Source organism: Cylas formicarius, unplaced genomic scaffold (genome assembly GCF_029955315.1).
Source record: "Cylas formicarius isolate icCylForm1 unplaced genomic scaffold, icCylForm1.1 PGA_scaffold_4__25_contigs__length_36172078, whole genome shotgun sequence".
In the NCBI taxonomy this organism is placed as follows: domain Eukaryota; kingdom Metazoa; phylum Arthropoda; class Insecta; order Coleoptera; family Brentidae; genus Cylas; species Cylas formicarius.
In genome coordinates, this window is record NW_026844334.1 from 28,450,878 (window position 1) to 28,522,966 (window position 72,089).

The 72,089-nt window shown below is 36.6% G+C and overlaps 1 protein-coding gene across 3 annotated transcripts; it reads right to left on the reverse strand.

Annotated features, from left to right (window-relative positions):
* Window positions 1–2,748: 2,748 nt before the first annotated feature.
* On the reverse strand, window positions 2,749–59,031 carry LOC132700985 (33 kDa inner dynein arm light chain, axonemal). Of its 3 annotated transcripts, none has more exons than XR_009618704.1 (13): window positions 58,762–59,031; window positions 56,535–56,735; window positions 32,161–32,371; window positions 15,554–15,741; window positions 13,966–15,476; window positions 13,038–13,226; window positions 12,910–12,979; window positions 6,686–7,151; window positions 6,416–6,635; window positions 6,158–6,360; window positions 5,722–5,859; window positions 5,490–5,665; window positions 2,749–3,702 (listed from the first exon to the last, which is right to left on the reverse strand). XR_009618704.1 is itself a non-coding variant. In XM_060668590.1 (5 exons), the coding sequence occupies exons 1-5, from the start codon at window positions 58,858–58,860 to the stop codon at window positions 15,441–15,443; spliced, it is 735 nt and encodes a 244-aa protein (XP_060524573.1). In that variant the 5' UTR covers window positions 58,861–59,031; the 3' UTR covers window positions 13,265–15,440. The 3 variants fall into 3 exon arrangements, 1 of the variants encoding a protein (XP_060524573.1); XR_009618703.1 differs by having other exon boundaries at window positions 12,901–12,979; XM_060668590.1 differs by lacking the exons at window positions 2,749–3,702; window positions 5,490–5,665; window positions 5,722–5,859; ... (3 more) ...; window positions 12,910–12,979; window positions 13,038–13,226 and having other exon boundaries at window positions 13,265–15,476.
* Window positions 59,032–72,089: the final 13,058 nt, after the last annotated feature.

Here is a 72,089-nt window from a genome sequence, read left to right on the forward strand (position 1 = left end):
CGGCAGTCATCCATTTCTTCTTTTTGTAATTTTGGGCAGCGAACAGAGCATTATTCCATTCCTTTTTGTTTCACATTAGGTTGCTTTAAGTTGTTTATGTCGATTTTCTTTATGGATCTTCTTTTAATTTTCTTGAGTTTAATTTTTAATTTTCCTACCATGGGATGGCGATCAGAACCGATATCTGTTCCAGGGTACATTTTTCTGTATCTTTGGTTAATCAATAAAAAGTCAACTTGGTTTCTTACGATGTTGTCTTGCATATGCTACGGGGACTGCGAGATGTATAGTCTCCGTGGTCGCAGTTTGTTCCATGTATTCGCAATGATTAATTTTTCTTCTTGGCAGAACTGGATTAGTACATCACCTCTTGCATTACGATCTCCCAAACCAAAATCACCCACGACATTTTTAACGCGTCCTCGCCCTACCTTCGCATTGAAATCTCCCGTGATTATAAGAGTCTCATTCTTTTTGAACAGTTTCATTAACTCCTTGATTCCTTTGTACAATTGTCACTTCATTTTCGGTTTTGTCCAGGGTTGGTGCATAGATTTGTATAATGTTAAGGTCATGGTCGGCTTGGACTTGTAGTAGTGCTGCCCTATACGTGTATGCCACGAAGTTTCTTATTGATTCGTTTAGATCTGTATTAACTAGAAATCCAACTCCGTTATAATGATGGGCTAGGTTGTTTCCTGAGTAATATAGTGTCCCTTTTCCTGTTGGGCCATCTTATTTCGGTAAAGCCTATGAGGTCTAGGTCGCATCTTTCCATTTCTTGCATTAGGTTGTCTAATTTGCCGGCGGTGAACAGAATTTTGACGTTCCAAGTACCCTTTGGGTTTTTTTCATTTTTTCCACTTTCGGGTGGTTCCTAGCATTGTTTCTCTTCGCAAGGATTCTTAGCACCCCCTGGCCACTCAAGGCCTGCCACGGACTAGGGGCCGTCTTTTGCGTTGTTCTTTCCATCCTTATCTTTCTTGAGTTGTCCTTGGGGACCTTTAATACGGTGGTTTTCCATTGCCTTTCGTATTCTTATGGCGTTGACATCTTTTGTTCATCCGACTTTTAGGGAAAGTTTTCTACCCTGTTTCACTTATGCTCGTCCGCCCGCTATCCAGAGACTGTTGGCACGGTGAGTGGGATCACTTATACCGCCGATTTCTCTTCTCTTCTCCGCCTTTCTGCCATTGTAGTCGTCATCCGTATCCCTGGGCAGGGGGTCTGTGTTATATTCCACAGAACTGGGTCCCAACCTGAACTTAGCCATTCACTCCGGCCTACTGAAGTGGTAGATTCCCATCCCCGCGACGTGGACGCGCCAGGTTAGATTTACCCAAGTAGGCGACAGAGAAAGTGAGTCTGTGCTCCGTGAGCCGGATTAATGGCCAAAAAGTCTATTTGTATCTAACGTGTATGTCTCAAACTCCTGTAGCTCGATAGTAAATCCGCTTGCAAGAACCTGTAGTATTACAAAATCGGTAAATTAGCGATTCATTAACGTCTGTTATTTATGCAGGTATCTGGTAGTTTCGGTAGAAAATTCTTTCTTAATTTCCGACGTTGGAGGCTCCAGTTTCTTGTTTTGTCTGGTCGACAATGATGTTTCTTAAATTCAGTTTGAATTCTTTGCTTTTGGTTTTTAATAATTAACTATTCCGTCTGACCACGAGCTTGCCATTTCTCTCTAGGTAGCCGGCAGCTCACCTTAAGAAGACATTCGAAAAAATCAATCAATCAAAATATGTTTCTGATTATAGAGTAGGTAATAACCTAGATGATGTATGATCTAATAGTGATTGATTGCGGGTAACATCGTTTTTTGGCTTCCCTGATATTGTTGTAAGGTGAATAGATATCAGTATGGTTCAGTAAGCTCACTTATGTTTCATTTTATTTGTCACGACAGAATTCGTTTCTACAGTTAGTAGACTGCTGCTATCGAACTGATCTTAAACCCATTTTAGCTCGGGTATCTCAAATGTTTTGTTAGTTGATATGTTATGTGCATTCAACAGCAATTTCGGCAGTTTTTACATGTAAATTCCCACAAGAAGATTTAAGGCTCATATTAGCGAAAATTGGTCCGCCCACCCCCTTCCTCAATCCTCACTCCCTCACCGCAAGCTTTATCCCATTATCAAACCTCACCCCACTTCTATCAATCCTCTCACAACCCATCATAACATGTGGTCACGTGACCCAATCTTTTTTTTGCGTCTACCCAGGAAAGAACCCGGAAACCGTCTCTTGTTGAACGCCGAGGTAACTAGCATATTAAAACGAATGGGTAATCATGTGTTCGATTTTCCCTTCCACCACCGTCTCTTGTTGAATGCCAACTTTAACGCCGAGCTAACGAGCATATTAAAACCAATGGGTAATTATGTATTCGATCTTGAAACTGATGACCCATTTTTTTTCCTACCGAGGATCGAACCCCAGACGAGTCCGTTGTTGAACACCCAATTAAGGCCTAGCTAATTATGTACCGCCGGTTTGCAGCAGTTCCGCCCGTTGCTGCTAGATGTCGCGCGCGCGCTCTCGCCAGGATTTCTACGGCCTGCCGCGTCCCCCACCTGCCACCCACCCGGCAGGTGGCCGTGGCGCGGGTCGCGGGATTGGGGGGATCGGGAGGATAAGGTCGACAGTAAACAAATCGAGTGACTTATACAGAGTGTCTCAATACTCAAGTGTACAGTGTGACCAAGTTTAATTAAAGAAAACTATATACAATAACAAATATTTATTAGTTCAGATGTCCTGCGAGGAGGGTCTTTTTCTTCTTTTTGCGTCCACTCTGTCAGCCATCCCGGTGTTCCTGTTGCTGACGTTCTTGTTCCTTCAAGAAATCTAAATATTAAAAACATTCTTTGCGATCGCACTCTGTCGACCGACGACACGCTTTCTTGAACAAACAAAAGCTACACACGCATACCAACACTGACATTTCAATCCCCTTACATTTAAAAAATCTTTAAAAAACACTATATACTTTAATTTCATTTTATTATTATGCAAAGTAAAAATGTGGATTATTGTCAAACGGACAAACCGTGTTTTTTTCGAGAACAAACGGGAAACAAAATATGTATATGTCGCGTTGCCTATAAAACACATATTTTTATTCCCTGTCATTTAAAAGATACTAAAATAGTATATTATGCAACAAGTGCAGTAGTTTTTAGGTACATTTTAGGTGTCCCCCACTCCTCTCCCTTTTTGTGGGCGTGTCCTCCTTCCCCACGACCCTCTTAGCTCCTCCCCCTTTACCCATAATCCCTTGAAACTGACCCCCATTGGATAAGCAACCGGAAATGTGGGGTTTAATCAATCCCCCTCCTCTAGTTTGCGAGAGCGGCGAAGCCAATCAGAGCCCAGATATTTTCCCACCCGTAAGAAAAGCAATGGCGTCAATGAGACTTGATCATATTGTTCGCGTGACCATCTGCACCCTCTAGCGGTTCGAATGTAAACTAGTGTCCCCTCTTGAAATAAGATTTTCTTTAATAAGGTAACCCGACCTAGTGAATATTGACCAAAACATTTATTTTAAAAACATATAGTTCTGCGAATGTTACCCTCGCGGGTACAAACTGTACTTTTTACTATTGCGCACAAAGGACAGGGGAAATAAAGACGAAAAGTGTTGGATTTCTTTTTTCGGAACTGGAAGCTGGCAGGCACCACCAATAATATCTGCAAAAACAAAAACATGGTTAAAATTTGAGTAGGATAGTAGTAGTAGGATATTAGAAACCATATACATTATTAATTTACTAAGCCATCTACCGTGCGTTAACTTCATACATATTTCCGCATTCTTCTGTTTTAAGGTATCGTGAGATATTTGACTATTTATCTAGGAAAAGTTCATATGTCGAAAATATTATGTGTATGTGGCCGTGGTAGGTTTTCTTTGCTATTATGATTTTATTTTTATTATTTAATATTTACAAAATTAATTTATCTATCTTATTGATGATTTTGGTTTTCTTTGCTATTTTATTATTTGTTTTTATTATTTAATATTTTCAAAATTAATTTATCTATCTTATTAATGATTTTAAGATATCGCAGTCAACTTTACTATTTCATCAATTTCTTTTATTTATTGCTGATCTTTGAGGATAGTGTACATACTTTTTTTTTCGTAACTTATCTGTATCTACCCTTTAATTTCCTATCAACCAATGAAACAAACTCGAAAGGCATCTTAACTAAAAAGTCATATACTTTAAAGCTGCTGCGACTACTACATGAAAGTGTGTTTCTATGGCAATCTCAACAATAATGAAATCTGGACGCTTATACTAAATACTGTAATATTCTCTCTGTTAACGGTCTAGGAGACGCTATTTGAACCCCGTTCAAAGAAAAACTTCTACAGCCCAAATAACCTCTCTGAACCACACTTAAGCGCATCACTCTTTCACTGTCTTGCAGCCTTCAGATTAATATTCCGTACTAACTACGTATGCCATACACGAAACGTTCTCTTTTCTATTTTTTTTTTCTATGCGCTACATTAACGAACAGGATCTGAACTTTTCTGTCTGTGTATTTTGTTAGCCACCTTAAAAAAAATTAAAAAAAAAAAGTATGCGAACCTAGAGGATATTTTCCATATTTTTCACAAATGGTGACAACAATTAATGCAAGTATTATTTTTAATAATAATATCCATCTTTCGCTATGACATGAAAACATCGATTTTTTAATTGTAACTTTTCTCTTTAGTCTTTATCTGTTCTTTAACTAAATCCCCACCTTTTTGAAAAACCAACCTCTAAAAATAGTTATTTTTCTCTAATATAAAGTTATACGTTTTCCCCAATGTGTGTGAATACTTTTGCTAGAGCAGTTAGTTACTCAGTACATGTCATCATCACTATTTTAAAAATATAATTCTAATGATACGTGTTTACGATTTGAACATATCGAAACATTCCCCCAGTTTTATAAATGAGAGCTCACTGCCAAACTACCAAACATCACAGTATAAACTACCGTACTACGCCCCCCTGGACAAAATCAGGTTAGTCAGCGTCATTAATTCCAAGTAACAAATAATTGAAATGAAACTCATTAACATCATAAATTATTAAAAAAAAAAATGGAAATTTTCGATACTCTACTAGGTGCCTACAATAAATTTTACTATTATTTTTAATGCAGAGACACAACGATTTTCTAGTTCTGAATTTGATCCGGGTATATGACCATACTTTACTCCGACTCTAAAAGTCATGCAGTCTAAGCAATCAGAGTTAATGAACGCCCCATTTTGTGTATTATGTTCAAAACAGAGACTCTCTGGGCTTACGACTACAGCTACCAGCTACTACTTTCAATAATATTAACACAAAAAAAAGTAGGTGGCATTTCTATATTAGGTGCAAAGTTTATGTGAAACTGACTGGAAGACAGAGTAATGCACCAATATGTTACTAAACATATTTCCATAGAATTCCGTAAGAGCTTACCTCCAAGTTTTCTCATTTAGTCAGTCAAAGCATCAAATGGGAAATTCCAATCCAATATATGTAGTGGTGGAAATATATCAATCGCCTACGTTACCGATGGTACCCGACTGAAGCTTCTGCGTCTTCTTTACCCCACATGTCGACTTAAAAAGATACTGGTCTAGGTCTCAATATTCCTGTTAAAAAAAGAGAGGTTCTATATTGCCATAAATATGTGTTTTCAAAATTTTACCTGAATGGTTCGTGATTCCTTATATATGCCGTGTTGGTAGCAATGTGGCCACGACTACGCTTAAACTTTCCACATCTCGTGTCCCCATGACTGATCTGTTTCATATATGAAAGGTCACCTCGCACCGCTTTGAACCTCCTTAAAAAAACGAGGCAAGTCTTGTACTTATCATATCAAAACTTATTTCATCACCTCCAAAGGGAGGAGTAGGGGTTTCTAAAGTATGGTAGGTGCATCTCCTTATTTTTTTTAATTAAAAAGGTGACATAATTACGCGACGTAACTCGATCCGGATCGTTAACGCGTCTCAAGATGGGGGTTTAGAGATGCTGAGGCGATTAAATTGATTCACTAATACCAGTACATACTGAAACCCCTTATTTTCAAAATAAAAAATTGTTAACTGTTAACACACAAAAAAAAACTATTTTCTCACCAATTATATTTCTGGGGTCGTTTTCAGAATTTGTCCAACGTAGAATCCCAAGAGGATAGGTCTGCGATTTCGAAAAATGTTCATGTCTCCCCGCTATGCATTTGTACACGAAGCAGGGCCGGATTAACAGCAATTATATTCTTGTCAGTCAACATACAGCCGCCGATTGAATTCTCGGATTCTGCTTTACTAGTTGCCATGGTCTGTCAAATATGTTACTTAAAAAATTGTATATTTTTTTTTTTACAAATAATATACCTTTCCTAAAATAATTCCACCTTTGTCAAGGTGGACAAGGGCACGTCTGGCCGCTTTGAAAAGCGAGGCGTATGTATCTTCCAAAATGATCCAAATCGTTAACCTTTTTTGATTTTTTGATTCCTCGTTATGAAAATCTAAACGGAGCAAGCTCGGATTGTCAGCAAATACACAACTCGCCGATTCAATTCTGAGATGTTGCTTCACGAGTTACCATGATCTGTCAAATATTTTATTTAAAAAAAAATCTATTATTGAGCAACAATATACCTTTTTAAAAATAATTTCGTCTTTTTCAAGTTCAACAGGACACGTTCGTTTCGAAAGGTTTCGTAGTCTGTAGCTCTGTCGAATTCTCCAAAATTCGTTAAACCTTCAGATATTTTCAAAATTTGTCCAACGCAGACTTCCACTCACGCAGTTTCGAAAACTTTCAGGTCTCCCCGCCATGCATTTGTACACGAAGCAGGGGTGGACTATCAGCAAACAGCACATCCTTCATTTTTCTTCTCGGATTCCGCTTGACGAGTTACATCGATCTGTCAAATATTTAATGTAAAACAATCTTATCTATTACTTTTACCCCAATATTAAGTATCTATTTAAAATTAGTAGCGCCTTTTCGAGTTCGAAAGGTTTCGTAGCCTATAGCCCTGCCGAAATGGCATTGCATTTGTACACGAAGCAGGGTCGGATTGTAAGCAAACAGCATAAGCCTCACTTTTCTTCTCGGTTTCTGCTTGACGAATTACATCGATTGGTGAGAAAATAGTTTTTTTTTGTGTGTTAACAGTTAACAATTTTTTATTTTGGAAATAAGAGGTTTCAGTATGTACTGGTATTAGTGAATCAATTTAATGGCCTCAGCATCTCTAAACCCCCATCTTGAGACGCGTTAACGATTCGGATCAAGTTACGTCGCGTAATTATGTCACTTTTTTTAATTAAAAAAAATAAGGAGATGCACCTACCATACTTTAGAAACCCCTACTCCTCCCTTTGGAGGTGATGAAATAAGTTTTGATATGATAAGTACAAGATTTGCCTCGTTTTTTTAAGGAGGTTCAAAGCGGTGCGAGGTGACCTTTCATATATGAAACAGACCAGTCATGGGGACACGAGATGTGGAAAGTTTAAGCGTAGTCGTCGCCACATTGCTGCCAACACGGCATATATAAGGAATCACGAACCATTCAGGTAAAATTTTGAAAACACATATTTATGGCAATATAGAACCTCTCTTTTTTTTAACAGGAATATTGAGACTTAGACCAGTATCTTTTTAAGTCGACATGTGGGATAAAGAAGACGCAGAAGCTTCAGTCGGGTATTATCGGCAACGTAGGCGATTGATATATTTCCACCACTACATATATTGGATTGGAATTTCCCATTTGATGCTTTGACTGACTAAATGAGAAAACTTGGAGGTAAGCTCTTACGGAATTCTATGGAAATATGTTTAGTAACATATTGGTGCATTACTCTGTCTTCCAGTCAGTTTCACATAAACTTTGCATCTAATATAGAAATGCCACCTACTTTTTTTTGTGTTAATATTATTGAAAGTAGTAGCTGGTAGCTGTAGTCGTAAGCCCAGAGAGTCTCTGTTTTGAACATAATACACAAAATGGGGCGTTCAATAACTCTGATTGCTTAGACTGCATGGCTTTTAGAGTCGGCGTAAAGTAGAAAATCGTTGTGTCTCTGCATTAAAAATAATAGTAACATTTATTGTAGGCACCAAGTAGAGTATCGAAAATTTCCATTTTTAGTGCCAAATTGGTTACTCCAGTAAGTTCCAACTGTTCTAATTTTTTTTTAAATAATTTATGATGTTAGTGAGTTTCATTTCAATTATTTGTTACTTACATTTTTTGCGTATTAAACCTTAATTAACAATACGCTATCCGTTAACGCAGGTAGGATTAATGACGCTGACTAACCTGATTTTGTCCAGGGGGGAGTAGTACGGTAGTTTGTACTGTGATGTTTGGTAGTTTGGCAGTGAGCTCTTATTTATAAAACTGGGGGAATGTTTCGATATGTTCAAATCGTAAACACGTATCATTAGAATTATATTTTTAAAATAGTGATTATGACATGTACTGAGTAACTAAATGCTCTAGCAAAAATATTCACACACATTGGGGAAAACGTATAACTTTATATTAGAGAAAAATAACTATTTTTAGAGGTTGGTTTTTCAAAAAGGTGGGGATTTAATTAAAGAACAGATATAGACTATAGAGAAAAGTTACAATTAAAAAATCGATGTTTTCATGTCATAGCGAAAGATGGATATTATTATTAAAAATAATACTTGCATTAATTGTTGTCACCATTTGTGAAAAATATGGAAAATATCCTCTAGGTTCGCATACCTTTTTTTTAATTTTTTTTAAGGTGGCTAACAAAATACACAGACAGAAAAGTTCAGATCCTGTTCGTTAATGTAGCGCATAGAAAAAAAAATAGAAAAGAGAACGTTTCGTGTATGGCATACGTAGTTAGTACGGAATATTAATCTGAAGGCTGCAAGACAGTGAAAGAGTGATGCGCTTAAGTGTGGTTCAGAGAGGTTATTTGGCTATAGAAGTTTTTCTTTGAACGGGGTTCAAATAGCGTCTCCTAGACCGTTAGCAGAGAAGAGTATTACAGTATTTAGTATAAGCGTCCAGATTTCATTATTGTTGAGATTGCCATAGAAACACACTTTCATGTAGTAGTCGCAGCAGCTTTAAAGTATATGACTTTTTAGTTAAGATGCCTTTCGAGTTTGTTTCATTGGTTGATAGGAAATTAAACGGTAGATACAGATAAGTTACGAAAAAAAAAGTATGTACACTATCCTCAAAGATCAGCAATAAATAAAAGAAATTGATGAAATAGTAAAGTTGACTGCGATATCTTAAAATCATTAATAAGATAGATAAATTAATTTTGAAAATATTAAATAATAAAAACAAATAATAAAATAGCAAAGACAACCAAAATCATCAATAAGATAGATAAATTAATTTTGTAAATATTAAATAATAAAAATAAAATCATAATAGCAAAGAAAACCTACCACGGCCACATACACATATTATTTTCGACATATGAACTTTTCCCAGATAAATAGTCAAATATCTCACGATACCTTAAAACAGAAGAATGCGGAAATATGTATGAAGTTAACGCACGGTAGATGGCTTAGTAAATTAATAATGTATATGGTTTCTAATATCCTACTACTACTCTCCTACTAAAATTTTAACCATGTTTTTGTTTTTGCAGATATTATTGGTGGTGCCTGCCTGCTTCCAGTTCCGAAAAAAGAAATCCAACACTTTTCGTCTTTATTTCCCCTGTCCTTTGTGCGCAATAGTAAAAAGTACAGTTTGTACCCGCGAGGGTAACATTCGCAGAACTATATGTTTTTAAAATAAATGTTTTGGTCAATATTCACTAGGTGGGGTTACCTTATTAAAGAAAATCTTATTTCAAGAGGGGACACTAGTTTACATTCGAACCGCTAGAGGGTGCAGATGGTCACGCGAACAATATGATCAAGTCTCATTGACGCCATTGCTTTTCTTACGGGTGGGAAAATATCTGGGCTCTGATTGGCTTCGCCGCCATCGCAAACTAGAGGAGGGGGATTGATTAAACCCCACATTTCCGGTTGCTTATCCAATGGGGGCCAGTTTCAAGGGATTATGGGTAAAGGGGGAGGAGCTAAGAGGGTCGTGGGGAAAGAGGACACGCCCACAAAAAGTGAGAGGAGTGGGGGAGACCTAAAATGTACCTAAAAACTACTAAGTGCAGTAAATGGCTATTTTTTCACGAGTTTATTTGACACGAGCGAAGCTCAGCGGAGCGAGTTTTTAATAAACGAGTGATTTAAAAAGTTTACCGAACATGTTGCATACTATACTTTTACTACGACCGTTAGTTTTTGGGTACATTTTCGCAACACAACATGAATGACCGTCACAATTGACAAACGTCACAATTCAAGGCGTGGAAATATCTGCGAAAACATCTGATTGCTCCCAAAGCCGTGCGGTAAAATCGATGAATTGTTAGTTGCGCTCTAGCTTTTGGAGTTGTAGTACGTGTGCGGTACAATGAAAAAAAAAATGTCTGCGGTCCTAATAATGATGGTGTCGCTCAAGGAATGAAAAAATGTACTCAAGCGATAAGAAGAATCTAAAAGGAAATGCGGGCTATGAAAACGGTGGGAGAAAAACAACGTCTGATAGCCCAAATGGCCCAAATTAAATTGTTTCGGAGTCAATTTAAAGAAATGTTGAACGTGAAGTAGACCCCTGACTGCGAACGATCGCGTTCAATGGGATTATGTTAATTCAACATTAGAATCGCGCATCAGAACTGGCGTCATAACTAACCTTCAACATAAGGACGTGCGGAGATTTCTGCAGGACTGCTTCGCACTATTTCAACGATGTGTCAACAAGGCGCTGAAAACGAACTAGGCCGTTAATATAAACGCTGCCTTCGGGAGAGAATTTCAAATTCAAAAAGCCAGACGGAAATTAAATATTTTACAACTTCGAACGCAGCAATCTATAAAGATACTAATTTACATTGGTTTGAGAGAAATGTGTTGCCAATTAAAACCCAATTAGAGGAGTTCCAAGAAAAAGATTCCGGATAGGCTTTGAAGAAAATCTTACATTTAATGGTCAATATCAACAAGTTTAATCCACTTCATGCCAGAAATTACTTGAAGATATCGGAGTCGACAGCAAGAAAACACGCCTGTAATAATGTGCATAATTCTGATGTAATGTGGTTTGCCTGGGCCCTGGTCTCTGGTCTGTTTCCTGCTCCATCAGAATTGGCTAAAAGGATTTCGTCTTATCCACCTCCCCATTCTGTTTTAAAACTTAAAGGCGTCCACTTTCCAATGACATTGCAGCAAATTTCCAGAATCGAAGGATAAAATAATGTATCGGTGAATGTCTACACGCTACAGGAATAATTATCAACTAGGTTTCAAGTTGTTCCTGCTTATCTGACCAAAGATAAAAAGATCAAACGCGTTAACCTACTAGAGGTACAAAGTCAGTATGTTTCGGCTTTTATCATCCCAACTTTCAGAAGCTCTTTATAGAAAATATTTTTGTGTGCGTTGCATTATTTTCATTCCGAGGACAAGTTAGCGAAGCACGCCAATAAAATTGCGATAATAAGAACAAAAATTTGGAAATTCCCAGAGTTCCTGAAGAAGGAAAGAATTTTGTGCAATTCAAGGACTTTAAGTAGAAAGAGAAGGTTCCTTTTATTATTTATGCCGACACGAAATGTTCCGTACTCACTGGGCTATTATTTTAAATATTTATATGACGGATCTCTATTATATTATCGTTCGTACGCGGGAGAGGATTGTGCGGCATGGTTCTGCAAGGAGATGGAGCAATTAGCTGAGAACATTGAGACTGTATTCTTGTGTGATACCAATGAATGAACTAAGAGCTAGATAGAAAATCGAATTTTACATATATACGAGAAAAAAGACGACAAAAAAGTTCAAGATCATTGGGAAATACAGAGGATCCGCACACGAAAATTGTAATCTCTTTAGGGTCAACCGCACCGTTCCTTTTTCCACTGCCAATAAAGAATGTTTAATGTATTAATAAATAGTTTGTATTAACCTAATTCCTGTTCATTTCCTTTTTAATTTTTGTAACTAACTGGTAAATAATCTGCCACTGTGTTTATCAATCTAAAAGGGATTTGTTTAAATATTGAATCTGCTATTAGATAATTTTTTTAATATATTTCACTTGTGCGGCGATATTATAGTGGGCGGGTGTATCGCTTTTGATTTTAAGGCGCAAAATATATTTGCGTGTGCGATAAATAATTTTGTTGGGTGTTAATTTTTTTTGCCTAATTATGTGATAGACACACTTTAAAATTTTATGCGGCAGACTGCACGTCCGAAGCGAATGCGTCTCAAGTCGTTCCAGTCTGAGGTTGAACAATTTACATAAAAATGAAAGCACGTTCCCCTTGAGACTCCCATCGGCGACAACAATTCAATTCATATCGGCATTGGTGTTTGTGGGTAGAACACCCTTTGATTTTTAAGTCACTTTTTATTTTTAATTTAACCATGTAAGGGAGAACATGTAACGTAACATATAAATACGTTTAATGTGTATTGTCGGTTATATTCAGTGTAATGAATATAGAAGTGCGATGTCTATTTCCTTACGACCCTACAACTGATAAGTTTTATGATTACTTTTTTGTTTTGTTTTTCTTTTCAGTTTTCGTTAATTTTCTCAGTGATTTGTGAATAACAGAAAACAATTATCACTTTTTTTGTCAATTCCTACCTGTCTTAATAATATAATAATCCATTCTTTTACGCATAATGCATGCATAATTATCGAATTAAATTGAAGTATATAGTGTTTTAATATCTTTTAAATGACAGGAAATAGAAAAGTTAATTCACTTACGTCACTTACTAAAAGTCTTGTTTAATAAATGTGTTTGACAGAGTGGACGCAGAAAGAAGAAGAAGAAGACCATCCTCTTCTGAAATAATAAATATTTGTTATTGTAAATAGTTTTCTTTAATTAAACTTGGACACACCATGTATACAAGATGATCGAGAGTATAAGTCACTCGATTGTTTACTGTCGACCCTATCCTCCCGATCCCACCAACTCCGCGACCCACGTCACCGCCACCTGCCGTGTGGGGGCTCACGGGGACTCGGCAGGCTATAGGAATCCTGGCGAGAGCGCGCGCGCGACATCTAACAGCATCGGGACGGAACCGCTGCAAACCGGCGGTACATAATTAGCTAGGCGTTAAAATTGGGTGTTCAACAACGGACACGGGTGGGGTTCGATCCTCGGAAGGAAAAAAAATGAGTCATCATTTTCAAGATCGAACACATAATTACCCATTGATTTTAATATGCTCATTAGCTCGGCGTTAAAGTCGGCGTTCAACAAGGTGAACTTTTGAATGTCAATATTCAAGTAACTGGTTAACTCCACTGAATTTCTGGTAGAATAGTCAGTTGTATTTCTAGGATCTTTGTTTAGCCATGAAACTAGATTGAAACAAGCGCGAAAGACACTGCGGGTGGAATGGGGATCCCCTATTTATATATCTTAGGAAGCCCATATAATAAAGGTGTTTTGGGATTCATAGGGTATAATCTTTCATTATAGGTTTTGAAAAAATCAAGTGGGATCGCTTCTCATCCACGGGCATAACTTTTCTCCGAATAAAAATATCATTGTTGTACATGACTGGCCAAACTTGATCTTCTGACGATTTTAATTTTGATTCGATATTAATTTTTAAATTGAAAACTCTGCTGTAGCAAATAACGCACTAAGCAACAGAATTCACTGGAATACACCTTGAAAGCTGTAGGTTGTTAACATCAGTGACATTATGACAGATTGAGAAGGTCCATCGAGATCCAAAACATCCGGATAATTTCGAGTAATAAGTAGGAGACCCGGAGGTTCAATCGGATCTGGAATCCGATCTTTAGGAATACCTGAGCTTTGCCGATCGATATCTTAAGATCTCCCGCAGTCGAACACACCTCGAAGTCGACCGCACTGGAACGAGTCTCGAAGTAACTGAAGTGGAACCTGTTGATCTAGGCCCAACATCGAAAAGACGTCTCCAAGAATCAAGACAATTGATGTCCAAAATAAATTTTATATTTGTCACTTTGTTTAGTTTCTAATTAATCCCTAATTTATCAAATAAAATACTAATTTAAAATCAAAATAATATAACATTATTTATTTTTGTTCGTTTTTCATAAATACCTATAAAATGGGAATAAATATCACTTTACTTCGATTTTAAAAATTATTTGGCATGCTAAATAACAAATAAACATTAATTAAAAAAATTCTTCGAATGAAGATATTTTTTGTCACATTCTTACAATTTTTGAGGTAAAAACCAAGATTATGTTTTAAACAGAACACCCTTTATATATAGACTATTAAATTTGACCGTTGCTCGTTGGATAGCATATTTAATAACATCATTTGTCCACCCGCTTTCTAAAACATTTATCAAAGAAAACAGAGAAAGGCATAGATATTTTGAGATCTATTCATTTACAAAATTTGAGAGGGAAGTTCATACGCCAAAAGGATTTAGAAGATATTTTAGAAATATAAATACCATCCATACAAAATAAAATCGAATTGATGCTAACGACTTATTTGACAGACTTGTGATCTGGATCTTCGTGAACGAATAACACATTCGACGTTGAGTTTTGGTTTGGTAAAAAACGTAAAAAATAAATTTCTCATTTTTGAAAACGCAGTTTTACCAATCCGTTTCTCAACAATAAATTCTAGCTATTTTCAAGCACGAACTTTGCCAACAATCGGCCAGAAGTAACTAAAAAATCTAATTTTAAACATCAAGGACACATTAAGTCTGCGCTAGTTACATACCAACAACCTGCTTACCCAATATAATTTAATCGCACAGTATGCATTTATATATCGCTTAATTTCATTTATGCAATTGTATCCAACTAAGCGTTAAGATAACTTTGAGATGAAATTCATTGCTGTTCTTAAATTCAGGCAGTAAACTCGTTTTTTGTTGTTATAAATTGTTTTTAACAACAATAAAATTCTTTAAACAAATGAAACTTTAAAAAAGTGTTTCTTTGACCAACACACGTAACTAGCTCCGCTTGTGCCAAATATATTCGTGACTCAAATGCCGTCTACTACACTTGTTGTGTAATATACCATTGATGTCGGTTTTAGGTCATACAGCCGCTTAGCGGCCGACCGAAATCGCAGGCTCCATTTAGGTGCAAAATTTTTACTTTTATGTTACTCCTGAATTTGTGCTTCTCGAATACAAATTTTTGTCTATTTGGTCTATAATTTGTGAAAAAAATTAAAGTTTATATCACTTGTAAACATTTTATTATGCTAAGTAGCATACCGTTATATAAAAATCTGACTCAAAAACGTCTCCAACACGTCATTTCTTAGGTGCGATGATGCCTTCTAACTGAGTCTGAAACAAAATCAGAATAAACTGCGAGTTCCACAAAATCACTAAAAAATTGCTTTTGGAGCTTAATATAATGAAACCTTTAATTGTTGGTTCGTTTTTTTCAAAAACGTAATTTCTTCTGTATGTTTCCTTTCTTCAGCCAAGCGAGTTTCGGCTGCCCTTCTGTCAGCCTGTTCGGCTCGTTGCTTTAGCTCGATTATTTGATGTTCCAAATCTTGTTTTTCATCTTTCAACATTTCCACTTTCTGATGAAGGTCCGATTTTCCTGCCAATAAATAAATGAGAATAGATTACTAGCCTACCCGCCTTGAGAAAAACTGACGAAACTAACTAATGTAGATAGAAAGAGAAAAAACCGTGAAAAACTACGAATTTTCAAAGTAAATCAAAAGTTACGTAATATTTGCATATTTAATACTATATATCATTATTTTATGTAATTTTTTTTTAACTGGTTTTCTGGTGGTACAAGCAAAAACCAGACCGCGTCCAAGAAATCTGTTCGGTAGATACTACAGGGACAATACTTTTCGGACAATTCGGAAGGTGCCTAGAATTGCGCCCTTTTGGGCTTCGTTCAGGTGCATATTCTAACTTCAACTGTTTGAGATGTTTCGTAAAGTTTTTGTGTACAAGCCCGTCAGCTGAGATAATGAAAGGCAGAGTATGGACCATTTTTAAGTAGTATAGTGCTTTTAGTTCGTAGGAAAGCATTTCGTATTTTGCTATCTTTTCGTTGTAGGTTTTCTGTGCTTTGTTGATAATAAAAATGTCCGGTCTGTTGAGGGTAAAACATATTTTCCGTTTGTATTGGTATGGCCCAATACACGGTTGCAGAGATTGTTTCATGGTTCCAAGCGGGCCAGTATTGATGCGTAGGCTTTGTTACGCTAACCGTTTTGAGATTTCTGCTCACTTCCTGGTGGATGGCCTTTGCGACCATGTCATATCTGTCTAGATATTCCCGCTGCGCGAGGGTTGGGCATCCGGCGGTGATATGCTGAATGGATTCTACGTTTCTTCACATCGGCGGCAGCTCTCATGGGCTTCATGCTACATTCGAAAGATGCCTCGTTTTTTATATATCTGCTTGGTGGTATATGTTTGGTGGCCTTCAATTTCACATTAGACTGATCAGCAGTTCGCGCGTTTTTGGACTGATTTTATAGACTTCCACGACTTCCAACAGCCACGTGTGCGGCACGGAATCGAACGCCTTTTTGTAATCCTTTTTGTACTCCTGGCGTGCTTTGTGACAATGGCATCAATTACCAAGGCTTTCTTTTATCCTCGCCCCTTCTCCCTGCAGCCCACTTGTTCCGCACTATCCAAGGGTTCCATCTATTCCATCTATCCCAAGGTTTAGCCCAGAACTGCATCATGTCCTCCCTGGTTGGCCCTGATTACACACTTTTTAGGCCGTCTAATTTACTATAAAACAGCTGTTAGTTTTACCTGCGTGATCTTTGTCTGTAGTTCTTTAATTTGAACGCAGTTGCTCTAACCTTTTGTTTAAAGTTGTCAAGTAATTTGGCAGCGCAGTGTGTCGCTATTCACCAGCGGGAATGAGATATGTCTTCAAAGTATTTCGATCTTTTTAATCGGCCTCTTTTCCCACAGTGGTTGCGTTTCTTGGTACTCCTGCTTGCTTTTCAGCAGTTTGAGCTTCAGAGTTTGTGTTCCAGTCAGAGCTAGACAGTATACCCAATGAACGAGTGTTTCCAGTGTACTAATCCGAGTAGGTTTTTCTCTTAACAGCGAGTTCGCTTGCATTATTGTTTCAGTTTTTTTGGTACAATGGGCATAGGGTGTTTCTCATTAATAGGAAGTCCATCATAAAGCATTCGACAGAGCTCGAATTTTCTTTTACCTTTCTTGATTCTATGTGGCTCCGTTCGTTATAGTCAATATTCCTTAGCGGTTCTGGAGGAGGTTGGTGGGGCACTGGCTCATTCTGCATTGGTGACGTGATGTGATCTTCTGTTTTATGTTTTTGGTATCCCAGCTGTTGAAGTTCTGCCTCTGTTAGAATGTTTTTTCGAATAATTTATCTTACGTAATTGGATAAGGCCTGTGGTGTGGTGTCATGATCAGGGTGTAGTTTAATCCATTCGTTAAAGGTTGTGTCTCGGAATCCTATAAAGTTCGTCTCGTTGCTCATAACCTTAGAGTAGATGCGGATTAGGGCGATCTTCTTCTCCCTACTCCAGCGTCTAACCCTCCTTTCTCGAAATTGTGGAGACATTTCTAGAGGTCGTCCCGGAGCGGGGTTGGCCTGAGGCCGATCCAAGCATTCCGGTACATCTTGAGGGTGCGGTCCGGGTAACGTTGTGTTGGGAGTAGACGCTATGTTCTTCCTCCCATGCAAAGGGCACTTGTGCCGTCGGTCTCGTGCTATGCGGTATTATTATTGGGTTTTCATTTTATTCCATTACGTTCGATGGGCTCCCTAGGTCACCCTCCCACCCGGATATCCGATCGGGGAGATAGTTTACGTCCGGAATTCTTTGATCCAGGAAACATCTTTATACTAAATAATCAAATGGTATTGTGTTTGTGGGTAAGACTGGGTTAAATGGGATATTCACAGCTGCTAAGTTGTGAAAAGAATGACCCCTAGTCCTCGTGACCTAATAGCGTCGTGATCTGAAGAAAACAAGAGTTGACCAAGAGAGGCCGGATAGGAAAGTAGATAGAAAAAGAGCCTCTCATCCAAGAAAATTTATCTGGGTTTACATCAAACGATTTTATTCAAATTTAGTTTCATACTTTTTTAATTCATAAAGTTATAGAAAAGAGCATTAAGCAGTACATTTTTCTAATACTAACCGACTTTATCTCTCAACAGAAAGGAGATCCAGGAACTGGTGGCAATATTTTAGTGTCTTTTTAAAGGAATTATCGTATACCTGTCACTTCTGGTCTCCTGGTATATAAAGTAGGAACATTTTAATTTTTTTTTATAGAAATTATTTACGTCCTCGTCACTTCTGATCTCGTCCTAGATAAAATAAAATTTTAAAGAGATTTTTTTAGAAAATTTCTGATAGACATCTTCCGTCAATTCTGATCTCTTGATAAATAAAGTGTCAATATATATTAAAGTGTTTTTTTAAGAAAATTTTCCAACACCTCGTAACTTCTGATCGTAGATAAAGTGGCAAAATTTTAAAGTGTTTCTAGAGATTTTCTAATACCTCCTCGTCACTTCTGAACCCCTGATAGATAAAGTAGCAATATTTTGAATTGTTTTTTTTTAAATTTTTTTAATATGTACTTCTTAGTAACTTGTGATATCCTGTTATATAAAGTAGCTATATTTTTAATTTTTTTTTTTTTTATAGAAATATTTTTAGACCTCCTCGTCAATTCTGATCTCCTGGTAGAAGTGTTCTTATACACCTTCTGGTATGTAAAATGGCAATATTGCTAAGTGTTTTTTTATAAATTTTATAAAACCCCTCATCACTTCTGATCTTGTAGATAAAGTGGTAATGCTATAAAGTATTTTTTTTAGAAAACTTCTGATACTTGTTCGTCACCCTCACTAATTTTCTGGTAAAGTGGCGATATTTTTTATGATTTTTTTTTAAGTTTTATAATACCTCATTACTTCTGGTCTCCTGGTGGGTAAAATGTCAAATGAGGTCAAAAATTACGAGAACTAAAAAAAAGAACGATATCTAAAATTATCCAAAAAAAAATCCATTTTAAATAGTGCCACTTTGCCTACGAAAAGATAAGAGGTGGCCAGAAGATAGAACATTGTTGGTAATCGTAAAACGAACCAATAAAATATATCTTACATCTATGGTCCGAGGAACGAATGTAGACTAGGGTCTAGTTAAGGAGGTTATGTTAGAATAAAAGACGCGTGGTTACTTTGTACTTTTGGATTCATCTTTTTCATGTTGCGATTCATAGTGTCAATATATTGTTGAGTTTCGGACTTGTTTGAATATCCTGAATTGACCATTTACTACAACAGGTTATGGGCACAGACATGCTGTTTGTATAAGAATTCGGGAGTCGTGAAAGTTAAAATATACGTTTAAAAAACGTAGTCGAAAGAAAAAAAAGCAATACCAAGTTATTTGGGAAAGTTAAAGAGTTTGGCATAAAAACGAACGCAACAAAGAATAGTGATGGCAGAAGGATTGCAAGTCGTGAAGTTGAATGAAGAAAATTGGAGACTTTGGAAATTTCAAACATTGGTGTGTTTAAAATCCAAGGGACTGTTTGAAGTTGTTAACAAAGCTGCTGTAAAACCGCCTGGCGACGAAACGGATAAGAAAGTTACAGAATGGATTATGAAAGATGCAAAGGCTCAAGACATAATTGTGTATAGACTGGAAGAAAAGCCCCTTACCCATGTGTTGGCATGTACTACAGCAGCGGAAATGTGGCAAAAATTGGTGACAATCTATAAAAATAGATCTCAGATAAGTGTACATTTATTGCAGCAGAAGTTTTTTGGCTTGGAGTATGGCGAAGGTGGCATAGCTGGATTGATATCGCAAATTGAAAAAATTCAAGGAAATCTGAAACTGCAAGGAGAAGAAATAAGCAATAAAATGGCAATCACAAAGATATTTATGTCTCTACCCGAAAGTTTAAAGTACTTTGTTTCAGCGTGGGAATCCATGCCAGAAGACAAACAACCTTTGTCAGAACTGATGTCAAGATAGTTAGTAGAAGAAGAAAGAAACAAACCTAGTAGTTCAGGGACAGCTTTAGTCACAAAAACATTTAAGTCAAACAAGTTTCAACAACTAAAAGATATAGTATGTTTTCAGTGCGTTAAAAAGGGTCATATAAAGAAGAATTGTCCAGAAAAGACCAAGAAAATATGTCACTGCTGCAGGAAAGAGGGACACTTAATTAAAGACTGTTGGTGTAACAAAAATAAGAAGAAAAAGGAAGAAGGTGGTAATGCAGAAAGCGATGAAAAAAATGCAAAAGCAAATGTTACACAAGCGCTAGTAGGAGTATCTTGTTTATCAGCTTTGATTGGGAAATCAAATGGTGGATGTGACTGGTGGCTAGATAGCGGAGCCACAGAACATATGTGTTTTGATAAGGACAGTTTTATAGAAATGCAAGAACTCCAAGAAAGAAGACATGTAAAAATTGGGAACGGTTCTTTGCTAGAAGTACAAGGAATTGTAAAAGTAGAAGTTCAAGCATGGAATGGTCATGACTGGATAAAAACGAATTTATGTGAAGTTTTGTTTGTACCTGACCTTGAGGTAAATTTATTTTCATTGAATACAGCTCTAGATAAAGGTCTAATGATGCAGTCTAATAAACAAGAGAGCGAGTTCCGAGATAAAAACGGACTCGTGAGGGCAGTTGCTCAGAGAAAAGGACGACTATATCAAATGAAGTTTAAACCTCCAGAGAGTATGTCACTATGCAATATAACAGAAAGTCTGACAAACTGGCATCGTAAACTAGCCCATGTCAATTTTTATCAAGTAAAGAAGGTATTGAGAAGGAATGAAATAAAATACAAGGATGTTGCCAACCCATTTTGTCAAGATTGTTTGACAGGAAAGCAGCACAGGCTGTCATTTTCACATAGTGAGTCACGAACTAAAAAAATAGGAGAGCTTATATATGCTGACTTGGAAGGGCCTATTGAAGTACCATCACTGGGAGAGGCAAGATGTTTTTTGATGCTGAAGGATGATTTTTCCAATTATAGATATGTGTATTTCTTAAAGAATAAGTCAGAAGCAGCAGAGAACATCAAGAATTATTTGAATATGGTAGAAACACAAACAGAGAACAAAGTTAAGAAGTTACGAACAGATAACGGTTTGGAATTCATGAATTTAGAAGTGAAAAAATTCTTAAACAATAAAGGAATGCTTCATGAAAGATCGTGTGAATATGCGAACCCTTGTAGAAGCCGCTAGAACGTTATTGCATAGCAAACGTTTGGACAAAAATCTGTGGGCAGAAGCTATTAACACTTCAGTTTTTGTGTTAAATAGAATTGGATGTAGTTCCATTCCGAACAAAACACCTTATGAGCTTTGGTTTGACAAAAAATGCGACATGAATATGTTTCAAGAATTTTGTTCGAAAGTAGCGGTACACATAATTATAAACAAAAGAAAGAAATTGTATTCAAAGGGCAAACTTGGAATTTTGGTAGGATATGGACAGACAACTAAAGGGTATCGAATTTTATTTCCACAAGGAGGGGAAGTAGAAATCCACAGAGATGTAGTGTTTTTACCGGATAGTGAGGAGGCTGGCCGAAAGGAGAAGAAAAATGAAGTTAACGTAGTTTTGTTAGATTTGGACACAGACATAAACAGTGAAGATAAACCAATACAAGAATCAGAATTTGAAATAGACAAAGAGAATGAAGAAGAAGCAAAAGAGAATGAACAGTTGGAAAAGAGAAAAGTTAGAAGACTAGATTGGATGAGAGACTATGATTTGACCTTCTACACCGAAACAGAAGAACCTATGACCTTCGAGGAAGCCATAACCAGCACAGTAAGTGAAAAATGGAAGAATGCGATGGAAAAAGAATTGGCAGTGCTTCGTGAAAACAATACGTGGACTGAAGTGCCTTGGCCCGTGAATGAAAACGTCATAGATAGTAAGTGGGTGTTAACAAAAAAAGGTGACCGAGAATATAAAGCAAGACTTGTTGCGCGCGGTTTTCAACAAAGAAGTGATCCTGAGTTGTATGACATATATGCTCCTGTAGCAAAGTTAACAACTTACCGCATCTTATTGGTAGTGAGCGGCAAGATGGGTAGACCAATACACCAAATGGATGTGAGAAGTGCCTTTTTGTATGGAGATATAGAAGAACAGGTATTCATGGTGTTACCAGGTAAAAATAAAAGTAATAGTAATACAGTATGTAGGCTAAATAAGTCACTTTATGGTCTAAAGAAATCTAGAAAATTTGACTTTTTCATGCGAAATCAAGGTTTTGACCGATCACGGAATGATTATTGTTTATACTTCAAATTGAATAAAAACAACAAATCATTTGTATTGTTATATGTAGATGATCTTTTAATATTATGTACAGATGACAGCGAATTAGATAGGTTGAAGCTAGTTTTACATGAAAATTTTCATTTGAAAGATTTAGGAGTTATGTCAAATTACTTAGGTATAGAAGTTAAACAGAGACTAAATGAGGGACTTACTGAATTAGGACAAAAAGAATATCTAAAAAATGTGTTAACTCGTTTTGGTATGCAGGATTATAAATCCATTAACACTCCTTTAGACAGTAATATACATTTGAAAATTTTTAAATGTGAAACAGTTGACCTGGCATTGCAAAAATTATGCAGAAGTATTGTGGGAAGTTTAATGTACGCCGCAATGGGGTCTAGACCTGATTTATGTGAGATCATTAATTTGTTAAGTCGATTTCAAGACAAAGCAAACGAAAACTTATACAAAGCTTTAAAAAGGGTTTTGCGTTATGTGCAGGGCATACTAGATTTAAAACTAATGTTTAAGCCAGATGACAAAAATTTGTTAATAGGATATGTTGATTCCGATTGGGGTGGAGATACGATTGATCGCAAATCCACCACAGGTTTTATATTTAAGATGTTTAATTGTACTATCGCCTGGGCCAGCAAGAAGCAGCAAACAGTAGCAATATCAACAGAGTCAGAATACATAGCGTTGAGTCTAGCAGTAACTGAAGCATGTTGGCTGAGAAAAATAATGTATGATTTTGGTTTTCATGTTGATAGCCCAACAACGATATATCAACAATATATCAGCAATTTGTATAGCTCAAATTCCTGAAAACAATAAACGAGTAAAACATATCGATGTTAAGTTTTACTTTATCAAAAAAAAGATCGATGATGGTATTGTAACTGTAACATATGTTAAGAGTGAAAATCAACTAGCAGATTTATTTACAAAACCATTATCATACGTAAAATTTAAAAGGTTACGTTTGGGTTTAGGTTTAGATTTGAAAAGCTAAAATGAGTGTTATTTGTTATGGATCATAACCTTGTAAGGAATTATTTTATTGAGGGGGCGTGTTGGTAATCGTAAAACGAACCAATAAAATATATCCTACATCTATGGTCCGAGGAACGAATGCAGACTAGGATCTAGTTAAGAAGGAGGTTATGTTAGAATAAGAGACGCGTGTTTACTTTGTACTTTTGGATTCATCTTTTTCATGTTGCGTTTTTTAGTGTCAATATATTGTTGAGTTTCGGACTTGTTTGAATATCCCGAATTGACCATTTCCTACAACAAACATTTATAAAAAAACACTTTAAAATATTGAATCTTTATTTAACACTCCTTTACCTCCTCGTCACTTCTGAACTGGTAGATAAAGTGGCAATTATATTGTGACCTTATCTACCAGAAGATCAGAGGTGACGGGGAGGTATTACTAAAATTCTAAAAAAAAGAAAAACACTTAGCAACCTTGCTACTTCATATACCAGAATATCAGAAGTGACGCAAGGTATCAATCAGAAATTTTCTAAAAAAACACTAAGATATTACTACTTTTTCCAGTAGGAGATCAGAAATGACGAAGAGGTATCAAATTTCTTTTAAAAAGATCTTTCAAATATTGCCACTTTATCTACCACATCGGAATTGACTAGCAGGTACAAGAAATTTTCAAAAAAAACTCTATAAAATATTGCCAGTTTATCTATCAGGGGTTCAGAAGTTACGAGGAGTAGGTATTAAAAAAATTCTGGAAACACTTTAAAATATTGCCTCTTTATCTAACAGGAGACCAGAAGTGACGAGTATAAGATAATTTCTAAAAAAACCATTTGAAAATATTGGCACTTTATCACCAGATCAGAAGTGACGACAAGGTATTAGAATATTTATTAAAAATCGCACTTTCAAATATTGCTGCTTTATTTACCAGGTGATCAGCAGTGACGAGATTGTATTAGATAATTTCTAGAAAAGCTTTGGAATATTGCCACTTTATTTACCCAAAGATCAGGAGTGACGTCACCATATAGATAAAGTAGCAATATTGTAAAGCGTTTTTTTTAGGTTAAATACCTTCTCACCATTTCTGATGTCCTGCTAGATAAATTCTCAATGCAATGGCCACTTTATCTACCAGAGGATTAGAAGTGACTAGGAGGTTTTATAATAAAAAAAAAACAGCAATATAGGCACTTATCTTATCTATCTTATCTTATCTATCAGATCAAAAGTGACTGAAGGTATAGGAAAATTAAAGAAAAAAGCACTTTAAAATATTGCCACTTTATCTAACAGGGGTTCAGAAGTGGCGAAGAGTTATCAGAAAATTTCTAAAAAAGAACTACTACTACTATCCACCAGAAGATAAGAAATAACGAGGCGGTATTAGAAAATTCCTTACAAACTAACGCCGCTTTATTTAGGAGTATTAAGTGACGAGGAGGTATTATAAAATTTAAAAAGAAAACACTTTAGAATATTACAACTTTATCAACCAGGAGTTCAGAAGTGACTAGTGGATATTAGAACATTTCCTTTAAAAAAACTTTAAAATATTGCCACTTTATTTACTACGAGATCAGAAATGATGAGGTTCGTTATTTCTGATAGATGCGTTTTCCGCTTTATTTATCAGATCAGAAGTGACAAGGAGGGATTGAAAAAAAATCGCTTTAAAATATTGCTTTAAATACCTCCGCGCCACTTTGATTATTCTCGTAGATGAAGTGGCAATATTAAAAAAAAATAAATAAATTTCCTTATATCGCTTAGTCACTTCTGATAGCGTTGTAAATAAAGTGGCAAGAATTATCAGTATTTTTTAAGGAATTTTCTAATATTTCCTCGCCATTTTTCACCTCCTGTCAGATAAAAGTGGGGATAATTTAAAATTTAACCATAAAATCAAAAGTGACTGGGGTGTAGTATTAAATTGAAGATAGATAAAGTGGCAAAAAAGTATTTTTTTTTTAATTTGATAATAGGTCATGCACCACTTTTGATCTGCTGTTAGCAACAGTCGCAATACAATTGACACTTTATCAAAAAAGTAATCAGAAGTGACGAGGAGGAATTTATAAGAGGTGGATAAAGTGTCAATAAATTAATTAAATAACTTCACTTCTGGTAAGTAACAAATATATCTACCAGTAGATCAGAAATGAGGAAGAGGTATAAAATTTCTTTAAAAAACCAGTTTACAATATTGCCACTTCCTCTATCAAGAGATGAGGGGTGACTAGGAGGTATTAGTAAATTTCTAACAAAACTTTTTAAAATATTGCCACTTGTGGCAATTGTATAGTGACTTTTGCTAACAGCTAAAATTTAATCAAAGAAATGCTTTACAATTTTGTCACTTTATCCATCTTCAATTTTATTTTACCCCCTAGTCACTTCTGATCTAGCTAAATAGTTTTAATATTGAATGTGTCGGTAAATGTAAAAAAAATGCCTTTTATCTAACAGGAGGTGTAGTAACGATAGGTCGGTTAAAGGAGCAAAAAACCACACATAACCTCAATCCCAAAAACCCCTCTCAGGGGGCCCCGGCCCCAAGAAAGCCGCCGTGTGCCCCGCCCAGTCCTAGTGTACTCCAGTGCTACCAGAGTGTGTTCCACCCTTTAAAAATCTCCCTTCTGTAGCGCCTTGTTTGCCACGGCCACCCAACGTTTCATGGGACACGTTTAAACAAATTTGTTCCGAGAGCTGGAAAGACAAGTACCGCAGTGTGATAATTGTCAAAAATTTCGACATAAAAAAAGGACGCTACCGCAAGGGTTTCGCCAAATATATAAAAGTAGATATTTAATCGTCGATAGAAACAGTCATGAAGACGACGGCCGCCAACATCGCCAAAGCGGCGCTGAATAGAAAAGTAAACTAGTTGTCTAGATCTATTCGAAAGAAGGATTTACCATTAAAATTGGGCAAGAGCGAAGAGGATGCGTCCATTCGGAAATTCGGAAACGAAGAACCGAAAAAGAAGGTTAAGAAATTCAGAAAACGCCGGATCCCAACAAGAGTGTTGAGATGCAAAATGTCGATGAGTTTGGCACATCGAGCTTGACTAACGTGTCCCTTCAGTCTTACCTGGATCAATATCCAGAAATTTCTCATTCCTATTTTCAAAATTTATGGGTAACATCCCCAGGCACTGGTATTGTTTACGACAAAATCTTATCCAAATGGTTTCTCGGCAATAGATCAATGGATTTTCATCAAGGATCTGGAGGTTATTGTAGACGGTGCGAGATACCCCGGCACCAACGGCTTGTATAATTTCGTATTTTTGAAAGATCCCATAGAATACACAAAAGACGATTTGCCGCAATATAAAAAATAATGGAGGCTACCCAGGTACACAGGGATGCGATCGCACGCCTGAAAGGCGCATCGACTGTACCAAGGTCATCCGACCCTTAATAAAATCTAAAATAAAATAATACGTAAACTGGGACGAAGTCAATGAACTCGTAGAGTGTCGAAACACGCAGGCAACACGCCTCATGACAACGAAATAGTTTCAACCGCTGAAGAGCTAAAATAAACAGGTTCTATAAGTTAATTTGGCGATGAGTCTCGACTAGTTGATTAGGAGCGCGCTCAATTATATGCCAGACGGAAACGTCAATAGGAACAATTTAAAAATTTGCAATGTCCAAACGCCTTGCGACGGCGCTGACGAGGCTAACAAAAAATGTGTGTATGAGACAAATAATTTCTTAAAAGTTGCATTGGGAAAAATTATTAAAGAAACTCAAAGCTTAAACGAAAAGATTACAAATTCAAGATAAAACTAAATTCGCTCGTCTTGAGGAACAACTGAAAATGATGTGAGTAAGACCAACGAAAATAGACTTTTGAAAACCGCGTACATAAATATTCGGTCCTAGTAAACTTAAAGTCGGTGACATCGTTAGAACCAGCAAAGTCAAACACGTCTTTAGGTTATACTCCTAATCGGACGACGGAATTGTTTAAAATTATTAAAGTGGGAGTTATTAACCGCGTAACGTATTTGCTTCAAGATATGCATGTGAACCCATAATGGGAGGATTTTATGAAAAATAATTGCAGAAAACTGTTAACTCTGACTTATATCTCGTCGAAAAGGTGTTGCGCAAACTAGGCAATATGGTCCTACTGCGCTGGTTGGGATTGGATAAGTCGCACTATTCGTGGGTAAAGAACGTAGACGTCTAATAATTTTAGTCTCGATTCAGACGTTCTGAGACAAACATGTGCGCGTGATGGCTCAAGAGTAAATTGTATAATTTATTGAAAAACTTTGAGTTGGAATTTCCACAGTCAGAAGTGCCTCCGTCCAGCTTCATTCCTGTAGAACAACAGCAACTACAAGCCAAAAAATCTGCGACAAAACGAAAACAAAGTGTGTCGGTCGCATCCCGCAAGAAAAAGAAAACTACGACAAGTGAAGCATTTAGAGCTCCATTGTTTTACCGTAAGCGGCATTAGTAAATAACTTGTATTGATTTCTTAAATTATTGTTATGATTGATATAACATTTCAACCAACGAGATTGGTTAAATTTTAATATTTTGTGAATTTTCTTTAGTACGAGACCATTTTTGATACCTTGCTTTAAATTGCGATAGTGTATGACGTAGTTTTCTTTATTACACAAAGTAGTCATTTGATAACTTTGAATTGGGAGGCACTCGATTTTCAGCACAAAATGGAAAATCTCAATGTATAACATGTAATTTCTGCGTGTATTCAAAGTCTATCTCTAGGATATATCCTTGGGCCGATTTATCTGGAATATTCATGATATTAAGTGAATCAATATCTTGATTAGACATAAAGTCGAATTCTCCGTAAGGAAGAGGCTAGCACATGGCCTTCCCATGGAGGTTATTCACGTCAAAGTACATGACACACCGAAATTCCACTTCGTATAGTCCGCTCGATAAACAATTTGATCAATGTCGCAAGTTTTTCGAAAATTTACAAATATATCTGCCAACAGAACAACGTCAGTTATATAATACAAATCTCAATACTCGCCTAATTTTTTTATTTCAAACGACTGCCAAATACTTTGGGCATGGGAATATTTTTCGGCACTAATATTGCTTTAACTTAATTTATTATAGAATTCTTCAATCGGCGGTAAAGTTGTTTCATTTAATTTGTCTAAATGGTCGATGTAATCGTAACAAAATACACCTTTTTTGGTCAATAAATTTAAAATTTTTAATCGGGAGTATGGTACCACAGCTTTTTTTTTGCAAAAACCGGATGCAGGAAGTGGCTATCTTATCCGGAAACGTTTTGGAATTCTATTGGCACTACAAATTTTTGCTGATGGGCAAAATCTCTAACTTTTCCTTTAAAATGATCATGATCATGAACAAGAACATCTTTTTAAAAAAGGTTTTTCACACATTTGACAATGCCTCGAATTTTGATCCAGACTAATTTCATCATCCATCGTTACAATATCCTTAAATTTTGAGTGAACACATTTTGATAAATCAGAGATTTCCTCAACGAACCAATCAATACAATCTACACCACGATAACTTTAGAAAAATGATATTGAATCATCATAGCAGCATTTAAAGTAATATGCTTCGTGATTTTGGTATTTCGCGGTTTTATATGAAATTTTTAAATTTACTTTTTCAATTGACTCTCAAAATCAGCGTAAATTCCGTCGTTTGTTTGCATATGTGGTTTCGAAATTCAACATGATCATATTTGGGAAAAAACACTTTATACTCAGTGAAACTTGAACACAGTGTTTCGTGGTCATGTAGAACAGTTTCATTACTGAAATAATTTAAACACCTACGGCAAATCTATTTCTTGTGATTATGTTTACTGTGAGGTTACTAATCGAGACAAATTTTTAATGTAACAATAGTGATATTTTATTTCTTCATGCGGATACGGATTAAAAGCATTAAACTTTGGATAATATTTATTTTGTATTAACAACAAATTTGAATGTTTTGCGCAATTTTCTTGTTCTTATCAAGCGGGCTCCATGGAGTAAGAACATTTTTTTTTTAAATTTTAATTTCCAATTTTCACTTGTCAAAATTATAGTATGGATACGAGGAAGGTAAATACTGACGAAAACGAGCTGGAAAGGGGCTGCAGACAACCGACCAATAAAGACAAGCTTCATCATTACTTGTAATGTTAATACATGTCCTTTTATTCGCAATTTCTTGAGGCAACTCAACGAAGGATGACCCGTTACCCATTTCAAATTTATTAATAATAATCTCTAAATAAATAATATTATTAAACGGACCCCGAAATCACGTACCTGAAACTATGACATTTCATTTAAAATTTTATCTTGCACATTTTCAGCAAACCAATCGTTCAATTCGGTTCGTCAACCACGGCATTTCCGGTATTCAGATAATTAACACCAACTTCGTCTTGGAGATCAATTTTTGCCTTAATATGTAAAATGTGGCGTTTACTAATTTTTTGTTGAAAATTTTTACGACAATCGTTTAAAAACTCAATTAATCTTTATGAAGTAAATTAAATAGGACACCGGCCTGAACTCTTCCCTGGAAACATGACGCTACCGATTTCCATACAACCATTTGATTTATATTTGTCTCGCCGCTGCTGCTTTGTATTCCCAATCCAAAATGCTTATGTTGGTAATTAAGAATGATTTTTCTAATAACTTTAATTGAATTGTCGTTTGCAATTTTCTTTTTATCCGAATAGATAAACCCTTTTTATTACAAACGATTTGGTTAGTTTTGGTTAGTGTAAACTTGTATATATGTAAATATGCTTTTTTAATTTTTGTAATGTTAAAGTTAAAATTTTCGCTCTATGAATAATCTGCTTTACGCTTACCGTGGTTTACTATATACAACAGTAAATAAGACTTACCCTGTGTAACATGTAGATTAATTTTGAATTATTTTAAATTTTTGTAAAGTGTTGGTCTTTAAAGTATCTTTGGCTCTCTCGTAAACCAGTTTGCACTCCCCTGATGTAAAGTTTTCTAGTCGCGGACGAAAAGCTTCTGTCACGCAAGTAGGAAGAAATAATGCGGAATTTTCTAACTGCAGCAACACAGAATTGCCAAATTTGGTCTTAACAATTTTGGAGCTCGCAATTTTGAACGCAACGCCTTGAGCCAAGTCATACAATTTCGGTTTTACAAATTCTCCTTCTGCAAAACAGGTTTGATTAAATTGACCCAAGTTCATCTATAATTTATTCATAATTATCATTTTTTCAAAAAAAAAAAACAAAAGAAACTTACATTTAAGATTGCTGCTGTTCTAGTTGTGGTTACGGGGTGAGAGTACTAAGATGATCTTTAAGACCTTTATAAAATAATAACAAATATTAAAGCATTAAAATAAAATAATAAAAAAGGTACGAACACCAAACCGCGCTGTACGAACCATTCAAACAACTACAAACAACTCGAAAGCAATGCAGTTAATACATTCTAAAAGTTAACAAACACAACTCGACATCTTTAAACTCGACATGCTTTAAAAAGTGGATGCGTATCAAGTGAAACAAATTTTTCCCATTACGTTAATCCCACGGGATCCATATAACCAGTCAATTAATTCTTATTCTCAACAAGCAAAACAACTTGACATTTAGACTCGACGCATTTTAAAATTCCACATCCTATACGGTGCATCCAAAATCGTTACCGTCCGAGATTGGAAAAATTTAAATAAAAATGAAAGGCCTTTATTTCTGGCGGCAACATACGTTCATCGAATTTATTAATATACAAACATCGTTAAAGTCGGAACGATTTAAAATTCTACGCGGCAGACTGTACGCCCGAAGCTGCTGCATCTCAAGTTGTTCCCGGCTGAAAGCACGTTGACCTTGAGACTCCCATCTGCATGCTTCTCTGACGACAACATACGTTCATCACGTTTATTTAAATATGCGTTAGTGCTTGTGGGTAGAGCACCTTTCGATTTTTATGTCACTATTAATTTTTAATTTAATACCGGGATGGCCGACAGAATCGACATAAAAAGAAAACCCTCCTCACAGACCAATTTTCTAAAAAAAATAAAATATATTAAATTCAAGTATATTTAATTATCCTCCCTATCCCCCAGCAACGCGTCACTGCGTCACCCCGTCGCCGCCATCTGCCGGGGGGCCTCGCGGTGACGCGGCCGCCAGTAGGAATACTGGCGAGAGTGCGCGCGCCACATCTAGCAGTAATGGGCGGAACCGGGGGAACGAACGGACGCGAAGCATCCCGGACAAGCACTGGGGCAAACAGGGCGTTACACAAGGGGGACTTTTAAGGGGCGGAGCACACTCTGGTAGCACGAGGGTACACTAGGAAGGGGGCGGGGCACACGCCGACTTTCTTTGGGAGGGGGCCACATGCGGTTTTTGGGATTGAGGTTATGTGCGTTTTTTTGCTCCTTAACCGGCCTATCATTACTACTAGAAGGTCAGAAATGACGAGGAGGTATTATAAAATTTGAAAAGACAACACTAAATATTACAACTTCATCAACCAGGAGAATCGAAGTAGCGAAGGGGTATTGATTATTTCTTTAAAAACACTTTCAAATATTGCCACTTTACCTACCGCGAGACCAGAAGTGACGAAAATGAGAAAATTAAAAGAAACTTGTTAATATCTTTTTTCGCAGATTACGTTTAAGTTAGTAAGTAGCCGATAAAAATTTACCTTGTTCAGCTTGAAGCGCCTTGCGCATGCCAAATGCTACGCTGCTGCAGTACAAGGCTTGATAAGCCTCGATAGTCATTCGCATTTCATCACGCACCCTCAGCAAGAGCAGTCCCCTTTCAGCGCAATTGATTGTCACCTCTCTGATTAGCTCATCGAAACATTGAGTATACAGTTCCCGTCTCACAGGACAGATGCCAGTTTCACGTGCCTTAATATTTAAATCGTATTGAAGTAGTTGCGGATGGTTATATTATTTGGTTTATTGAATTTTATAACAATGAAGCCATAAATATAGGTTAGCTACTTCAAATTCGCCATCCCGTTCCACTCAATTTCGGTGTTGGCCATAGGCGTAGGTACACTTCGCGGAATAAAATTCCATAAAATACTCGGTTGAAAAGTTCATCGCTCTTAAATTATTGCGGGATTAATAGACAGTAACCAAACATAAGATAAAGACAAAGACCGTAAGTCAAACCTTCCAAGAAAAGTCCAAGCAGGCCAGTAAAATCCCTTGATATGGATTTTGCCTAAAGAGTCTAAAGGAGTAACAAAGAAAGCAGAAGATTTTTTTTTGTTTTCGTGAGACCTGGATTAATTAATTAAAATTTTTTTTCCCTGTCAACAGATATTAAGGTGCGTTAGAGAGAGAAGAATTCGGACGGTTTGGTTATTATGGTGAACTGTTAAAATATTTTCTGGCTGATGACCATTTCCTTAAAATATCATTTTTTTAATTAACCGCTAACCAAATAAGAACAAAAATTTTTACAATTATGTGAATTGAGTGCACAAAATCCTGAAAAAGTGAAAGTTAGGTCATCTCCTTGGAGGGGTTTTCCTTTGACAGTGCGTTCAATTTATCTTGGCAAAGTTTTGAATGACTTTTTTTTTTTGTTTTTGCGGATATCAGTTGAAATAAAAAAACCCAAAATATAAGGTTAGGAGCCAAGTTTTTTCCTAAATAATATGTAAAACAAAACCACAATTTTTTTCTAGATATCAGCATTTTACATTGAACACCCTATTTTCAATAGAACACATTTTTCTTGATTTAATTATAAGAAACCCTTTATATTTTATTTCACTTGTTTTCAAGATATTGACAAAAAAAGGAATATGATTCGTAGGCTGACAATTAAAGTCTGACATATTGCCAAGCGATTCTCTATTTTCCGTGAGAGAAGTAATATGCTTAAAGTATATTATTAAAATAATAAAAGGGTAACGCTAACAATTAATGAATTTACACAAAGTCTTTTTCATCCTATGCCATAAAGTTTCAATAATATTCAAGTCAGGGCTACTTGATGGCCACGATAAAACTTTCATATTATGGTCCAAAACCATTTTTTTGTTGTTTTCGCAGTATAGCAGGTTGGTGGAATCAAACCTCTTGATAAAATTTATTGGTATTTTTCTGCATTTACAGTACCATCAATGAATTCGTAGATGCCAACCCCTTTACCACTCATACACCCCCATATCATAACACCCTGGGGAAATTTTACCGTACGCTTTAGACAATCTTTGTGAAAGACTTTTGATTTTTTACGAATCACCCTTTTTCGAAAATCGCCTACACACACATCAAATTTTGATTCGTCGCTGAAGATAACGTTACTCCACGTTTCCGTTGTCCAGGATATTTTAGATTTTACCCAATTCAAACGTTTTTTCTTCTGAATAGACGCTAATAATGGTTTTTCCTTTGCTTTTAACAAAAGTAGATCATAGAATATTAATAATTTTTATATTGAAACAGGAATGTTGTAAACTTGGAAATCTTGACCAGAATACGAAGATCTCCTTCAGTGATTTTACGGGGTCGGCCTGAACTTTTACCACGAACGCTAACACTAGCTGTCTCTCCATACTTTTTTATAATATCCCCGACTGTTGATTTTGCAATGCTCAAGTCATTTGAAAATTTTTTCATTGATTTACCTCTGCAGTACTACTACACTTTTTTGTTTGTTGCAACACCACGCGTCATTTTCTTATCTCTATCAGACATCTCATTTATCTAAGCACACTACATTTTACCATCAATGCATGTCAGCAAATTTGGTATGTTTGCGTTATTTTGCTATGTAATTCATGCGAAATAAAAAATAATTCGTGCGTAAATTGATTATTCAATCGACAAAGCAAAAGAAAATTTAAATAGATATAAAAATGTCTTTTTTATCATTTTTTACATCGTCCGAACATTTAGTTGTTATGGCTCGTATTCCTAAGTTCTGCATCCCCCGTTTCCCGGGCGAGATTTTGAGATTCCAAATTAAAGATTAATGGGGTAGGGGTAGTTTTTGTATTTGTGCTTTTTTGGCAATTTTTTTTTGCCTTCTGTACTTTGCGTCGCGGGTGGCGAGCCCGGCCGACGACGTTACGTTTATATCGCGGAACGAGATTATAAGGTCACCGAGGTCGCGCGTAATCTATGCAAATAATACACCCAGACGCTATTAATATTTTGCGATAGCAATGATGGGCCAAATATGTTTCTTATGTCTGGATGCTACTCGCGGTTTATTGTTTTTTCGTTTAAATAAAAAGCTGCAGCGCAGAAGACGTTTAATGGCACTGACATCTTACAAATTGTGTTATTAAACATGTATTATATACAAAACTCCATCAGGATAGACAAATATTAATAAATATAGGCGAACGATATACATACATAAATAACATATATGGACATAAATAGATACATACATAAATTAAACACAAATATTATATAAAACCACCAAGAATGTCCAGCAAAAATGCTTTTTGGTCGCTTTTTACGCACTAGATTTGATTTAATTTTACCTTCGACCGAAAATATTGTAAAAGAACAACAAAACAAAATAGAACTTAAGCGCAAATAGAAAGGGGAACTGTCATTTTCAATTGGGGAGAAAGTATGGACCCGGGACTACCGTCCAAACACGGATAAAAGCAGGTGGTGTCAAGGGGTAGTTCGAGATATACTTGACTGAAGAACTTACGTGGTTGAGTTGGTCGGTGGAGTCACATGGAAAAGACATTCAAGTCAGTTAAAAAAGTATCATTGTAACGACAAGTCTTGCCCCATCAAGGAAAACTCCATGACAGCCCCAAATAAAAAAAACTCCTCGATGACTCCACCTTCCAACGTAACAAGAAACAGATCAAGTAGTACTGTAACGTCAGTTAGGTCTAGCGATAGCGAAACATCGGACTCAGAATGTGAAGACGTTATCTCACCCAGTGAAAACAACCCCAGCCACAATGAAAACCAAAGTGACCACGGTGCGCGTGTGCTTCGTAGACGTAGTAAGATTAACCCTCCAGATCGTTTATAGGTCGCCCAGTAAACGTGACACTCATATCTAAATGCAAGTGTACATAAAGACCACTAGAGTTAAGTTAGTTTCAGTTTATTATAGGGGGAAGGTGTTCTATATGCAAGTTTTTTTATATCGCAGTTTAGTTTAGGTTTTTTTGTAAACCATGATACGGTACATTTACCTAGGGCTATCCACGGCAGTTACTTGCCGGGCCGCGTATTGTACGGAGTCGTGAGTAAACGGTCGGAGTAAAGTTCCCAACTTCTAAATGCCAATTCCAGTTCGCTCCCACTCTCGATGTACTTCAAGAGCCGCAGTTTTTCTATATCGGCTACTTGAATGTGTGGTATTTATGTGTGGTATACTTTGGGTTTTTCATTTTCTTTTTTGACAAATAGTAAGGTTATCTTCTGACTGATTCTTTTTTTTGGAGAAAACAATAGGAAATATATTCGAAGATAAGAAGAAACACGATAAAGAAACAACCATTTGTTACAAAGAATTTACGCAAGCATAACGGATTCGTAAAAATTGTTCGCATATCGCATATCATTGAATTTTATCTTTCATGTTTTTTTTTTTTAATTTGGGGATAGTTTTGAGAATCAAATTGGTAGCTATCGTTGTCGTATATTTCCACAGAAGGCAGCGTCATCATTCGGTTCTCCACCCCTACTCGTTTTCTATTCGCTTCCCCATTGCCACCATTACTTCCGGTCCGATGCCTCCTTTATCTACGGCAGGGTAGAAATTCACATCCGCAAACTTGCTGATGTGATGCCCTGGAAAAGAGTTGCATCTCATCTTCGTCGTCGGCCGTTATTCTAAGGAAGTGCTTTAACTTTTCGATCCACCGTTTCATTTTTCGGCGAGTGTGAAAGGTAAAGATGTACCCGACCATCACTTTGAAATTTTACATATTTTCTTCCGTACTTTAAAGATGGCATTTAAATGTTTCTTCTCTCCAAAAACAGAAAGTTCTATACAAACATATTGTTATAATTAAATAAAGACTTACCTAAATAAGTTTTTTAAGAAAACTACCAGCATTTTCTCGGGTAGCCTACTTGTCGGTGATCTCGAAACTAAAGGTCGATGGTTAGTTCATTTCGCTCTGAATGATTATTTTACGAAAGGTTTTCAGAATTTATATAAATAGAAATTTTTAAAAATAGCCAGACTTTTTAATTATGAGATACTGTTATGGAGATAAAAATGCAGCAAAGTATGCATAATTGTAGTTAGTAATATATGCAAAACAATTTAAAAATATGTGCCAATAGAAAAAATTCCTTAATTAGCGACGTGTGTGACATTAAGGTCACTTTTATGGAGATAAAAATGCAGCAAAGTATGTTTAAATTGCTATTAGTAATATCTGCAATACAACAAGTTTAACAAGAAACCGGTTACATGCGTGTTTATTTCTCTAACAACCCCCTCCGACCCACGTGGTAAAGAAAAAAATAGTATCTCAAAAAAGATTTTTTTTTTCTGGAGATCGCCATTTAGTTACCGAAGGGGTGATTAATGACGCCACCTCGCGATCCAAATATAAATTTTTAAGGTGCTGACGTACACCAGCCACACTAAAATTGATTTTGTTTGGGTTGACAAAGAAGAAATCTGAGGGTTAGATCTTGAGATATCAAATCTCCGCCGGCGAACGGCGGATGCAGCGGATTAGGAAAAAACACTATGAATTTAGATCGCGTTGTAAAAAAAAATAAAAATTTTTTGCGCTGGTTGGTCACATGATTCGTGGGTCGATGCCGCGGATATTCTATAACAATACATTTAGTTTTGATTTTGTGAGCCTCCGAGATAGACATGGTACAAGTCGTCCTTCCGGACGATTTTTTAAATTTATTGCAAGAGAGTGATTTAAAGTGTTCGACGCCTCCCGCGCCTGCGCATCCACCAGCTGGAATAACGAAACCCAAGCGTACTGGTGGGAATGGTCGACCTAAAAAAAGAACAATCGAAGCTCTGCCGCCAAAATAGTGAATGGTTCGACGCGTTCAGAGATGACAATGAAAAAAGGGTGGTTTGCGAAGCGCTTAACTTAAAAAACAATTTGGAAAATCAGCTGATGGAACAAGTCGTCCTTTCGAAGCTCGAAGCTCTGATCGCACTCATATAGACCGATCTCCAAATACTGCGAACACGAGCTGAAGAATGTAAAGCAAAATTAAGCAATTTTCAAACTTGGGCTGCAGGATATATTGTGTAAAAATTTAAAAATTATTTGTCTACTGTATTGCTGACAAAAAATAACAATAAAATCATATGGTTGATTTTATTTTAAGAATTGCGAAATAGCTAATTCGGATATATAATGTTATCGAGGATACCCTTGATCAGACCTGAATTAGATGCGAAACAGTTTCTAAACAGGCTAGAACAGCTCCAGACCAGCTATCAAACAGGTTCGGAACGGAACAGGTTTGAACTGCACCGAAACAGTGACGGAACAGGTCTTTACAGCCACGGGGCTAGTTAATAAATTCGCATCTCCCCCGTAGTATTGCCATGAATTTTGTAAAATTACAGCGGTTAATCAACGGTTGTGTTATCTGCCATGGATTTTGTAAAATCACAGCAGTTAATCAGCGGTTGCGTTATCTGTTGCAATACTGGCGAACACAAATGTTAATTAACCGCCAAGGACATTTTCGAATTTTCCCGTTATTATAAATTAATGGTGGCGGAAAGAATTGACATTATTAGAAAGTGACCCACGCTCAAGCCGTTAGCTAAAATTGTTTTTTGTGTGTTTTACCAAATTAAAAAGGTAAGTGTTTAGTATTGCTAAAATTGCTAAAGTGAAAACGCGAACAGTGAGACGCTAATAATTCCTTACAGTAAAAAAATGTTCTCACGAAACACAGCCTTGTAATGCTGTGTGCTATTTCCGAACTATTTTTTTTTCTCTTTTTTACATGCTGGGCGTTGCGGAAACTCCTCCATTTAGAGATAGGGTTTAACAAGTACAATCCTCTAAAGGCGTCGTCCAAGGAAATCGAAGCTAAGAAAGCTGTTTTAAATATACATAACACCGACGAAAAATGCTTTATGTGGTCGATCTTGGCTGCTCTCCACCCAATCCAACGAACAAATAACGCTTACAGGGTCGGTAACTATGTAGAGTTTCAGAACGAGCTGGATTTTACACGTATCGATTTTCCGGTTAAATTGAGGGACATACTCATGCTTGAACGACTCGATAACATTTCTGTCAACGTCTATGGCCTCGAGAGAGTCTATAACGAAAACCGTAATGATGTTGAAGTAGTTGGTCCTTTGCATTTTTCCGAATCTCGTAAAGAGAGCCGTGTAAACTTTTTATTAATTAGTAACGATTATGGAGATAATCATCATTGTTTAATAAGAAATATGTCTCGACTGGCTTCAAGACGATTAACAAATTGGCCTGAAGCAAAGTTCTGGTGCGACATGTGTTTGGTTTATTAATAGCGCAACCTCGCGACCAAAATATTAATTTTAAAGGTGCTGACATCTCTCGTACACCAGCCAAACTAAAATCGAATGTTTTTGGTTTGGCAAAGAAGAAATCTGAGGGTCAGATCTCGAGATAGCAAATTTCGGCGAACGGCCGATGCAGCGGTTAAGTTGCTTTATTTATTAAGCCAATATTTGCCTACCCAGAATGGAATTTTTTTTTGAGTTTATAAGCGTCATTAAATCTATATTCGTTGATATTGTGTTTTATTTCTGAGGGGGTTATTAGATCTGTTCTTTCGGTAAGCTAATATACTACGACCCTTTAGGGTATTATTCTTTAGGTTAATAGGTTAAGAAGTTTTGTAATAGTTGTATTTATAAACAAATCATTTATTTATGTATACATTTGTGCTGTATTTATTACGCCGATATTTGTCTACCCAGAAGGGCATTTTTTTTATTAATAATAGTCGTTAAATCTATATTCGTGGGTATTGTGTTTTTTTTTCGGCGAGCGTCATTAAACCTCTTCGTTCGGTAAGCTACTTCTTTAAGGCATTGTTCTTTAGGTTACGAATGTTTACAATAATTGTAAAAACAATTAACAGTGTTTGGGTGTTTCATTTACATAGATTATGCGCCACCTCGGTGACCTTATAATCTCGCTTCGCGATATCAACATAACGTCGTCGGCCGGGCTCCCCTCCCGCGACACAAAGTACAGGAGGCAAAAAAAAATTGCCAAAAAAGGACAAACACAAAAGCTACCCCTAATAAAAGTGACATCTGGCGATCAAAACCTGAGCTATTAATGCGCGACATCTCTCGTAGACAGGCCAAACGATTTTTTATTGTTTTCTTGGGTTGGTTGGGAATCTGTAAATTTGGAATCTCAAAATCTCCTCGGGGGGACGGGGGATGTAGAACTTAGGAATAGATACTACTATCATAATAATGAATTCATTAATTGTTAGCGTTACCCTTTTATTATTTTAATAATATAATGTAAGCATATCACGTCATATGTCAGGCGGACTTTAATTGTCAGCCTGCGAATCATATTCCTTTTTTTGTCAATATGTTGAAAACATCTCTCAAAATCTCTCCCGGGAGACGGGGGATGCAGAACTTAGGAATAGATACTACTTATTATCAATATTTGCACCCTTTTTTAAGCATTTTGTTAGTGGTTTAGTTTACTTAGCGAAATTATTAATAAGTCTGCGTTAGTAACCTTGAAAACCCAGAAAACCTTTAATAACTTTTCTTGTTATAGGAATAGGATAGTTCTTAATAGCTTTTATTTTATCGGAATTTGGTTTGAAGCCCGAGGGGGTAACTACACGACGGAGATAAGCCACTTCCTTAAGCAAAAACTCGGACTTGTCCAGCGGTATTTTAAAATTTAAAATTCGCTTGAAGTCTTTTGAAAACATCGCGTCGATGATGTCGAATAAATAATATTGTCGTTCATTTTGGAGCACGCGCAACACATTGGCATTCTAAGATATTCATAATGCCCTTGATCGTAATTAAAAGCCGTTTTTGGCACATCCTTTTCACTCATTTGGATTTGGTGGAACCCGCTGGCTAGATCTAATGTAGAAAAATTTTGCCATTTGCATAATTTGTCCAACAAATCGATATTATATCGTCAATAGTTTTCTCATTAAGTTTGCGATAGTCCACGCATATACGCCAAAATAAGGAGATTCTTATTATTTTTTCATCGAACATTTTTTAATTTGACCCCCAACTTCTGCTTTATGTTTATACGGATATATGTATTTTTTTATGTCTGTACTTTATTTCTTTTGTGAAACTTAATGGTGTGTTTTCATAGTCAAAAATATCACAATATTCTTTACAGAGTTTCAGTATTTCCGACTTTTCTTCATTGCCAGTACGAATTGTTTCAGAGATATCGTGTTATTTAAAATAGCGGTTAAGGCTATACCATTTTTTAAATAGGGATTTCTGAGCAGGGATTTCACAATTCCCAATTTTGTGATTAGCTAGAATAATTTCACCGTTTCTTATAGAGGTTTTAATTATGAAAATTTGTTCACATCGAGGGTATTATTGGCCCGTTGTGCCCCCAGATCGCGCTAGAGGGCGTTCAGAATGACGCCCCTCCTATAGACGGTCAGCAATTCCTTTAGCCCAATACCGTGCGCTGAGTCCTGATCTATCAGGGCCAAGACTCCAAATCTTGCCCATGTCAAAGAAGGCACTCTGTGAGCAGATGATACGGGGTCTCCTTCCATGCACCACCTGTACTCCGGGTCGTCTCCAATGCTTCGCAAGCAAAGATGCCTTTTCAGCCTGTAATGTTCTGTGTAGACCCCTGTTAATTCTCTACTGGTTCGAGGGAGGGCGGACCCATCCATCATAAGCCTCGCCTGCCTCATTCCCGGAGCAACTCTCCAGCCCACCGCGGCCCGTTCTCTCACCAAGGCTCCGAGAGCTCCCCGCCTCACACACTGGGCGATCCACAAGCGGGGCACTGGTCCCATTTGCCTATGCGAGGATCCCTCCCTGGCTAAGACGTCCGCTGCCACATTGGCCCAGATCTAAGTGTGACCCGGGACCCAGGCCAACGTGACATTCTTCTCCTCGGCCACTTTCCTTAGTACCTCTTTGCACTCCTTTATCAACAAGGAGGGCGAATGCACTGACTTTAGCGCTATAAGTGGAGCTCTAATATGAAAGCAGAAAAATACCCTCCGGCTTCCGAGGTTTGACATTGATTTGATTAAAATTTTTGTTGGTGTTTCGATAGAGTAGTTTAATTTTAGTATATGGGATTTATAAATAATAGATATAAATAGATTGATTTTTAAAAATTCGAGATTGTCTATGCTAATTAAGCCATCAAAAACGTCATGAAATTAAAAAACAAGGCGAATTTTTAAAGATTTTGCTTAGGCAATTTAAATGATTTGGAAGAAGGTTCAAATGTGCTCTATTTATGAGTTGAAACTTGGTTGCCTCTTGCCACTATAAATAGCCCTTCTTTTAAATTTTTCGAATAATACTAAGGTAAATACACGGGCCTCTATGGATTGTTGTCTTCAGGGTTCGCCCCATATTGTTAAGTGTTATGTAATCCTTCGAAACTGAAGTTGTTGGGGGAAAGATTTCAAATAGTCTGTTCTGAATTAGAGGGTTGGATGGGTTTAAAATTATTGCTAGTATTTCTTGTGGCGATACTCAACGGTTTGTTTTGATTAGGGCGGGAAACATTTTGATTTAGGAGTTTCCAGAATACTTGTGAGTTTGCATAATACTTCGGTTGCCGCGGGTTAGGCCTTGGTTTTATGTTTATTGGTTGCGAGGGAAAATAATGTTGACTTCTAAAAAGATTATTAGGCGTTAGTCTATTAAAATTATATAAAACGTTTGGTCTAAAATTTGGTCTTACAGAAGAGACTTGTAGAATTTGGTTTAATTTTGCATCGGCGGTAATTTTGGAGGTATTATTGGATTCGTCATTGACAAACTGAGCTTTAGCAAGACTAGATGGACCCACACAACATACGTTTGTACCAGAGACTCTTTAAGCCCCGATAAAAATATTTTAAGTCAAGGTCTGTATATAAATTTCTTTTAAGAACTTTCGCAGCGTTCGTCTGTTCATGGTTATTAACATACCAACAAAATAGATTTAAGATGTCACTTTATCATAAAATTGGTTGGATGACTCGTTAGGTTGCTACTGTATTATAAATAAATCACGGTTCAGGCAGGCCTCATTCACGGAGATCCGAGAAATTTCTTACAAGAGTGATTTTTGAGATCTTCTCAAGTCGATACATTCTGGATATTTGCTACTACTTTGGCTGTGCCAACTAATTTCCAATAAGACAATTGATTTGATAAATATTTTCAAATTTATTTGTATTAGTTTAATCGTAAAAAGCAGTTATAAGTATAGTAGTCGCAAGATATATATTTAAATCACTAGCGTTCCAATCGAAGATACGTAGGTACACAATTTAAGTATTCTGGTTTAAAATTGTTAGCCACGTCTGTAAATAAATTATTTCTTATAATGTTTTGATTACTAACACTATGGGAAACGATTTCTAAGTCAGATAAAATATAGGTTAAGTTTTCTAGGGACATTAGAAATTGCACTCGCATAAAAAATAATGCGACTCTGGTCATTTTAAGAGACATACTCTCAGGTTGCCGATCTGGTCCTACCAAATCACTGCCTCCTTGCGAAACCGGAACGATTTCAGAATCAATTTCCGATGAGCTGCTGATAAAATTTTTCCGACGGGTTTTCGATAGATCTTCTTAAACACCTCCACCAGTCACTCAACAAGTTCCAATATTCCCATAAATCGTAGATACGAAAAGTCTACCGATCGATCCGAAAACTTCGGAATATCCTACAGACTTTTCTAAGAGGAAACCCAAAACTTTATTTTTCCAAAATACAAAAATTAATAGTTTATCGCAAGAGCTTATTCAACTGACTAACTAATAGCCTAAGTAAAACAGCAATTTAATGTGATGGCAAAGTCTAGCTGAGAATCTTCTTCTTATGGGTGTAGGAATGGGAATTCGCTATTTTTCAAAATTCGATGATCTTCAGATGACTGCAACGCATCTCATATGCGAACATATTTTATATCTGTACCTATAAATGGAGCAGGGTAGGCCTCAGCAGGCCCATTGTGCTTTCTCTTGGACATAGTACTCCGGCTAACGTCAAACCATGTGATTCCGTAGACAATGTAGGCTCCGGCCCTATAAAGTTTGGTTCAGCAGACCTGCTGAACTAAGGATGACCACATAATCTACTAGGAAGAACCAGAACTCACTATCTGCTATCTGTATTGATGCATATAGTTTTACCAGTAACTTTGCGCATGGTGATTTCTTTTGCGTAAAATACATTTACTTACAAAGTGTGGGACTCACTCACGGCTACGATCCTACACACTAAAATTCTCCTCCTCTGCACCTCCTACTCCCCACCCCGTGCAATACATCGCACAGGCGGAAATCTGTTTCACGCTATGTGCCTCCGCTCTTCCGGTTTTTCTGATGAGATGGTAGATTTTCTTCCAACGATCCTCATTCTCCAGAATTGTGTTGATGATATTCTATGGCGTAAGATGTACGCCAATTTCCAATTTGACACTTCTTCGGGCGGGGGTGCTCCGAGGTGCCCCTTTCGCAGCAGTTGATAGCTTTATCGTCCGAAGTCTCACCAATCCCATAGGTAGGCTCTGAGCGACCCTTGCCTTGTCAGAAATTAAATTTTGAAGTAATCGGTTCTTCTAACATATCCTTGTATTCATCGACCTTCAACACGTCGCATAGGGATTCAAAATATCATAAGTAGTTTATTCCATTTTTTTCATTATAGGAAAAATGTTTTTTATGTGTTACTTTATAATAACTGCCCATAAATGGGTTAGCCCTATTCCTTAGCGCAATGGCTCTAGTGAATATTTTATTACTATTACATGCGTTTATGGAAAACGGAATTAGGAATCATTTACAAAATTTGGCACTTTAAAAATAATTGCATTGTGTACAACCAAATTAAATAATTTTTAAAATAGCAAAACATGGGTTTATACTGAAAGAAGGCATCACATTTCTAATGTTACATCTAATTACCGAACAGAGAACTTACTGTGAGAACGAATCCACCAAACTCGAAGAGATATAGCCGATTATTGTCCTTACATTTAACGATTAGTGCCCGCATAAGTCCAGAAGACTGGATGAAGATAGATCAGATTACACAGCAGTCGATGGAGAGTACTCAATGGTAAACACATGCAACACAGCTTAAAAAATTCGATAAATTAACAACGCAATATGGCAAATTAACTACCCCTATTTTGGATATTGATCGAGTTATTAACAAATCTGGCCGTATCTTAACGACAACAGAAATAGCCGTATTGTCAAAAGGCTTAAATTTTGCCATTACATCGACAACGTTGCCAATCGAAGACATAATAGCCAACGTTGAAGCTGGTATACGGAACTGCCGCGGTGGAGACGCCGAAGAAATACGGGCTGATACGGCTAGGATATTTCGCAATGCAAAACCGCCAAAAAGCAACTCGCCAACAGAAGAGTGCGTTAAGAGAACTCAAAAAGGAGACTAGAATCATTATTTTCCCGGCAGATAAGGGAAACGCGCCCATTATCATAGTAAAATCCAAACACTCTTAGATCCGACATAAAAAGTCTTCTACGTGATCCTACAGCAAAAACCGTAAGAGAAACTAATCGGTTAATAAAAAAGTCATCTTTTGAGAAAGAGAAATGAAGTTGTGCAAAACGGAAGCGCTACCACCGATGCTTTACCGACTACCGAAATTCCAGAAAACAGACATTCCGCTACGTCTGACAGTTAGCGCGATTGTATTCCCAACGTACGAATTAGCCTAACACCTATCGAAATTGTTATAGCCTTTTATCCGCTCCTATGTGGATTCAAGACATTTCATCGAAATTATTAAGTGCATTTTGCTAACACCCACAGATATACTAGTCAGTTTTGACGAAGTCTCCCTGTTCACGAATGTCCCACTAATGGAAAATAAAAAAACAATGAAAAATTCCCGCCTGATATAGCGTAACTATTCCAACATTACCTCACGATCACATATTTCCAGTGGAATAATTTGTTTTTCGAACGAAGAGGCGGAGTCGCTATGGGAAGTCCGATCAGCCCCATGGTTGCCAATTTTTACATGGATGGATTTAAGGAAAGGGGACTAAGCCAAATAGACAAGAGACTAAAGAAGAAACGTCACCGGACGGCAAAATAATGGCACATAAGCCCACATGACAAATACAACAATATATTCCTGTGGAGACGTTTAGCGGAGCATAGAAGATCTTGCTGCTTGGGACAAGTAGAAAAATTGGCGGCTGCGGAGCACGTGTTTTCGAACGGGGGTCCCAACATCAGATTTGAAAACACGGAAGTATTGCCCACAGAGGAGCACTATAATGCAATACTACATAAGGGCAATTTAACCCTCCCTACAAGTGAATAAAATATGACCCAACATCTTAAAGAAAACACACACGAAACCGTATACGAACAACTCGTTCAGGGGGTGGGTCGTACTAACACCCGCTCAGTCCGCCGTCCGTCCGAGTGTACAGGTACGCCCTCGACAACCGGCACCAGTACCGCAACAGTCATCGCGCTACAATCTACGGATGACTGCCGCAGGAGCAGTTGAAAACTTTGTTAGCAAAATCAATAGACCACAACCTAACAGCCTGGAAAAACTCCTTAACTTTCTCATGATGTTGCATGAAGACAGAATCACAGCCTTCTGGAGCTGCCGGAACAGGCAAGGGGGTAGATTCAATTTTTCCAGCTGCGTTGTCAGATTTCGGGAAACCTCTCCTGTTATAATTGGGACAGTTATAATCGCACAGCACGCAAGCTCCAGGTATTTTTGACATCATCTGCTAGAGGTAAATATTCTTCACTTTCTCTCTTTTTTTCGCAGGTTGGCACGTGATGGAACAGCCAAGTCAATAAAAGTAACCTCGTTCTTCTCCTGGTCGTTGATTACGATGTCGAGCATTATCCAGAACTGAGCCAGGAGCATATAGGTAATATGGTAACGTTTTTCTATCAATCCAATTCTATAGCAGATTTCACGCCACGCCGTTATGTCTGGTTGTATATTATCGGGACCCCATCTTGCGTCCATTCAGCATGTGCTCGATTTCATGTGTGCTCCCCCACAGATGCGGTGCTGTGTATTTGTTACTCTGTCATCCTTGAAAATCTTTGTATACAGGCTAAAAAGTGGTGTTTACAGTGTTGACACTTGGTACGGGTATAGCATTCCATACACCTTACATTTGTAGAGGCCAAATTTCATCCTGTTCATCCATGTTACTGGAAAATTGTTCGACAAAGCGCAGTTGTTGTTTTATACTTTTCTCAGTTGCCCAGAATAGCTTGATATCACATCGTTACTAATTTTTTTTGTCCACCGCAGGTATTTTCCCCCCAACAGTTTAGAAATGGCGATCGTACCCAATCTCGCAGGCCGTCTCCCGATAGCAGGCCGGGCAGATTATTATTATTATTATTATTATTCACAATTTCACAGGTTTCCTGGTGCTTCAAGCTGTCACATCGATCTGCTTACAAGATGGTTAGCTTTCTGATGGCATAGAAAATGCCTTTAGTAATGCGTTCCAATGATTCTAATTATTATTATTATTATTATTATTATTATTTTTTTTTTATTTTTATTATATTTTTTTTTCTCATCGGAAGATAGAGTCCTCTCATGTCGGCTAGGTAAGTAGCAAAACATGAAATGTGCGCTATTGAAGTTGAGGTTGATTAAGAACTCTTCTAATTATGTTGCAGGTAGCTAGTACCACAGACTTCTGCATTTCAAAGTAGGCGCCTGGTTTTACGGTGAGTGTTGTCAGGTTTATTCTGAGGGACTTTGGTATTTCTCCCATTGCACCGATCACTATAGGAACAATGTTAACCCTATCGACACCCCATGTCTGTTTTATGTCATCCGCTAACGGTATGTATTTTTCTCTTTTTTCACGTTCTTTCTTCTGCAAGTTGTTAGGTTCGGGAATTGCAACGTCGACGAGGGTCACCACCTTATTTGCCTTATCATAAATAAGAATATCTGGCCTGACAGTTCTGTCCCAATATATGCTAAATCCCTCATTTTCAAGCACGGATTCTGGTGAGTATCGGTAGTACGGACACTTCTCTTTTAGAAGTTTAAGGTTGAAGGCTATTTCCTGATGGACTATCTTCGCTACATTGTCGTGTCTTCTGGTGTACTACTTCGGGGCCAGTATCCGGCACCCACTGATGAGGTGCTCAACATTCTCATGGCCCTCTCCACATATGCGACAATTCGTTGTTGTTACTGTCGGATCCTTGATTATGTGTTTAAGATAAGACCGAGTGGGTATGACCTGATCCTGAATTGCACACATGAAACCCTCAGTCTCGGGGAAAAGGTTGCCGTTCGTTAGCCAGCCAACTGATGCGCGCTTGCCAAGGTCAGCACTATCAAGCAAGTTTGGGTATCTGCCGTGTAGTTCCTTTCCCCGCCACTGGTTTCCGAGCCCTAAAATTGAATACTTAGGATCGCACTGATAGTGTGTGACCTGCAGCTCACCCTGGTGTAAGTGATCTATCTAGACCTGTCACTGCTCGGTGGAGCGCTGAGCTCTCGCTTGTTTGATGGAAGTATTTCTGCAGCCGCTCCACCTGGGTCTTGTGGCATATTCGCAAATCCGAGAATCCCCTGCCTCCGATGTTTCGAGGTAGATGTACCCTCTCTCTGCCAGCTCGTGGGTGGTGAGCGCGGAATTTAATTAGACTTGTTCTTAAGGTTCTATTCAGATCATCAAGCTCTGTTGGCATCCAATCGACGATGCCGAAGCTGTACGCCACTGCAGGTTCGGCGTAGGAATTGATTGCAGTCGCCATGTTACGGCCTGCCAATCTTGTTTTTAAGATGTGCTTGACTCTCTCTTTAAATCTCTCGATGAGCAGCGTCTTGACACTTTTAGAGTCTATTCCTCGCGCCTGGGCAAGACCTAGGTATTTATATGTTTCAAATTTATCCAGCGTCGTTATTTTTCCATCACCACTATGTTGTGTAAGCTGATGGCCGTCCATCTGACGCCACTCTCCTCTATGAAGTCTGCCAACTTTACACTTCTCCAGACCGAACCTCATTCGAATATCATTTGAAAAGTTCTCGATGCATCTGAGCTGCAGTTTTAGTCCCTACTAATTAATTATTATTATTATTACTATTATTATTATTATTATTATTATTTTGTATGAGAGGTTATAAGGCGAATCTTCCTCAGCCCGTTATGGGCGTCTCAAGACACCCTGGGGATGGATGGTGTGTCCCCTTGGCGACGACGGGTTGGCAACAGCCGACCGTGTAAACCCAGTGTGAGCGTACTCACACTTCCTCTCTTGGCGACAAAACAGTGTGCCCTCCATCTGGAACTGCGACAGCATTACTTCAAATGGAGTGTCGTCCGGACGTGCGTTCTGTTCTCTCGCGCCCTATGATCTTTCGGTCTCCTATTGACTAAGGTTCAGCGAGCTTGTATAAGATTTGGCCGTTCTATCCTCTTGGCAGAAAGTATTTGCTTTGCCATTTTGCAGACGTGGTCCCAATTTGTCGGTCATTCTAACATTTTTCTACTAGGTTGTCTGGGCTTATGTGACCGAGTATTTGCTCTGCTGTATTCCGCTGCAAGTTCCATCTTGGGCAGAAAAATAGAGTGTGTTCAACCGTATCCACGTTTATGCAATAAAGGCACTCCTCGGTTTCGGCCAGATTGAAACGTTTGAAGTAGGCTTCAAAGCACCCGTTCCCGGTGAGTATTTGTTTCAGAAAGAAATCTACTTCACCGTGTCGTCTCTCAAACCAGGGTCTTATATTTGGAATTAGCTTTTTACTCCATTCCGCTGTACCATCATCTATGTACCATTCTTCTTGCCAGCATAACATCACCGTGTTTTGTGCTTCCGTTTTAGCGTCTGTTCCATCTTTCTTTATACGAGCTCTGCACTTAACTAGGAGATTAATAGGTGGGATCCTAGCTATCACCATAAGTGCCTTATTGGAAGTTGTTCTGTATGCTTCGGAGACTCTTATGGCTACCCTTTCTTCTCAACTGCTTGCTCCCATATTGAGGCGCCATATAGTAGTATTGAAGTCACTACTGAGCATAATATCCTCCTGGTGCTTTCACGAGGCCCATTCACTTTTGGTAGAAGGCGACTGATGTTGTTCAAGGCCTTGTTGGCCTTTTCTGTTACGGCTCTGATGTGGGCCCCCATGGACATGTTTCTATCTAGTTTTATACCTAGATATCTGACTACTTCCTGACTCTGAACTGTTGTGTTTTCCACTGTGACTGAAATGTTTTTAACTTTCCTTGCAGCAACAAGTAGGACTGCCTCCGTTTTTTGGGGGGCTAATTTCAGGTTTTTAGATTTCATCCATTCCGTGACATTGTAAAGGGCATGGTTGGTTACTGTTTCCATTATCTCGGCTCCTTTTACTTCTGCTAAGATAGCCAGATCGTCAGCATATCCGACAAGGGTAATACCATTTGGAACAGGAATTCGGAATACACCGTTGTAATACACATTCCATAGGGTTGGACCTATTACTGATCCCTGCGGGACCCCGCATGTGACGTCCATTTGCGCTGCCTCACCTATGCTTAAACGCCTATCTTCGAAGTAGCTTGCTATGATGTTATACAGATAAGGGGATTATTATTATTATTATTATTATTATAGCAGTGGTTCTCTGCAAACAATCTAGTCCTTAACCAACATAAAACTCAAGAACTCACTTTTTCTTGTAGCAAAGTAGACTTTCTTCATCAAGACAATATTACTCTACTGGGATTCGTTATGGACCGGCCAAATCGACGGCATATCAGCCACTGTTTAACAAAATTGGCCCTAAGAACGGCCTACTTCGGCCTACTGCATAGTGTGTTGTCTTACGGTGTTGTGTTGTGGCTTTGTGACTTTGTTATCTATATGTTTACTTTTCACTTTATGTATTATTTACATCTTATCTATTATCTTGAAGTATTTTGTATAATTTAGTGCAAGTTGTGTGTACTTTATTAATGTTTTTTTATATATTTTCCCACTGCGGTAACCAATGTAATTGCCATACTCTTGACGTACCATTTGTTGTTCTTGTGACTTATCTGAATGATTAATAAAGTTCTATTCTATTCTATTATTATTATAATTATTATAATTATTATTATTATTATTATTATTATTATTATTATTATTATTATTATTATTATGGTAATGATATGGTTTGCCTTCATTTAGTATTTCTTGTTGCTTGTGTTCCAGTTTTTTTTTATATCTTTCGTGGATCATCATATTCTGAATTTTATTGTTCTATTTTGATTTCAAGTACTAATTATATTGCATTTCTTCCATTTCTTCTTGTTATTTCTTAAAACTAAAGTATCTTTCATTGTCTGCAAAATATCACGTTAAAATAGAAAATATAAAATAATAAGAAAACCTTTGAAAATAGATATAGGGAACATATCCAATTAATACGGTATTATTCTGCATCTGACCATAAATAATATACAGAGTCTTTTTTAAATAAAAAACTTTGAAAATAAAATAATATCTCGTCAATTTTCGACATCCTGTTGAAGATAACCCAACAAGCATTTTTACGTAGCACTGACATCGTCATAGACGACCCGACGTCGGCAGCTGACGTCATATATCGAACTACTGATTTGAGACAGATTGAACTACTACCCCTTTCAAAAATACTTTATCAAAAATCGTAGGTAACATGTTTTTACTTTTATGGGTATCTTGACACACTAAATAATTAGTTAGCAAATCAACTTAATCTCTAATAATTTCATATTAAGGTTTGTGGGGAACCAAGATATTTTATCACAGATATTAACTTGGTTAGGCTTGTGTTTTTTAAAACATAAATCATTTTACAAAAGATAACTTTTTGGATCAATTTTAATTCCAAGTGGTAAAATATATGTATTCTTTGCCGCATATGCATGGACTGCTGTAAACTCCTGGCACCTCAAAGAGTTGTCTTTGACGGATCGAAGATGTTGAGAGATTTTTGGACAAGTGGTAAATCTGGTGTTGGCGTTATATTTCGTTAGAATTTTTGATATGTGGTCAGTGATGTTTTGAATGTAAGGGAGGACACTAGTGGCAAGTGTGGTATTGGTGTATTTTGTGATAGAACGCGTAATTTTTTTTCAAATTCGAAACCCTGGATATTATATGACGGGATGCATAATATCATTTTTTGTAGATTTATTTTATTATTAGATTTATTTTAGTCCTCCCTATACGTATTTGCAATGTTTTCTGGTTGTTTCATATGTTTTATTGAAATCTGTCAGAACCCAAAGTTTATTCTCATTAGCATTGATTTTGAGAAAGTTTGACATACTTTTAGTTTAAAACGGGTTAGGAGACTCTAGAACTGACCACTTAGATCGGCTGATTTGAATTCCTTGGATTTTCATCTCTACAGCGTGAGTTTTGAATGATGTTACATTATTTCTAACACAACACTCGTTCACCATTGTTAATTGTTGATAATCGCTTATACCATACACTTAAGCACGAGGATAGCAATTAACTATTTTGCAATTGATTTCTTAAATTAGTAAATCTATATTAATAGATTTGGATGGATAGGTTTCTTCATTTGACCGATATATTTTTGGAGAAAGAGAATGGGGAGTTAAATTGTTTTGGGGTAGATTACGAATTTAAAAAAATCTCAAGTTACAAAAGAAAAATAAAAATTCCCAAAATAACATAGCATTTCCACGAGCAGATAAAGCAATAAACATAATAGACAATAGCACTTAGAAACAAACTAAGCCCGTCATAAAATAAAATAAGAATTAATAGAGTTTAGGCAAAATTGTTTTGAATTTAATTATCAATTTTACATTTCCGAAGAAGGATTAATTATTTTTCCAACAAACTTCCACAGGCTACTGTAATACTTTTTACAAAACTTCTGGATTCCTCCTGAAGAATCTAACAGGACGACTTGGCGACTTGGCGAAGTTCGCCTCAGGAAAAACCGAGGCAGGAGGAATGCAGAAGTTTTGTAAAAAGGATTAATTATGGTCAACCCATTCAGTCTTTTGGATTCCTCGTGCATCAGTTTTTGTCCAGAAGAACTAGCTAACGTTTCGCCAATCAACCTGTTGGATTCGTTAAAGCTTCACTGAAACTGGTTCGCATTTTACTCTGTACCTTCTTTTATATTGATTGAAGGGGGCGGAGCTGAGAGGCATAAACACCGTCTCCAATGACTGATTCCCATATTGGTGAATCAATACGTGAAAATATCATACACCTTTACGGGGAGAAAACCTTTACAGCCACCAAGTGTTATGAAAAACTAAGACAGGAGGGTTATTTCGCTATGCAACTTGAATTTTCTTATAAATTGCCGCAACCAGAACTTGATGCCAACATTTACCAGAAAGACACAAGCTATCCTGGACAAAGCTAGCAAGGCCCTACTCCAAGACCAGATCAGGCGAACCCTGTACGAAATTAGTGAGACTGAGCGACAACTTTTCAGACTCCACCTGAAACTGAGCAACGAGATCCATCAGTTGCTGTGGGACCGCATAGAATTATTAAGATCATGGTGCACTGAGTAAGACAAGAACATCACGTCGAAAAAACTGTAGAAGAAATTAGTCAGTCAAATTCCAAAAAATCAGGACAAGTGCGAAATACAAACCGAAGCAGTACAGTTCATAATATTTCAGCATACGATCTTTCCGATACAGAAGTCAGCGTACTGAATAAAGGATTCAACTATGCAATTGCTCCAAAAAGAGTACCCGTCGAAGAGATCGTTTCCAACGTCGAAGCAAGTCTTTCGTAGACGAACAAGATGCGGAGTTAATTAGGCAAGATGTCGCCAGAGTCTTAAGACAGTCAAAACCACCGCAACCAAACTTAAGCAGAGAAGAAATGAAAGCCTTAAGGAATCGAAACAAAAACGAAAACATTCTAATAATGCCAGCAGACAAAGGAAATGCCACTTTCGTCATGAATACGTCGGATTATAATGCAAAATTGGAGGATATTTTGAACGACCCAATATACAAACTAGTCACCAGAGATCCCACGACATTTTTGGAAAAAGCAACTAAGTCCAAAATTCTCGATTCATCAATAAACGAGGATACAAAGAAGAAACTTATTCCGAGGGAAAAATCGAGTCGTTGTCCAAAATTCTACGGGCTCCCAAAGATCCATAAGGACGGGGTTCCTCTGCGTCCAATCGTAAGCGCCTTTAACTCACCATTACGCTGGAAAAACATCTGGCCATAGTGAAAGAGGCAGATTCCTATGTTAAAAATTCAGAACATTTCACTCAGATTTTAGGTTCTCACAGGATGGTCAAGGACGACATTATGGCAAGTTTCGATGTCAAATCCCTCTACCCGAGCATTCCAGTAGAAGAGGCACTCTTGCTTATTGAAGAAAACGAAGATCTTCCGCCGTACATAATGGATCTGTCAAGACATTGCCTGAAAAATGCTTACTTTATGTATAACGGGAAAATTTACAGACAAGTAGATGGAGCAGCAATGGGATCATCTCTCTCACCTGTGATTGGCAACCTCTTCATGATTTACTTCGAAAAGAAAGCAATAGAGAAGGCAAATCTGAAGCCAAAACTATGGACAAGATACGTTGATGACGTATTTGTTGTATGGCCTTTTGGCAAGGAGGAGCTTTTGAAATTCCTAGATCATCTGAATTCCATTCACCCAAGGATTCAATTTACAATATAACTTGAAGAGGATAACAGTCTGCTCTTTTTAGATGTGCACATCACAAGGACCGAAGATGGACACTTGGAACACACTGTCCATAGAAAACCAACACACACTAATAGATATCTGAACGCTAAATCTCATCACCACCCATCACAGATACAGGCAGTGGCAAATACATTAATTGCTCGGTCCTTCAGGCTCACAAACGAGAGGAACAGAGATGAAGAACTGAAGAAAATTAGTACTTGTCTTCGACAAAACGGATACCAAAGGCGCATCATCAGCAAGGCAATCAGTAAACAACAACAGCCGCAGCAGAGAGTGCAGGACGAGACCCATCGAAGATCGGTCGCTGTCCTGCCATACATCAAGGGGGTTACTGACAAAATCGGCCAAATATTACGGAAACACAACATGCCAACGGCATACAAACCTAATCATACCATCGGAGAAAAACTAAGAAACCCAAAACAAAAAATTACTATGGAAAACCAAGGAGTATACAGTGTAGCATGCGGATCGTGCAGCCTGACGTATGTGGGACACACTAACAGAAGGATTTCAGCCAGGCTCGAGGAACATCGTTTAACCATAAGAAACAAACAAACAAAATCTGCTTTGTTTCAGCACCAACACCAGACAAGCCATACAATTGATTTCGATACTTGCAAACAAATATTCCTGATTTTAGGACTAGGATTATACGACAGGCCGTCGAGCTAGAAAAGTCCGGACACCTGAATACGAGAGACGACGCTCTGCATTTTTTATCCAATACGTGGATAACCCTGTAAATGGTTTTAATAAGAAAGCTAGATATTTTGCTAGAGAATAAACTCAACAACAGTTGCCGAACACAATCACGAAACCGGATATACAATTTTATTCGATTAAACTAAAATTCTTTTATGTAATCAAATGCAATCAAAATCCGAGAGTCTATAGAAATATATAAGCAACCTAACAAACTTAACCGCGGCCCAGGCCTTTAACTGCCACCAATATGGGAATCAGTCATTGGAGACGGTGTTTATGCCTCTCAGCTCCGCCCCCTTCAGTCAATATAAAAGAAGGTACAGAGTAAGTCGCCAATTATCCTGTTGGCTTCTTCAGGAGGAATCCAGCAGTTTTGTAAAAAGTATTACAGTAGCCTGTGGAAGTTTCTTGGAAAAATAATTAATCCTTCTTCGGAAATGTAAAATTGATAATTAAATTCCAAACAATTTTGCCTAAACTCTATTAACTCTTATTTTATGATGGGCTTAGTTTGTTTCTAAATGAGAATATTGTCTATTATGTTTATTGCTTTATCTGCTCATGGAAAAGCTATGTTATTTTGGGAATTTTTATTTTTCTTTTGTAACTTGAGATTTTTTTAAATTCGTAATCTACCCCAAAACAATTTAACTCCCCATTCTCTTTCTCGAAAAATATATCTATCCAAATCTATTAATATAGATTTATTAATTTAAGAAATCAATCGCAAAATAGTTAATTGCTATTCTTGTGCTTAAGTGTATGGTATAAGCGTTTATCAACAACTAACAATGGTGAACGAGTGTTGTGTTAGAAATAATGTAACATCATTCAAAACTAATGCTGTAGAAATCCAAGGACTTCAAATCAGCCGATCTAAGTGGTCAGTTCTAGAGCCTCCTAACCCGCTTAAAACTAAAAGTATGTCAAACTTTCTCAAAATCAATGCTAATCTAATAAACTTTGGGTCCTGACAGATTTTAATAAAACATATGAAACAACCAGAAAACATTGCAAATATGTGTAGGGAGGAGTATAATAAATCTAATAATAAACTAAATCTACGAAAAATGATATTATGCAGCCCGTCATATAATATTCAGAGTTTCGAATCTGAAAAAAAATTAAGTGGTTTAATGGTAATATATAATAAAATGGTAAATGGTTAAAAGATGCAATTAATCAAATTAGATGTTGTATAATACTTATACTCATACCTTGGCAACTATTATCATCTCATGCACACGCTCATAAAGAGAACTTTTGTATTTAAAATTTTTTGATAAAATAAACTGTTATTGAGATATTAAACGATCCCGAAATAGTGAGCTGCTGGTATATTACATATAATTTTGAAAAGCTTTACAGAATGTTTTTTTGGTGCCAGCTTAAACACTTATTTTTAGCATTATGTTTGAAAAAAAAGGAAAGTTGAAATACCTGTCTTTGCTGTAGCCGCATATCCAACTGTTCTTGTAAATTAATAACATCTAATCTGGTGGCTGGCGTTGTAGATACTTGCTGTCTCCAAAGCTGTCCATCTTCTTCCCACTCTTTTGGCGGCAATATCGTGTTTAGTATTTCTTCCGTCACGCGTCTTTCGTCAGCCGTTAAGGGGACCTTCTTGGAAATGTCTTCCGCCTAAACGCATTCGCATTTACTTTTCATTTATAGATTTCAGATGAAAGGACACATTTATAACAAACGTAGCAACTTCTTAATTATAGAACGTTTACGATCCCTGCCTCAGTAGTGTTAAAACAATGAGACTAATAATATTAAATCGGAATTATTGTCAAGTTGTTGTCATTTTTGAACCATTATGTACTACATAATACATTCCTGGTATTTTTCATTCTTTAACTAGACTAGACATTGTTAAATGAAGTAACTTCAGATATCCTGTTAAACTACGACTGCCTGCCTAATGATATTTACAATCCTTCAAGTAAAACAAAGAGAACCCTAGATAAAATCATTAAGTAAAAAAAAATCGATACAATAATGAAATACAGGTGAATGTGTGAATACACATGAAGAAATACATACAGTGAAAAATGGTAAATACAAAAGTTACATACAGGGTAGTTCAAAAACGAGTGACGAATAAAACATGCATTTTTTTAAATGGACCAACACTCTATTTTTATATTTTGTTTTGACGTCATTTTGAAATTCTTCAACTTTTTTTATTAATAATAATACATACCTAAATATTTAATCCAATATTTTAATTTTTTTTTTAAAATACTAGTTTTCACACCTGCAAACAAATTACGATACCACCATTATTTTAGCGTTATTAATTAGATGTTACAGGGTGTTCAAAATAAACGAATATATTTGGATCATTTTAAATTGAAAAATCTCGATTTTCTTATATGGCAAACCACATATTTTCTGAAAGATCTTACAAAAACCTACAACTTTTATTAAGTATTTCATATACCAATTCTTAATATTTTTAATAACATTGTAAAATTTTTGCTTAACAACTGAGTAAATAAATTGTGTCAGTAAATTAAAGAACATTAAGTATGGATTTTCCTAAAGCTGAATGGATTGATATTATTTATATAGTGGGTAAGGAGGGAAAAAATAATTGGCAGTAAAACATAACAAGGCGAAGTACAATAATAGACATATACCAACTAGACAATCCCATCAGTGTTTAATGGAACGGTTTGATGCTGGCGGTAGTACTGAATATGAAAAACGGAGAGTGATAGACCGTAATGCAACCAAAGAGGCAATTTCGAACAACTAGTTAGCTTATAAGATACATGCCAATTTAGCGTTAATTTCACCACTAGAAAACACAAATATCACATCCCTTCCATATTCCATTAATTTAAAAGCTGGTCGTTATTTTAAGCAAAATTGCTAATCACAATATGTTGCAATATCTACGGCTCCAACAAAGTTTTTTCTCCTATTCATTTTTTGTTGGCTAACAGTTTTGTCTTGACTAACTAACATTTTAAAAGGATTATAAAAGCTAAAATAAATAGCAAAGTATTAAAAATAGTTATATTACATACTTAGTAAAAGAAAAAAAATGGTGCGTCATTTAAGAAAGTCGCGATTTTTCAATTGAAAATTAAAATAAATTTTAATCCAAAGCAAAAAGCAATTTTAATGTAAATAATTTTGGCTATTAAAATTTATTCGTATTTTTTTTTTTTAATTTTTATGTACAGCAAAACATTAAGAATTCAGAGAAAACATCTGTTTCAAATGCCCGGAAATGGAAACGATATATTTCCGCAAAAAATGTTTTGTATTTACTAAGGCTTCTAAACAACAGAAATACAATCCTAATTTATGGTAATGATTCCGGATAAAAGTGTGTAATTATACAAATAAGTCAACATATATTTAGAAAAAAGTTAAAAAAAACTCTCTACCGTGCACAAATTGCGATATAAGAAAATATTGAAAAAAAGAAATTCACAATGCGACAAGTGCTCAAAAATGGCTAATCTGTTACGCAACAAAATCTAAAATATCGAAACACAAATGTTAATTTAATTAATTTGAAATCCCTTGTCAACTAACGTTATCGCAACCATTTTTCAGAAACTGCAGTCTGTTAACTTCTTCCCCGAAGGCGTAATTCACAAATATTAAGAAAAAACTCAAAATGTTAGACACACAGGGAACTTACTTCAGACGTTGACGGCTGGTCAATTACTCTGTTCACTACAAGAAATGGATTGCCGTACTTCACCAGGGTGCTTACAGCAGGAATCAATCTCTCCGTCATTTTTCGAGAAAATCGAAGTAATTATCTTTTCAAAGTACAGTATTTCCGTTGACGTAGTCAAATCGGTTATTATTGGTTACCAAGGCAACTCATGCTGATATACGGTATTGACGCAACCTGAACTAATAATACCGATTCCCCTCCGCTAACAATGCACAAATGAATTTTAAGAAGTAATCTACCTCGCAATAACTTTGTGGCCGAGAGGGGCTGCAACAGGGGATGTCAACACACTAACCAAAACTAAAATATTGAGTACCACAATGCTCATTTCTAGATCCGCTGTTGTTTATTGTATATGTGAATGACTTGATATTCAAACTTTGCCTGATATTTCAAAAGCTGCTTCAGATCTAGGCGAAAGATAGTTTGGTGCCAATAATTTTGTTTTAAATAAAGATGAAACCCAAATTTTGAAAATACCGACTAACTCGAGATGAGCGGTAGGTAAAGCACAGTCAGAGCAATTGTTCAGTTACGTCATGACATCTTTATCTAGTTCATTTACGCCTTAAGATCAAAATTTGGTGGAAAAGAGCAAGCCCTTATTTTAAAACTGGTGGACTATTCCACTGAAGCGCTATACACAATATATTTACTTACTTTTTTATGAACGAGCAATTTAAGTTTCTGAAAATTGTTAATTAGATAGGTACTTATTACCTATGTCTACCTATAGCGTGTTGCCGATGCATTAGCTATTTATCTATGATCAATGCATAAGCTTGCTTCTGAAGGCATCAAAACCTATTATGAATTTATGGCACTGCTTCTTTGTGCGCAAAGTCGTAAATCTATATAAATTTTTCGTGGTTTTCGTAACGAAAAAATTCAATAATTTTAATAATTACTTTCCCTCCCTCATAATAATTTACACGAAACCGATAGTGTTGATATTTCATATGGTTCATTATGGACGAGAAAGAGCAATGGACTGTAATTTTTTGTTAAATTGGAGCTAGAAATAACGCGGCGATTCAAAAAATAATATATTGATGTAACGACACGAAAAATGACAATCTCTTTTCTTCTTGGCCTACCTTGCTGTAGCTCTCTCTGACTGTTGACCGGCACAATTTCGCAATACTTGGCGGCACTCGAGATTTTTATTCTGGCACGCGGAAAATGCTCTCACGTTGGTCTCTACCTGAGTCGTACTAGTCCCGATCACAGCGGAGTACGACACCCAAGCGACATACGAGTTTTTTCTGGCCATATACCCAGAGAGATTGTCACCAAAATACGCGGAGAATATAACCGCAGCAATTAATTAATTGAAAACCAATTTCAATTTGCTCGATATAAAAATTCCCCAATTACAAAAATTAAAGAGGAAAAATAAAACACAACAATTCCGATTGAACGGAACATACCGCCCACCTAAAATGGCAACATTTTATTAATAAATCCAAAAAAAAGAAAATAATTAACAAAAACCGTAATAACAATTCCAATACCCACGCGAATTCTAAGCTTAAAATTAAGAATTAATAGATTGGGAAACATTAATAACTAATATATTGGCAAAGGACAAACCTTTAAAATTGAAATATCAGTGGAGGGATCATACCACTTGGATTTTTGATCAAGGGTGTGAAGATACTCACGATGCCACCTTTTCCAAAAATCCTGATGCATGCGCTGTAATAACTGCCAACGCGAGAGTCTTCCCAATTTAACTTCTGTTAAATCTGATTCAATAAATGTGTTAAGAGATTGAAGATTTAGAAAATGACTAGGAGTAAGAACGCTTAGATCGTTAGGGTCGGAACTAACAGGGCACAATGATCTAGAATTTAGAATCGCTTCAAATGCGGTCAGAACTGTGATGAACTCTTGGTAAGTTAAAATATGGGTTCCTACTACCCGACCAATATGGGTTTTCACTGACTTGATGTTACTCTCCCAAATTCCACCAAAAGTTGGCGCCGAAGGAGGGTTAAAGGGCCACCTTATGCCTTCTCGTGTAGAAGCATTACGCATCTTTTGAGCGAGTTATTTGGCGGCTCCAATAAAATTAGTGCCACAATCACTGTAGATGTCCGTATCAGGACCACTCCGAGAAAGAAACCGTCTTAACGCCGCAAGGAATGCATCGGTAGATAATTCAGTAGCGAGTTCTAAATGGAGAGCCTTGGTGGCCAAGCATACGAAAAGACAAATATAAGCCTTATAACTTTTCGAGCTTCGCATTTTGCCCATCGTTACTTGGAATGGACCACCGAAATCAACCCCACATTTGGTGAAGATTTTATTTCATTTACTCGCACTGCAGGTAAATTACCTATTACCGGAGGAGAAGAACAGGGGTTACTTTTAAAACAACGAACGCAAGAAGAGATGACCTTTCGTATCGCTCTTTTAGAGGACGGGATCCAATATCTTTGGCTAAGTAAATATTGGGTAGTTTGTAGCCAAACGTGTAAGTACTTAACATGTGTATGCTCCACAATCAGACGAGTCAGCCTATGATCACTTGGAAGTAAACACTGGTGTTTATTACTATATGATATGGAAGAGTGATGTAAACGTCCGCCCACCCTGAGAATATCATCTTGGTCAAGAAAGGGAGTGAGCTTACGAAAATATTTCGGGAAGGACTTCAAATTATATGAGTCTTTTTTAGAGAGTTTAGTTATTTCCTTGTTATAGTAAAATCTTTGAATTTGCTTCATTAAAATTAAGAGGGCTTGGTCGAGTTCAGATAGAGAAAAACATTCATTTAGCAACAGCGTTGGATTATTAGCCTTAGAGATAAAGCGCTTATGTTAGCGAAAATGCGATTCAATTTTGATAAAGATGAGAACCGATCTATTAGGTTATCCCAGCAACTGTAGCCGAAATAGTAAGAGTCGTCTTTCGTCTTTCTAATGTCACTTCGTTGATCTTTAGAGACTCGTTTGACCAACGGTCACAATGGGAAGTTAGGAATGAAGGCCCCGCGCACCATTTTTCTAAATGGAGTAATTCGCAGCCTACAATGCCGCGGGTAGCACAGTCAGCAGGATTTTCTTGTGTAGACACATTAGACCATTAACTAAGAGATACCTTTTCCTGAATATGGGTAACCCTGTTGCTAACAAATATTGCCCACTTATGGGGTGAAGATTGAATCCACGAAAGCGTAACAGTTGAATCAGACCATTCGAAGACTGAGCTGATGGGTAACATATTTCGATACGACTGCATCACAATTTCGATCAAATCTGCCAAGAGTACAGCCGAGCATAGCTCTAAACCAGGAATTTAAATTTTCTTGGCTGGGGCTATTCTTGATTTGGCACACAAGAAGAAAGTCTTTGCTTGGTTACCTAGCACCGCTCGTACATAAATTACAGAATTTCTTATCATCGAAGGTAACCTTTCGAGGAATAGATAAAGAGGACAAGAGTGGCAGATTCTCCTTGTATAAGGCACAAGCGGACGACACCGACTCTGGAGCAAGTTCGTCCCATTCTATTCCAGAAGACCATAGTTTTTGAATTAGTAATTTGATAAAGACAGTAACGGGAGCTAAGAACAAAATTTTAATAGTTTGATCACTTTCTTTGTTTAGCGAAACCGGAACTTGGGAGAGTGATTTATCTAAATTGGAAATAACCTACCCCATTTCCGGAGTTGAAAACCCCCTAAGGCAAGGAGATCGATCAATTCCTTTTGAAGGCTCAAAGCTGCTTCGACGAAATCAGCACCTGACAATATGTCATCAACATAAACTCGAGGCTCGAGGAAATTGATCTTCGTGGTCCTGAGCTAACTGGATTAGAGTTCTAATGGCATGAAAAGGGGAGGAAGACATTCCGTAAGTGACAGTATTAAGCCTATAATCTTGAATAGGATCGTCTTTGAAGAATCTGAAGACAATCCGCTGATAATCTCTGTGGGTTTCCGACACCAGTATCTGCCTAAATATCTGCTTTATATCGGCCGTAATAACGAGAGAGTGAGTGCGAAATTGGAGGAGTAGAGAGAATATTTCATGTTGAAGTTTGGGTCCAACTAGCAAACAGTCGTTAAGAGATAAGTTATTAGCAGCCGTTGCCGAAGCGTCAAAGACAATGCGAAGTTTGGTAGTTACACGTTCAGGTCTAAGTATAGAGTGGTGAGGTATATAGTATTGATGATTAGTATGTGGCAAAGGTTTAACAAGTTCCATATGACCGGAATACAAATAATCTTCCATGAATAGGTTATATTTTTTGCGGAGTTCTGGATTATGCGAGAGTTGTCGTTCAAGTGAATAAAACCTACGTAAGGCAATGTCTCTTGAATGATCGAATACCAGTAGAGAAGGGAATTTAAACGGGAGATGAAGAATGTATGTAATGTATCGTCCAGTATTATCTCGAGAGTAAGTTTCAATGAAGATTTTTTCTGCAGTCAGATCTTCAAGGGACTGGGCATTTATTTGAGGAATCTGTTCGAGTTGCCAGAATTTATTAACAACCTCTTCGAGTGAAAGTATACAGGTGCAACAAAGGGTATTGTTTGAGAGAGTTGGTGGTGATGTTGGTACTCGACCTGTAATAATCCAAGCCAAATGTGTATTAATAGCCACAGGTTCATTGATAGAGTGAGAAATAGAGCCTTCCCTAAAGAGAAATCCAAATGCATTGCAACCAAGGAGCATGTCAATGGGATTTGAAATATTAAATTTATCATCGGCAAGGTCTAAGTGGGAAAATTTACTAAAGTTAACATCCGGTAAATTAGAGCTGGGTATGTTATCACAAATTTGGGGTATAACTGCGAAATCAAGGGTTATTCGGGGTTCACTGGACATTCGAGGAATAAACGTGCAAGTAACCTCTTGAGAAACGTGCGAGGTGGTATTTCCCAAACCTTTTACAAAAAGTGAGAGAGGCTTTCGAGTAAGTCCAAACCTATTAGAACATTTAGATGTTATAAAGTTCACTTGACTGCCACTATCAAGTACAGCTCGAACAGGTCTGTAGTAACCAAGCGAATCTAAAATTTTGATTTGAGCGGTAGCTAGAAGAACTGAAGAATCTCTACCATCAGGGCTAGAATCAATGTTCGTTAAAGTAACTGACTGTGTTCCTGCATCCCATTTGTTAGAAAGTTATTTGAACTGGTGGAAGGATTATTATCAGGGCTGAGCTGTTTATCATGATGTAATAAAGTATGATGTGGCTTTGAGCAATTTCCACAACATACACGAGATGAGCATTTGAATGCTGTATGTTTTAAACCTAGGCAATTAGTGCACCAGTTTTTATGTCTTTAGTAACTTATATGTGTTAGCAGAATCCTTTTCTAAAAACTCTGGGCAATTATAAATTAAATAGCCTCGTTTATGACAAAGTGAACAATTGGAGGAGTCAGAATTTAGAAGAAAGGTTCTTTTCTGCGATTTAGAGGGTTTTTCTTTTTCCGTTATATTGGAATCAGAAGAGTGGGAGCCAGTATCTAGAGCAACGCATTTTTTTTGAGCAAGTTTAACAAAACTTCAAAATGTTTGTTTTTGTAGTTAATATCATCTAAAGAATTTCCGCATTCCAGCTCAAATCGAGTTGCAGTGCTTGAATCTAAACGATCGAATAGCATGTAAAAGAGAACAAAATCCCACTGTTTAGTAGGATGACCTAAGTAGTCGAGGGCTGATAAATGTTCGGAAAATTTATTTAATAATGACTGCAGGGCTTTCACGTCCGTTTCACTCTGGAGGGGTTTTATTTTTTTTATTTCACGCCAATGACTGACAGAAATCAAGCGAGAGTTCTCATAGCGCTCAGTCAATGACTTATAAGTAATGATATAGTTACCTTCAGTTAAAGGGATGCACCCTTCTAAGGAATTTATGAGGTATGTAAACTTTTCAACATTTGAAAGAGTTAAGTTATTGTGAATCATAGAATTGAAAAGGTCGATGAATGTCTTCCAATTGCGCAATGAACCATCAAATTTTTCTAATTCTAATTAATTCTAATTTAGCCAGCTTGATGTGACTTGGAGTACTGAGGTTAATTTTAATACCATCAAACAATTCGGAATAAGTAGCGGCAATCTTGTAATATGTGTCGTCAAAAACTTTCCTAATATGTCTCTGTTCGTTCAGGTCACTATCGTCAACCGTTGCCAAAATATTTAAAATAGCTGCATGTTGAGTTTCAAAGTCCGTAAGAATAGCTGGTAAATGCATACAACGAACCTTGAACTCCATGTGAATTGCATTATCTGTTAAAGCTCGAGTAGCCACTGCGAACATTTCGTTCAAACGACTAGATGCATTATCTCTTTGAGCTATCAAAACTCTAAGTTTTGTTTCTAATCAAATAAATAAATACGAGGGAGAATACAACCAGCTGGACTCTACAAGTTCCTAGAATGATCACAATAATTATAATCAATAAATATTTAATCATCCAACCAAAAATTTAAAATATTTTAGTTAGTAATGAACAATAGGCAGTCCTATATAAATGCTTGCAAATACCGGAGAGATAGAGAGAGAAATACTACTGAAGGGGGAGAGAGTGAGAGTAGAGTGGCATGTAAATTTTTTGATTAACGCGCTAATATTTAAATTAGATTATTTGAGAGAATATTAAAAGAATGTGACAATTAAATGCTAAACAAAAAATACACAACCCCGAAATAAGAATCTTCCTTATGCGACCAAAAAATTTTCAAAATACCAATATATTTTTTGCGAGTACGCAGTGCCGAAAATAGCGCGATCGATCGTTGGATGCGATGGCGACGTCTACGTTAAATCGGTGCGTGTTCGGTACCTGTCCGAATGGAACCACAAAAAATCTCAAATTTTTAAATTCTGTTCCTTTTCAAACGAGCAAACTGAAATTTGGCCACGTTATTTTTGCGATTAATTAAATATCCGTTATCGATTGGACCAAAAAATGGACGAGAAAGAGCAATGGACTGTAATTTTTTGTTAAATTGGAGCTAGGAATAACGCGGCGATTCAAAAAATAATATATTGATGTAACGAGACGAAAAATGAAAATCTCTTTTCTTCTTGGCCTACCTTGCTGTAGCTCTCTCTGACTGTTGACCGGCACAATTTCGCAATACTTGGCGGCACTCGAGATTTTTATTCTGGCACGCGGAAAATGCTCTCACGTTGGTCTCTACCTGAGTCGTACTAGTCCCGATCACAGCGGAGTACGACACCCAAGCGACATACGAGTTTTTTCTGGCCATATACCCAGTGAGATTGTCACCAAAATACGCGGAGAATATAACCGCAGCAATTAATTAATTGAAAACCAATTTCAATTTGCTCGATATAAAAATTCCCCAATTACAAAAATTAAAGAGGAAAAATAAAACAAAACAATTCCGATTGGAAGGAACACATTAATTGATGGATTAAAAAGATTGAAATTTTGTTGGAAAAATTGCAGTATTTCAAGCCGGAAATATCGGGTGGAACAGGGAACACCACTGACCATAAATGTCTGGCATTTTTGAGAGAATATATGAAAAACCCGAATGATGTATTTTCATTAAATTCAGTATTTTTGGACGAGACATGGATATTTAGTAAAGGAGCGTCTAGAAAAAGCTAGTCGATTCGCTACAATCAGTTCGGAAAAAAAGATGGTGATGGAGTTCGCTATATAATTTTACATGCTGCCTCTAAAAATGGCTTTGTGGAGTATACAAGTCTTAAATCTGGATGGAAATCGGGGGACTACCATGACTCAATGAACAATTTGGAAAGGCGATTTATATTACTTTTTTATAGGAAAAGTAAACTTTGTCCAACATATGAACAGAGATAAAAGTTTTAGTTTAGTACCCACGGAAACTCTCATTTCATACTAATATGCTTTGCAAAAAACTAACTTACGAAATTTCTTTTACTTTAAAATGTCAACAGTTGTTGTCGAATCCTAATGAACTTTTATTAATAATAATGGAGAATGGATCGTATCTGAGTGGACTTCCTGAACCAATACCTAATCAAAGTTGCAAGTGGCTGCAAAAAACGAATATCCATTTGAGCCGAGTTTAATGATAGACCTGCTACGTATGATAGTGAAGTAACACTTACTAGAAAAAGTGCACAGGTAACTCCGAAGTTTTTTCTTTGAATTTGAAATTATTTCAAAATAAAATCTTTTAAGAATGGACAAGTTGACTATGCAACATGGCCATCGCGTTTTGCGACTTCCGTTTTATCATTGTCAGTTTAATGCGATAGGGAAGGTTTGGTCAAATTGTAATAGTATATTATGCAACAAATGCGGTAAACGGCACAAAAAACGGTTAAAAAGTTTACCGAACGTGTTGCATACTATACTTTTTCTACGACTGTTAGTTTTTGGGTACATTTTCGCAAAACAACACGAATACATTCACTGTCAGAAATGACAAACATTAAAATTCAAAGCGTGGGAAATATCTCCGAAAATATTCGATTCCTCCCAAATCAGTGCGGTAAAATCCCGGAAATGTCCGAACTGGCTCGGATTCATGAAAAACGAAAGTGACGTAGTATAGTGACGCTTCCCGCATGCTAGATCGGTGGGTAATTAGGTATTTTACAGACGGCAGCAGAAAAAATTATTTTATTTTATTGTTCCGAACAGGACAGGGGTGAAATTTTCTTTCTGCAACTTTAACTTAAATGTACATCGCATTTAATCAGTGTCAGAAACCGATAAAATTTTCAATTTGTTAATATAAAAATTAACAAACAAAAATTATAATAAATTCAAACATTAACATACTTATTGTTGAATCTTCAAAATTTCAAGAGTTAACTTTTGTAATCGATTCCTACTAAAAGTATTCGAAATTTTCGTTTTAAAAAATTGCTGTTAAAATGAAAATTTCAAAAATCTGTTTCGGAGGATCAATGCCTGGTAGAGACTACTTAATAAAAGAATACGTGAATACGTTTTCCATATTTCAGTTTTTAAATACCTCAAATCATTCATAAATTTGTGTCACCCCCGCTAGTCAGATGAATAAGAAAAAAATAAATAAGGGGTCTACAGCACATAATTCATCGTTCTCCATTAAAAGTGATTTTCTGTTTTGATTTTTCTGAGTCAGTTTATAACAATTTTATCTTGAATTGTAATTTTTAAAATATTCAAAAATTATTTTAATTGTTTGACTATGACTAATTAAAATTTTAAGTTCTTAAGTATACCGGAAAACATTCAGTAATATATTATATATTCAGCAATGCTTAGTGCATGAACAAGTTTAGTGCGTGCAAATTTCTCCATTGCGAAAATTTAGAGTTCGCCTTTATAAGCATTTTTTGTTTGAATAAGTTCATCTTCTAACGCATAAATTGACCTTATTGGGTATTTTATCTAGAAATGCATTACTAAAACTGGAACTAAAATCTTCGGAAATTTCTATCAAATATTATTAAATTTTTTAACGATGACTTTTAAGGTAGGTAAGTTAACCCAAACATAATATACTATGTTATTATTATTATTATTATAAGCAACTATTTAGTGAGATATAGAATCTCTATTTTAACCAATTACCTTGCGGCATTCAACAACCAACATGACCACTGACAGATCTAGTTAAATGTTTTCGTAAAACAAGTTAATGTGTGTGGAAATCGCTGTTTCGAAAGAAAGAAATAAAATGCCGCAAAGTACAGGTTAGTGGGTAAAATGTGCAGAAAATCATTACCTTCTCTACGAAAAAATCGACATAAGAAAGTTCCTAGAGTATTTTAAGTAAGTTTAGAAATTTCCAGTTTTAGTTCAAGTTTTGGTTAGATCTACTAAGTAGTAACACATATCTAGATAAATAAAAGTAAAAATGAGATAAGTTATCCTATTAATTTGTTTCAGTTTTTGTGAATTTTTGGGACAATAAATCAAACCGGTCCAGGGTAGTAGTAAAGAAATTAAAACACAAAATATATGAATACATTATGTTGTATTGCGTACTGTATAATTGTAATTATATAAATAATAAATACATATTTAATTAAATTAGTCGACAGAATAGTTTGAATCTCTGCTATCACTATCATGCTAGGATATAGTTAATGGTTTTACGTTTTCCTAAGTTTGGTTATACTTATTTTCCATGCCAAGAATTCACTGCAAGTGCTCTCTGGCAATAATTGACACTGAGTTCTAATTACATCAATAACATGGATAGATATCAGTGCGTCTGACTGTGATGTTTAATTCGGTCCATACGAATTCTATAAGATTCAGATCGCATTGGTACAGTGGTAATCTAATAACTTTTATTAAACGATTTGGTTCTTAAAACATCTACTAGATGTTTTTTGTATCTTCAAAATACGGTCGCGCTCATCGTTGGTACTTTTTTACCATTATCATTATTATAAACTATTACGATGCCTGGTGGGATATTTGGAGAAAGAGAATATCTTACCCGATTTTCAAAAAGTTCACTTGGCAGTTAATCATGCTAGTCTAATGAGCATTTTTTAATGTTTTTTGCTGAAAGTAGCAAAGCATTTGGCACCTAACGAAAGATGCAGCTATGTTCACCATGCAGTTTGATGAAGACTTTTGATGTGTTTCGTTTTTCTACACGAAACTGGTGAATTTGACCCAAATATGTTTGTCTTGATTTCACCAGTCGTCGGGTCTCTTTAATGCAACTACCCTTGTCCATATTTTTAAATCTTAATCTAAATGCCAGGCTATACTGATTTACTCTAGACACCGTTTTACTCTAGTGTACCCATCCAAGCAACGCGGCAATGACTGCGAGTTCTGGAAACTCTAGTAAGTTAGTGATACTATATTCGTACCTAGAGTTGTTAGCTTTCAAAAACCATTTTAGGCCAAACAAATAAAAGGTTTTTTTTACTTAGTTAGAGAAACTAATACCTCAAGTTTCTTAACGAATACAACTAATACCTATTACTATAAATTTTTTGACTAATGCCTCTGACACACATACTTTTTAAATTCCTCATCGTTATCACCCTCGATGTTGCTTTTTAGTAATATTTAAAAATAGTTGGTAATAAACTTGAAAGAATGTGAAATTTCAGGGCAAAAATATTTGGACGCTGGTACCTTTACGAGAAAATCATTGTTCTCGTTGGCTACTAGATTTTAATCGTTTAGTACAAAAATAAGCTTTTTGTATAAAGAATCATAAACATACCATAATATATATATTTATATATATATATATATATATATATATATATATATATATATATATATATATATATATATATATATATATATATATATATATTCTCACGTATTGATTCACTGATGGAAAAATGTGATGACACTATATTCCGGGATATCATCCGTTCGCTCGTTGAACTCCGACTAGAATCCTGCAAATCTTGCCTCCGACTGGAATCCTGCAGACGTTTCGCCAAAATCTCACTTGGCATCTTCAATGCTCGCGCTCCGAAAACACTTCGAACACTGGGAGGTTTTTCCAACCAACATGTAGTGGTGACTACCTATTCAGCTCCTCTTCTAACCCTGACGTCCATGATTTCATTTCTGCATTATTTATTTACAATTATATAGTCAATTATCGATTTTTCATTCCTACTAATTACTTTTCTAGTGTATATATGAATATCTTTGTGCCTAAAAAACTTGTTCATCACTAGGAGGTCATTCTGGATGCAAAAGTCAATAATTGTCAGACCGTTATTTCTGATGTTTTCTCTTCCTATGACTTCCCCCGTCTGCTCATTGTTAATTCCGACTCTCCCATTCAAATCTCAAATAATGATAATTTTTCCCTTTAAGGTTTCTACTATTTCAGTTACCTCCTCCCAAAATGTGTCTTATCATCTTCGTTGGGTCCATATAGTATTAATGGATTTATTATGTTGTTTGCGGCAGGTGTCAGTTCGAATTTTAGGATTCTTTCTGATATCGCTTGCCATTTGTTTAGGTATTTTGTTATATTCCGTCTAATTAAACATCCAACGCCTCCCCTAGCTCTAGATAATACCTTACGACGATAAAAATTGAGGCCCCCTATGTGGGTATGATATTCTCGTGGAGATTTCAGTCACTCACCTACACTTTGCGCTATTTTCTATTTAACCAGCGAAATCCACTGTTTTTTGCCTGACGATTTAATGAGATCTGGACATATTTTGAGAAATACTGTCGCAAAAATGCCGCATACAAACTCTTGACGATCTGTCAACGACTATTAGTTGTTGAATGCCGAGGTCATTAGTAAAAAACGAGATTTTACGTCTTTTACGCGTAAGTTGAATGGTCATCCTCATTTTTTTTTATATTTGCTTCATAAGTTCTTGTATTATCAGTAGTAGTTGTATTGTATTGTAGTTATATTATCTAGTAGCTATCCGGGTTTCCCTATAGTTAATCTAACAAGTTCTCAGACATCTTGATTATTTTAATTTTATTTCGAACAATGGTCGCCTATATAGCCAAAGGAAACATAGAAATGGAACAGTGGAAGTAGGTATAGCTAATTTATCGCTTTCGCGGAGCCCAAAATTTATTATCCAATTATTCCCATATTTAAAGATGCGAAAATTAATTTTTTAAAATTTTTTCAATCGGAGCAACCCATCTTAGTAGGACCGGCCACAGTACTGAAACCTGCGGCACCCCACGTGTGATTTCCATAAAGCTATTTTCTCCAATTTGTAGTAACCTCTCCGAGAGGTAATTTTTTATTATTTGTGTCTTTTTAGATCATCCAAGATACCCCTGCATGGTGCCAAGTTAAACACATTTTTGACATCCAACGTAATAGCTTCCTGTTCTGCTCTGTGCTATTGGCCTTGTCCACTTCATCCATTGTCCTTTTGATTGCGTCTATTGTAGATCTATTTTTCGTTAAAACAAACTTTGTTAATAAGATGCTCCAGGAGTTTCCCTATGCATTGTAGCAGAAACAGAGGCCTATAGAATACAGGCGTTTGGTTCTCCTTTCTAGGCTTCTCTAGCAGGACTAGTCTAGACTGTTTCCATATTCTCGGGAATTGTCCTCTCAACAGAAGATCATTCATTGCATTTCGGCAGATGTCTGGTAATTTCTGCGCCACACATCTTACAATCTCGGGAGGTACACCATCTGGAACACTGTTTTTTTTTTAACTTTATTCTAATGGCCGCTTCTTGGAGCTCATTAATTGTGAACCATGGCACTTCCTCCTTTCTAATTTCTAATTTTCTAACTTTCTAATAAACACCCGGCTTCATTTAAAATAAGGTAATTACGCGCTGTGAGATACTTGTGCGATACCCTGTACA

What these genes read in the sequence shown, in the direction of transcription:
- LOC132700985 (XM_060668590.1), bottom strand. Translation starts at nt 58,860, where the DNA reads ATGACGGAGAGATTGATTCCTGCTGTAAGCACCCTGGTGAAGTACGGC. An exon ending in TGCGGCTACAGCAAAGACAG is followed by an intron (nt 32,372 to 56,534) that starts GTATTTCAACTT and finishes TTAAATATTAAG; the next exon opens with GCACGTGAAACTGGCATCTG. An exon ending in AAACGAACCAACAATTAAAG is followed by an intron (nt 15,477 to 15,553) that starts GTTTCATTATAT and finishes ATTTTGTTTCAG; the next exon opens with ACTCAGTTAGAAGGCATCAT.